Source organism: Hordeum vulgare, chromosome 5H (genome assembly GCF_904849725.1).
Source record: "Hordeum vulgare subsp. vulgare chromosome 5H, MorexV3_pseudomolecules_assembly, whole genome shotgun sequence".
NCBI classification, from domain to species: Eukaryota; Viridiplantae; Streptophyta; class Magnoliopsida; order Poales; family Poaceae; genus Hordeum; species Hordeum vulgare.
Window position 1 is genome coordinate 62,664,532 of NC_058522.1, and position 72,089 is coordinate 62,736,620.

A 72,089-nucleotide genomic window follows, 5' to 3' on the forward strand; every position below is an offset into this window, starting at 1 on the left:
TTTGCCGTAAGCCTCTCTACTTTCTTGCACATGCTATGTGGGTGAAATGATGATACCATGCTAACTTGGAACCTTTTCAGAGGTCATTTCAAATGCTTTCCAATTTCATGGTCTTATAGCTCAAAATAATCAGTAAATGCATGAAAAATAACAAATGAAGTCAGAAAGGGTTGTAAGTTGATGATGTGGCTTTGAATGGTGCATTTTGAACACAGAAAAACAAGGGGGTTCAAATAAGTTCAACAAAAATGAAATCCCTTTGTAAGAGACGAGTTTCCGTATGAAACCCTCATACTTCGAAGGAGATTGTCTGTTTTGTACACGAAGTGCATCCAGTTTTTGCCGTAAGCCTCTCTACTTTCTTGCACATGCTATGTGGGTGAAATGATGATACCATGCCAACTTGGAACCTTTTCACAGTTCATTTCAAATGCTTTTCAATTTCATGGTCTAATAGCTCAAAATAATCAGTAAATGCATGAAAAATAACAAATGAAGTCAGAAAGGGTTGTAAATTGATGATGTGGCTTTGAATGGTGCATTTTGAACACAAAAAAACTAGGGGGTTCAAATAAGTTCAAAAAAATTGAAATCCCTTTGTAACAGACAAGTTTCCGTATGAAGCCGTGATACTTCGAAGGAGGTTGTCTATTTTCTTCACGAAGTGCATCCAGTTTTTGCCGTAAGCTTCTCTACTTTCTTGCACATGCTATGTGGGTGAAATGATGATACCATGCCAACTTGGAACCATTTCAGAGTTCATTTCAAATACTTTTCAATTTCATGGTCTTATAGCTCAAAATAATCAGTAAATGCATGAAAAATAACAAATGAAGTCAGAAAGGGTTGTAAATTGATGCTGTGGCTTTGAATGGTCCATTTTGAGCACAGAAAAACAAGGGGGTTCAAATAAGTTCAACAAAAATGAAATCCCTTTGTAACAGACGAGTTTCCGTATGAAACCCTCATACTTCGAAGGAGATTGTTTGTTTTGTACACGAAGTGCTTCCAGTTTTTGCCGTAAGCCTCTCTACTTTCTTGCACATGCTATGTGGGTGAAATAATGATACCATGCCAACTTGGAACCTTTTCAGAGTTCATTTCAAATGCTTTTCAATTTCATGGTCTTATAGCTCAAAATAATCAGTAAATGCATGAAAAATAACAAATGAAGTCACAAAGGGTTGTAAATTGATGATGTGGCGAATGGTGCATTTTGAACACAGAAAAACAAGGGGGTTCAAATAAGTTCAAAAAAAATGAAATCCCTTTGTAACAGACGAGTTTCCGTATGAAGCCGTGGTACTTCGAAGGCGATTGTTTGTTTTGTACACGAAGTGCATCCAGTTTTTGCCGTAAGCCTCTCTACTTTCTTGCACATGCTATGTGGGTGAAATGATGATACCATGCTAACTTGGAACCTTTTCAGAGGTCATTTCAAATGCTTTCCAATTTCATGGTCTTATAGCTCAAAATAATCAGTAAATGCATGAAAAATAACAAATGAAGTCAGAAAGGGTTGTAAGTTGATGATGTGGCTTTGAATGGTGCATTTTGAACACAGAAAAACAAGGGGGTTCAAATGAGTTCAAAAAAATTGAAATCACTTTGTAACAGACGAGTTTCCGTATGAAACCCTGATACTTCGAAGGAGATTGTCTGTTTTGTTCACGAAGTGCATCCAGTTTTTGCTGTAAGCCTCTCTACTTTCTTGCACATGCTATGTGGGTGAAATGATGATACCATGCCAACTTGGAACCTTTTCACAGTTCATTTCAAATGCTTTGCAATTTCATGGTCTTATAGCTCAAAATAATCAGTAAATGCATGAAAAATAACAAATGAAGTCAGAAAGGGTTGTAAATTGATGATGTGGCTTTGAATGGTGCATTTTGAACACAGAAAACAAGGGGGTTCAAATAAGTTCAAAAAAATTGAAATCACTTTGTAACAGACGAGTTTCCGTATGAAACCCTGATACTTCGAAGGAGATTGTGTGTTTTATACACGAAGTGCATCCAGTTTTTGCCGTAAGCCTCTCTACTTTGTTGCACATGCTATGTGGGTGAAATGATGATACCATGCCAACTTGGAACCTTTTGAGAGTTCATTTCAAATGCTTTTCAATTTCATGGTCTTCTAGCTCAAAATAATCAGTAAATGCATGAAAAATAACAAATGAAACCAGAAAGGGTTGTAAATTGATGATGTGGCTTTGAATGGTGCATTTTGAACACAGAAAAACAAGGGGGTTCAAATAAGTTCAACAAAAATGAAATCCCTTTGTAACAGACGAGTTTCCGTATGAAACCCTCATACTTCGAAGGAGATTGTTTGTTTTGTACACGAAGTGCATCCAGTTTTTGCCGTAAGCCTCTCTACTTTCTTGCACATGCTATGTGGGTGAAATGATGATACCATGCCAACTTGGAACCTTTTCACAGTTCATTTCAAATGCTTTTTAATTTCATGGTCATATAGCTCAAAATAATCAGTAAATGCATGAAAAATAACAAATGAAGTCAGAAAGGGTTGTAAATTGATGATGTGGCTTTGAATGGTGCATTTTGAACACAGAAAAACTAGGGGGTTCAAATAAGTTCAAAAAAATTGAAATCCCTTTGTAACAGACGAGTTTCCGTATGAAACCCTGATACTTCGAAGGAGATTGTCTGTTTTGTACACGAAGTGCATCCAGTTTTTCCCGTAAGCCTCTCTACTTTCTTGCACATGCTATGTGGGTGAAATGATGATACCATGCCTACTTGGAACCTTTTCAGATTTCATTTCAAATGCTTTTCAATTTCATGGTCTTATAGCTCAAAATAATCAGTAAATGCATGAAAAATAACAAATGAAGTCAGAAAGGGTTGTAAATTGATGATGTTCCTTTGAATGGTGCATTTTAAACACACAAAAACAAGGGGGTTCAAATAAGTTCAAAAAAATTGAAATCCCTTTGTACCAGACGAGTTTCCATATGAAACCATGATACTTCGAAGGAGATTGTATATTTTGTACACGAAGTGCATCCAGTTTTTGCCGTAAGCCTCTCTATTTTCTTGCACACGCTATGTGGGTGAAATAATGATACCATGCCAACTTGGAACATTTTCAGAGTTCATTTCAAATGATTTTCAATTTCACGGTCTTATAGCTCAAAATAATTAGTAAATGCATGAAAAATAACAAATGAAGTCAGAAAGGGTTGTAAATGGATGATGTGGCTTTGAATGGTACATTTTGAACACAGAAAAACAAGGGGGTTCAAATAAGTTCAAAAAAATTGAAATCCCTTTGTAACAGACGAGTTTCCGTATGAAACCCTCATACTTCGAAGGAGATTGTCTGTTTTGTACACGAAGTGCATCTAGTTTTTGCCGTAAGCCTCTCTACTTTCTTGCACATGCTATGTGGGTGAAATGATGATACCATGCCAACTTGGAACCTTTTCAGAGTTCATTTCAAATGCTTTTCAATTTCATGGTCTTATAGCTCAAAATAATCAGTAAATGCATGAAAAATAACAAATGAAGTCAGAAAGGGTTGTACATTGATGATGTGGCTTTGAATGGTGCATTTTGAACACTGAAAAACAAGGGGGTTCAAATAAGTTCAAAAAAATTGAAATCCCTTTGTAGCAGACGAGTTTCCGTTTGAAACCGTGATACTTCAAACGAGATTATCTGTTTTGTACACGAAGTGCATCTAGTCTTTGCCGTAAGCCTCTTTACTTTCTTGCACATGCTATGTGGGTGAAATGATGATACCATGCCAACTTGGAACCTTTTTAGAGTTCATTTCAAATGCTTTACAATTTCATGGTCTTATAGCTCAAAATAATCAGTAAATGCATGAAAAATAACAAATGAAGTCAGAAAGGGTTGTAAATTGATGATGTGGCGAATGGTGCATTTTGAACACAGAAAAACAAGGGGGTTCAAATAAGTTCAAAAAAAATGAAATCCCTTTGTAACAGACGAGTTTCCGTATGAAGCCCTGGTACTTCGAAGGCGATTATTTGTTTTGTACACGAAGTGCATCCAGTTTTTGCCGTAAGCCTGTCTAATTTCTTGCACATGCTATGTGGGTGAAATGATGATACCATGCTAACTTGGAACCTTTTCAGAGTTCGTTTCAAATGCTTTCCAATTTCATGGTCTTATAGCTCAAAATAATCAGTAAATGCATGAAAAATAACAAATGAAGTCAGAAATGGTTGTTAGTTGATGATGTGGCTTTGAATGGTGCATTTTGAACACAGAAAAACAAGGGGGTTCAAATAAGTTCAACAAAAATGAAATCCCTTTGTAACGGACGAGTTTCCGTATGAAACCCTGATACTTCGAAGGAGATTGTTTGTTTTGTACACGAAGTGCAGCCAGTTTTTGCCGTAAGCCTCTCTACGTTCTTGTACATGCTATGTGGGTGAAATGATGATACCATGCCAACTTGGAACCTTTTGAGAGTTAATTTCAAATGCTTTTCAATTTCATGGTCTTATAGCTCAAAATAATCAGTAAATGCATGAAAAATAACAAATGAAGTCAGAAAGGGTTGTAAATTGATGATGTGGCTTTGAATGGTGCATTTTGAACACAGAAAACAAGGGGGTTCAAATGAGTTCAAAAAAATTGAAATCACTTTGTAACAGACGAGTTTCCGTATGAAACCCTGATACTTCGAAGGAGATTGTCTGTTTTGTTCACGAAGTGCATCCAGTTTTTGCTGTAAGCCTCTCTACTTTCTTGCACATGCTATGTGGGTGAAATGATGATACCATGCCAACTTGGAACCTTTTCAGAGTTCATTTCAAATGCTTTGCAATTTCATGGTCTTATAGCTCAAAATAATCAGTAAATGCATGAAAAATAACAAATGAAGTCAGAAAGGGTTGTAAATTGATGATGTGGCTTTGAATGGTGCATTTTGAACACAGAAAACAAGGGGGTTCAAATAAGTTCAAAAAAATTGAAATCACTTTGTAACAGACGAGTTTCCGTATGAAACCCTGATACTTCGAAGGAGATTGTGTGTTTTATACACGAAGTGCATCCAGTTTTTGCCGTAAGCCTCTCTACTTTGTTGCACATGCTATGTGGGTGAAATGATGATACCATGCCAACTTGGAACCTTTTGAGAGTTCATTTCAAATGCTTTTCAATTTCATGGTCTTCTAGCTCAAAATAATCAGTAAATGCATGAAAAATAACAAATGAAACCAGAAAGGGTTGTAAATTGATGATGTGGCTTTGAATGGTGCATTTTGAACACAGAAAAACAAGGGGGTTCAAATAAGTTCAACAAAAATGAAATCCCTTTGTAACAGACGAGTTTCCGTATGAAACCCTCATACTTCGAAGGAGATTGTTTGTTTTGTACACGAAGTGCATCCAGTTTTTGCCGTAAGCCTCTCTACTTTCTTGCACATGCTATGTGGGTGAAATGATGATACCATGCCAACTTGGAACCTTTTCACAGTTCATTTCAAATGCTTTTTAATTTCATGGTCTTATAGCTCAAAATAATCAGTAAATGCATGAAAAATAACAAATGAAGTCAGAAAGGGTTGTAAATTGATGATGTGGCTTTGAATGGTGCATTTTGAACACAGAAAAACTAGGGGGTTCAAATAAGTTCAAAAAAATTGAAATCCCTTTGTAACAGACGAGTTTCCGTATGAAACCCTGATACTTCGAAGGAGATTGTCTGTTTTGTACACGAAGTGCATCCAGTTTTTCCCGTAAGCCTCTCTACTTTCTTGCACATGCTATGTGGGTGAAATGATGATACCATGCCTACTTGGAACCTTTTCAGATTTCATTTCAAATGCTTTTCAATTTCATGGTCTTATAGCTCAAAATAATCAGTAAATGCATGAAAAATAACAAATGAAGTCAGAAAGGGTTGTAAATTGATGATGTTCCTTTGAATGGTGCATTTTAAACACACAAAAACAAGGGGGTTCAAATAAGTTCAAAAAAATTGAAATCCCTTTGTACCAGACGAGTTTCCATATGAAACCATGATACTTCGAAGGAGATTGTATATTTTGTACACGAAGTGCATCCAGTTTTTGCCGTAAGCCTCTCTATTTTCTTGCACACGCTATGTGGGTGAAATAATGATACCATGCCAACTTGGAACATTTTCAGAGTTCATTTCAAATGATTTTCAATTTCACGGTCTTATAGCTCAAAATAATTAGTAAATGCATGAAAAATAACAAATGAAGTCAGAAAGGGTTGTAAATGAATGATGTGGCTTTGAATGGTACATTTTGAACACAGAAAAACAAGGGGGTTCAAATAAGTTCAAAAAAATTGAAATCCCTTTGTAACAGACGAGTTTCCGTATGAAACCCTCATACTTCGAAGGAGATTGTCTGTTTTGTACACGAAGTGCATCTAGTTTTTGCCGTAAGCCTCTCTACTTTCTTGCACATGCTATGTGGGTGAAATGATGATACCATGCCAACTTGGAACCTTTTCAGAGTTCATTTCAAATGCTTTTCAATTTCATGGTCTTATAGCTCAAAATAATCAGTAAATGCATGAAAAATAACAAATGAAGTCAGAAAGGGTTGTAAATTGATGATGTGGCTTTGAATGGTGCATTTTGAACACTGAAAAACAAGGGGGTTCAAATAAGTTCAAAAAAATTGAAATCCCTTTGTAGCAGACGAGTTTCCGTTTGAAACCGTGATACTTCAAACGAGATGATCTGTTTTGTACACGAAGTGCATCTAGTCTTTGCCGTAAGCCTCTTTACTTTCTTGCACATGCTATGTGGGTGAAATGATGATACCATGCCAACTTGGAACCTTTTTAGAGTTCATTTCAAATGCTTTTCAATTTCATGGTCTTATAGCTCAAAATAATCAGTAAATGCATGAAAAATAACAAATGAAGTCAGAAAGGGTTGTAAATTGATGATGTGGCGAATGGTGCATTTTGAACACAGAAAAACAAGGGGGTTCAAGTAAGTTCAAAAAAAATGAAATCCCTTTGTAACAGACGAGTTTCCGTATGAAGCCCTGGTACTTCGAAGGCGATTATTTGTTTTGTACACGAAGTGCATCCAGTTTTTGCCGTAAGCCTGTCTATTTTCTTGCACATGCTATGTGGGTGAAATGATGATACCATGCTAACTTGGAACCTTTTCAGAGTTCGTTTCAAATGCTTTTCAATTTCATGGTCTTATAGCTCAAAATAATTAGTAAATGCATGAAAAATAACAAATGAAGTCAGAAATGGTTGTTAGTTGATGATGTGGCTTTGAATGGTGCATTTTGAACACAGAAAAACAAGGGGGTTCAAATAAGTTCAACAAAAATGAAATCCCTTTGTAACGGACGAGTTTCCGTATGAAACCCTGATACTTCGAAGGAGATTGTTTGTTTTGTACACGAAGTGCAGCCAGTTTTTGCCGTAAGCCTCTCTACTTTCTTGTACATGCTATGTGGGTGAAATGATGATACCATGCCAACTTGGAACCTTTTGAGAGTTAATTTCAAATGCTTTTCAATTTCATGGTCTTATAGCTCAAAATAATCAGTAAATGCATGAAAAATAACAAATGAAGTCAGAAAGGGTTGTAAATTGATGATGTGGCTTTGAATGGTGCATTTTGAACACAGAAAACAAGGGGGTTCAAATAAGTTCAAAAAAATTGAAATCACTTTGTAACAGACGAGTTTCCGTATGAAACCCTGATACTTCGAAGGAGATTGTCTGTTTTATTCACGAAGTGCATCCAGTTTTTGCTGTAAGCCTCTCTACTTTCTTGCACATGCTATGTGGGTGAAATGATGATACCATGCCAACTTGGAACCTTTTCAGAGTTCATTTCAAATGCTTTGCAATTTCATGGTCTTATAGCTCAAAATAATCAGTAAATGCATGAAAAATAACAAATGAAGTCAGAAATGGTTGTAAATTGATGATGTGGCTTTGAATGGTGAATTTTGAACACAGAAAAGCAAGGGGGTTCAAATAAGTTCATCAAAAATGAAATCCATTTGTAATAGACGAGTTTCCGTATGAAATCCTGATACTTCGAAGGAGATTGTCTGTTTTGTACACGAAGTGCATCCAGTTTTTGCCGTAAGCCGCTCTACTTTCTTGCACATGCTATGTGGGTGAAATGATGATACCATGCCAACTTGGAACCTTTTCAGAGTTCATTTCAAATGCTTTTCAATTTCATGGTCTTATATCTCAAAATAATCAGTAAATGCATGAAAATAACAAATGAAGTCAGAAACAAAATAAAATAAAATAAATAAGTAATTTGAAACAAAATAATATAAACTTTAATAGAATAGATAAGTAGAAACAAAAAAAACTTTAATAACATAAATAAAAATTTTGAAACTAAAATTATCAAAGTATTTTCTGTTCAATACATTATAACCAACTTCTAGTATTATTGAAACTGAAATTATATAAAATTCATGCAACTAAAATTATCAAAGTGTTTTCTTTTCGAAATCATTAAAAGCAAAAAGAATTTTCATAAAGAACTTTTTTTGTTAGAAACTTTAATAGCAAAAAGAATTATCATAAAATAAAATTAATAAGTAATTATAAACAAAATAAAATAAAATAAATAAGTATTTTGTTGTTAGTAGAAACAAAACAAAATAAATAAAGCAAGAAAGGAAAGCAAAAAAACTGGGAAAAAATAAAAAATTTGCCACCAACTAGGCCACCACGGCGTGAATACGACTAGAAACCCAACCATGGGTCAGGATTCTGGCCCGCAGTAGGCCTAGAAGGCCCATCAGGCAAAGCAGTAGTAAGTAGGCCCGTAAGCCTGAAGTGGAGAGGAGCTCGAGAGGGGTGCGGCAGTGGGGCTTATAAACCACTGCGCGCCCCTCTCAACTGGCGAGGTGGGACTAAACTTTGGCCGCAACGCGGGCAGCACAGGGGCCTTTGGTCCCGGTTGGTGGCACCAACCGAGACTAAAGGGGGTGCATTGGTACCGGTTCGTGGCACCAACCGGGACCAAAGGCCGCCGCTCCCCGCCCTTTGGGCTGCTGAAAAGTGACCTTTAGTCCCGCTTGGTGCCACCAACCGGGACTAAAGGGGGCATTGGTACCGGTTGCTGGCACCAACCGGTACCAATGGCTTTGCTATATAAGCCAGCACTTGTGAAAATTTCGTCAGTTCTTCGATCCCTCCGACGACGCCGCCAGGCTGCCCGAGCTCGTCGTGCCTCTGTCGCGCCCCCGACCACGCCGCCGTTGCCCGGCCCGACCACGCCGTCGTCGCCCCTGCCCCCCGACCACGTCGTGCGCCCTCGCCGTGCCTCTACCGCACCCCTACCCGCCCCGTCGACGCCGTCGCCGCCCTTTGCCCGGTCGATCGCCATCGCCCCTGCCCCGACCACGCCGCCGTCGCCCTGCCCCGACCACGCCGCCGTCGCCGCCCTCTACACCAACGCCGGCGCCGTGCCTCTGCCCCTGCCCCGACCACGCCGCCGTCGCCGCCCTCTACACCGACGCCGGCGCCGTGCCTCTGCCCCTGCCCCGACCACGCCGCACCTCTCCTTGGTCAGGACGGCACTGCCCACCCTGTCCTCTCCTTTGTTTTTTAGATTATATGATGTTTTTTTCCAGATTATGTGTATATGTGTGAGCATATGTATGTGTGTATTTCTCATTATATGTCCTTTTTTTAGATTTTATGTTCATATAAATGATGATTTGTTTTTTGCATTTTTATAAATATGTATATATGTATGTATGTTCTCTGTGCATATAAAAGTTAGATTTTTAGTACATTTGGGTACATTTTAGGTTAGTTTTATCTATATATGTTCTCTGGTTTAGTACATTTTAGGTTAGTTTCATTTTTAGAAAAGTTTTATATATTTAGGAAAAGAAGGAAGAGAATGAAGAAGGAATAAGGAAGAAGAAGAAAAAGTTTTATATATGCAAAAGTTACATTTTTAGAAAAGTATTATATATAGCTAGGAAGATAACGAAGAAGAAGAAAGAGAATGAGAGGAGAAAAAGGAAAATAAGAAGAGGAAGAAAGGAGAAGAAGAGGTGAGGAAGAAGAGGAGAAATAAATAAGAAGAGGAAAAAAGAAGAAAAAGAAGAGGAGAAGAAGAAATGAATAGAGGAGAAAGATGAAAAAAGACTTTTTTTTCTTCTTTCTCCTCTATTCCTTTCTTCTTCTCCTTTTTTTTCTTCTTTTTTTTCTTCGATTGCTTCTCTTCTATTCCTTTCTTCTTCTCCTCTTTTTATTTCTTATTTTTTATCGGGTATGTCGTTGTCGCTGTACCCCCTCCCGATCAAACTTCAACACGAGGGGTTGTACCGATATACCCCCTCCCCGATAACATTATTTGCCCATGCATATGTATGTCGCGTCATTGTTGATATAACCCCCTCCCGGATAACTTCGACATGAGGGGCGGTCGATATATATACCCACTCTCGACCGTGATAACTTATACCACGGGAGCACCCCCCCTCGGCCCTCTCGATCGACCAAAACTCTCGAGGACACCCAAACCCTAGAGAAAAAACGATGTTGGTCTCCTACCCCCTCCCGCCGTGCCCCTACCCGACAAAATCTCTCGAGGCCAGCCAAATTTACCAAGTTAAAAGAGCATTGTCGTCGAGGCCACCCCAAACCCTTGAAGCATTGTGTCGAGGCCACCCCAAACCCTTGAAGCGTTGTCTAGGCCACCCCAAACCCTAGAGAAGCAGTGTCGAGGCCACTAACATGATTCCTTATTGTGATTAGCTAGCTAGTTCTACGTTTGCCACTAATATATATTCATTTGTACCATGTTTGAATAATAATTGACATGTTGTAAATATTTGTAGAAACTATGGATCACTCCTGAGACGAAGCAACAAAAGCGATGTTGGGGGAGATAATCGCACAAGGAAGTGATGTCGTTGCGTTGTTTCTCTACGACACCGATGGTCAGGAAGGACCGGGTGAAGAAGAGGGCTATGTTCATGATGGCTCCAGTGACCCATTAATGCCGGTACAAGAAGAAGGCTATGTTCATGATGGCTCCAGCGACCCAATGGAGGTACAAGAAGGAGACAGTGATGACGGCTCTAGTGACCAAACCGAGTCCGGCCAGGTATATATATATTAGTTAAGCCCGTGCTGACTAGTTAATTGATGCATTCATTGTTTTCATATGTACACATATTAATTAACTCTCGTCTTTCTTCTTTTTCCTCTAGCCCTCCGAATCGAGCTCAGCTTCGGTAAAGAAACGAGGCCCGAAGAAAAAGTTGCGCTCGGATGAAAGGTTTGAGATCACAGCAATCGCGCGCGATGGCAAGCCGATTGAACGCATCCGGACAAGGGATGCATTTCGTCCTCAGTGCGGGTTCTTGTTAGGGACAAGATCCCGATCAGTATCCAGTAATGGTTAAAGCCAAAGAAGGAAGACCCTGAGGTGCCGACGTCTTATGTCTCTGATATGCAGAAAGAAGATCTTTGGACAACGCTTAAGGCAAGTTTCACCCTACCGCCAGAGCAGGATCCAGAGAAGCCAGTTAAAGAGGAATTGATCAAGTCTCATGCTCTTAAGAAGATGGCAGAACTATTCAGGAGGTGGAATAATGAGCTGAAAACGTTTGTCGACAAAGAAGAGACACTAGAATTCACCGGCCGGTTTGAGAAGATCAGAGATCAATGGACCGCATTTGTGGCCCACAAGACATCGGAAAAGAGTAAGAATATGTCAGCGACAAACAAGAAAAATGCTGTGAAGAAGAAGCATCACCATCGCACAGGGTCAGGTGGTTACCTCAAAGCCCGACCTTTGTGGGACAAAGCTGAGAATGACCTGATTGCTAAAGGGGTCGAACCAGAGATATTGAGATGGCCAGACCGTTGCCGGACTTGGTTCTTCGGGGTTGGCGGAACCTTGGACCTTGTATGAGGGAAGTGCGTTTGGACGGAAGAGCAACTGCGAATACCCGTCACGAAGCTCCGGCACTATATCGCCGCAGCACAGGAAGGGACGTTCATTCCAGACAGAGAGAAGGACGAGCTCACAATGGCCCTCGGGAATCCTGAGCACCCTAGACAGACACGAGGCATGTCAGGCTCCCTTCCGTGGAATGCTGGGTTTCCGGATGCAGGGGGTTACAAAACCCAAGAGAGGAGGAAGAAAGTGGAGCATAGCCAACTCCAGGCGCTGCACGAAAGGGTACAAGGGCTAGAGGAACGAGAAGCAGATCGTAGAAAACGACCTGCCGAAACTTCCCCTGAAGCTACCCCGCCATCTCAGCGGAGAAGTAGCGTGGCTTCCACCGAGCAGACTCAGCACCTGGAGCCTGTCTTCATGGGCAACCCCGTGGATGCTATCACAAAGTCTCAACATTGCGACCTTATGACGCGATGGATGACATTGAAAGTCAAGGCGGCTGTTGGCTTTGTTATACCTAATGAACCTGGATCAATCTACCATGGCCAGCCGATTCCAGAAGGATATGCTAGGGTGATGGTGGATCAAATAACGGACGGATTTGAGGACCTTGAGCTTGACCACCCTACGGGTGAAGTGGAGATTCGGCTGGGTTCTTCTCTGAAGACTCCATGCCTATGGCGGAAGGAGCTCATCAACCTTCCGAACTGGACGCCTCCTCCTCCTCCTCCAGGGAGTCTGGGCACTCCGCCTCCTCCTCCGCCTCCTCCGGCGAGTGATCGGGGCACTCAGCCTCCTTCTCCGACACGTGGCAGCAGTCCGCCTCCTTCTCCGCCTGCGCCGGCGCACCCGAGCAGCCAGCTTCCTCCTCCTTCTCCTCGTCAACAAGGGCGGAAGAGACCCGCCGCCGCTCCGGCTCCTCTGGTGCGTCGTCCATCTCCTCCGCCTCGTAAGAAAGGAAAGACAGCCGCAGCCGCTCCGTTTGCTCTGGCGTCTAGCAGTACAGCCAGAGGCAGGCAATACAGATACGGTCCCTCTCTGAAGACTCTAGAGAAGTTACCATACGAGAGGAGCCACGAGGAAAACACGAAGATCGTGCAAGACGAAGTGACCAACTTCTTTGAAGAGGTCAAAGCAAAGAAAAATCCACCTCTGGATGAGAAGATTGATCCGTTAAAAGCGAAGCGTACTCTGGCTGCCCTGACGAAACCACCAAAGTCTCCGGTGAAAGACAACTATGAGCGCATTCTTACAAAGTCATTTATCGAAGCGGAGCGGTCGGGAAATACTGTCAGTGCTCAAAGGTTAGCAGAACGACGAGCTGGGAAAAAAGTTGCCCAGCTCGGCGAACAAGCGAACCAACCGTTGCCCCCGCTCTAGGTGTCTAGCGTCGTCGCGAATCATCCGGGCGGGATGGTGCCCGGTTATAACGATCTTGGAGATTACCTGCCCTATGATGCACATTTTGATTTCTTGGAGGTGGATGAACACAGATACGTGTACAGGAAGCCTCTCGTCAAAGATGAAAAATCTCTAACAACGATGATGCGAAGATTCCATGATTGATATATGAAAACCTGCAGAGAGTCTGGGGCGAGGAATATTTTGACGCTCAGAGTTAAAGAGGAGCATGACCTCGTTGGAATTGATCTGTTGAATGTTCCATTTGAGGAGTTCTTCGAGTTTTTCAATCTAAAGGCCCTCGATAAGTCAATTATCACTTGCTACTGCCTGTAAGTAGTACTACTTCTGTCATTAAGTCTCTATATATAGGTCAGCTCTTTCATTGCATGTATCTTTAATTATTCTCACTATATTATGCAGATTGAAGATCGCCGAATTGAAGAAAAGACAAATCGGTGATATTGGATTCATTAACACAAATCTCATAGATGCATATATGGTTAAATTTCAGGCCAAAGATACCGAGGCCAAGCTGCTACAATCGTTTATATTAAATCAAAACAAAGCTATAATACTCTTCCCTTACAACTTCGAGTGAGTGTTACTGTCTTGTGCATATTCGGTATCCCTTATTAGTTGAGGTTATAGTAATGTAATTGATGAGTTATGCATGCGTGCGCAGGTTCCACTATATTCTCCTAGAGATTACACTTGAGCAGGGACTAGTAACCGTCTTAGGCTCGAGACGAAAAGATCCCAAAAAGTACGCGGACATGACTGAAATTCTAGAGAAGTAAGTTAAATCTATCATTATTGCACCATATGGGCAACTTCAATTTGTTCATTTTCTGATATCAAGTAATTGTTTTCTTTGTCTGGCAGGATTTGGAGTAAATTCACCTCAGAAACTCCGGGCCTGCCAAAGAAGCTGCAGTTTAGACACCCGAAAGTAAGTACTATAGTAGCATATATGTTCCACGCATCTCCTAGTGATTCAAGCGCTAGTTTCATCAATACCATTTAGCATGCTTGCTAATTATCAGTTTGATTGAACTCTATTTCTTGTAAAGTGGTTGTGGCAGGAAGAAGGGACTAATTCATGTGGATGCTACATTTGCGAGTCCATCCTCCACACGACCTGTGAGCGGGGCTACTCCGAGAAAAAATATGAAGTGCGTAAATAATTATATTCACAATTTTATTTTATTACCATCATTTGTGTTCAGTTTCATTTATTCATATATATGTATTGACCCCCTTCTTCAAATTAGATATTTCGGATGCGAGATGAACTCCTAGCACCAGATCGTATGCGAGGAATTCAAGAGGAATTGGCGGCATTCTTTCTTGACCACGTGATCGCTAAAGACGGAGAATACTATGTGCACCCTGCAGGGTTCAATTTTAATTAGGAGATTATATTGTAAAAGATACTTATATTGTATATATGTAGCCAGTAGCGTCGGATAGATATACGAGAACTTGTTGTTCGACCAATCTCTCAGAGAAGGAGAGGTGGTCGATATCACTTCTCTTTGTATGCATCTGTTCATGACGATCTTCTGTTTCCTTCATTTGCTTAACTAGCTAGCGTGTCTAGTCTTTTCTCTATACGTATAGTATGTAGCGTCGACCAAGCACGGAGATAAAAAGGACACTTCTCTCTATTAATTAGCATGCTAACACAATATATGAAACACCTAAATTAACCCACCAAAACCCCCAAACCCTTCCCCCCCTTTAAAAAAACAAAAACCTCAACACCTGAGATGCTGACGTGTGGATGCCTATTGGTCCCGGTTGGTGCCACCAACCGGGACCAAAGGGCCTCCTGCCTGGGCTCGACGCACCGGCCACGTGGAGGCCCATCTGTCCCGGTTTATGCAAGAACCGGGACTAAAGGTTTAGGGCATTAGTACCGACACTTTAGTCCCGGTTCAAAAACCGGGACAAATGGCCCTCACGAACAGAGACAATAGGTCGTTTTTCTACTAGTGATTGGCGGGTAATTTCTTAAACCCTTGTGTCGTGGTTTACTGATATGCTCAATAGGGGGTTAGGGTTCCTTTTGTTGAGATTTTCTAGTATTTCTTTGAATGTTTAATGGATAGTTGATGTATGTTATTAGTTATTAGTAGTAAACTAGAATTAAAGAAGTGGCGTCAATTCATAATTTGAGGACGTTGTTCTGTGATTTCCTCTATGTAATAAGAGGACACATGGCATAGTTCTGTTAGACGATTGTGGTTACACGAAACCAAGGTGGTCTGCAGTGAAAGAAATACTTTATTTTTCATTGCAGTAATATAAATCTATATTCTTACGGCCATTTTTTGAAAGAAGCTAGTCAGGAAGCGTATGCTCTTCTATTGGGACGCCGTTCGTGTTAAGTACCAGAAACATAGAATACAATCGGCGCATGTTGTTACTACGCTTTGCTCGTGTGGGATAAGGCCGATCCTTGGCTAACGACCTCCCGCAGTTTGTTACATGCACTCACACATACAATCATAACAACATGTCAGGTTACACAGAACTACAAGTCTATTCTTTAACATCCTTCCTTAATCTGAACGTGTTAAGTTTTAGATTGTCTTTAAAGGCTTGAAGTTGTTTCGCGTGCAAAGGCTGGGATAGTTTTAGATTGTCTTTAAAGGCTTGAAGTTGTTTCGCGTGCAAAGGCTTGGTAATACCGTCAACAACTTGATCTCCTATTGGAATGAACGAAACTCCAAGAATTTCTAAATTATCATACTTTTTTAAATTGATGCATGATGATTCCATTTTTTATCTTGCTAATAAATTTTAAAATATCACAATTTTTTAGATTGATACATGTAACATGTTTATCAATGGAGACATTAGTAAAAATAACATGTAGCATAAAACTATTGATATTTATTTGCAATAAACTAGAGAGAGAAGGAGAGAGGGAGAGATTGAGAGAGAGAGGGAGAGAGAGGGAGGGCTGTAGGGAGGGAGAGGGAGAGGGAGAGGGAGAGGGAGAGAGAGAGAGGGAGAGAGAGATTGAGAGAGAGAGAGAGAGGCATTCATGTATGGTTTAGCGGACTCGAGAGACATCAGCTAGCCGGAGCTCCTCGGCCTAACCTCCTCGAGAACCTCCCTGCGCCGCTGGTCACTCGAGCCGCGATGGCCACCCACCAGGGGTTGTAGGCCCCTCGCTGCTCTTGTCCAGCCCCATGGCCATAGCGTCTCCCCTTTCGATCCGAGAAGTCGCGCACGTGGAGACTCCCATTCAATGCACAGGGGCAGGGGAGCCAGATCTACCCCTCCCCCCCCTCCCGATCCGCCAGATGCACCCCCCCCAAGTGGGCGACTACGGGCGCGGGTCACCGCCGCGAATCTTGCACCGGGGGGGGGGGGGGAGATGACCGGCAGATCCAGAGTCGCCCCACCACTAAGGAAGCACAAGCTTCAATTCATCGTGGTAAGCCCCTCACCTCACCACTTTAGGTAATTGACGGAGCCGGCGACATTGAAAATGGATCGAAGCGCCATCAATCCCGCAAGAACATGCATTGCAACGCGGATCCAAGGGCGACGCATCGCGATGGCTGGCCCCTGGCAACGATTTTGTCGTGGCGAGACGCCAGGCTCCACGGCCTTCTTTAGCCGCTTCAAAGGAGTGAGTATTTCCGGTGTCTCAGCTGGCGCCACTATAGACTAGATTGCAACAAAGAAATCTAAAGGAGTGAGTATTTATGATTTGCTTTCTTGACTACTCTGCAATGCTGCCAATGATTACTTGTTTATCACTGCAATTGTCGGCTTCATGATGTGAAAAACGGTGTTCAAACAAATCATCAATAGGTGCTTTTAATATTACAAATGATGCATTATAATTGCACGTTTGTTTCCATCATATGGATGTCATGCTTCCAACAATAGAAACATTGCTTTGTTATTCGTAGTTGGACTTCCCTTCAAGAAGCAGAAACATTTCAATTTTCTTCCTATGTGAACAAATTTTTTGTTCTCTTCAAGCGTCCAACTTCCGGATCATGCACATTTTGATAGTGCAAACTGATTAGTTAAGTTTGTATTATAGTATATTGGCTAACCATAGTTAATTAACTTTTTTATCAATCAAAATATACAAATACACGAAGCACAATTATCACTTTAATATGGCATAACGACATAATAAAGTTTTCAATTCTCTCTATGAAACATGTTAGTAACAAAATTCTTCTGCAGAATATCTCAACCTACAGGAGATGTAAAAAACGCAAGTCGCGTGCCAACCACCGAGTGTCGTTTCACTATCCTTCCACAATCCCATGTCCCACCCCCAGCACTACCATCGCACCCCGCCATTGTCGCCCCGCACCACATCCGCCTACTTCACCAGCACCGCCGCCAGTTCCATCGTGTTTCGAACGTCAGCATGCCACGAATCAGCCATTTTTTGCCGCGCAGTCGACGTGTCCGCCAATTGATTCGTTCCCATCACCGCTTCGCCTGTGATGTTCGCAGCACCCCGCTGTGTCGCCCCGCACCACCGCACCATTACCTCGCCAGCAACCCCTCCTACAGCACCGTTGGCACACCGCCACACACCACTTCTTCGCCGCATTGCCCACAGCAGTGCCGCCCCGCACCACCGCACCTCCACCTTGCCCACCGCTCGGTTCCACCTCCATCGCCCTCCCTGATTTGTCCGCCGCTGCCATGCCGCTGAAGAAGGTCACAAAGTTCAACTAGTTTTACATCTACATTTGATTCATCTGTTGGAGATGCCCTTTTACATCACCAATTTACATCTTCTGTCCATGCCTATTATCCTTTAAGTTTGTAATGTTTTAAAGCTATTTTCAGGAATTAACTTATTAATCAAGTTTTCAATGCCCCTCTTTCGCTTTTTTGGAATTTCAGGGAATCACCACTGAAGAAGTCCCTAAAAAATCAGGAGAAATAGGAGATGGTTTTTCTGCAAGAAGAATTTAGAGGACCAAGGCCCAGCCCTGGGTGCCCCTGGTGCTTAGGCGTCTAATGGAGGCGCCCAGCTTTGAAGGGCGCCTAGTGATTCAAGATCCATAAATTAACTCAACGCCATTAATGTGTGCATCACTGTTGACTGGGAACTTCAATGGGTAGGCCAACTTTATCTTTTGATGGGTTTGTTCCTATCTCATGACTGTCCTTCCTGAACGTCAATATAACCAAATGCTCATGAAGTGAGTTTGACGTTCACCTGCCTTAGACCTCACTAATCATTCGTACTTATGTGTATATGTCGTACCCCGAAGAGACACGTGTTCTAGACAGAGGTACAGATGGGAAAAACTAACTCCATGATATATAATTGTAAGAGACCACACTAATAAAAACGTCTAGTGGGCAATCAAAATGATACACAAAAAGGGGTAAAACGTCCCAAGCAATTCAAAATAGAATGATATGGTATGGACCTTACGCCAAAGAACTCTTCATCGTATTCATGAAATTTCATCCAAAAATGTCGTCGTGGCAGCAGAAAAAACGCTCATGTGGTAGCCGTTTTAACAAAAAAATAGATTTATATGAAAACTGCTTGCCTTGGCGGCGGCGGGCGGTAGCTTTAGCTTAGTTCAAGCTTAGTTTAATGTTTAGTTATGTTTTAATTTCAGTTTTTGCATAAATTTTAACGAAACTATGAATTTCGATTGAATTTGATTGGGATTTTGCCGAATTTGGGACGATTTAATAAAAAAAAATTAACCCTTTCGGACGATCTTTGGAACGAGGAACGCGAACCCGAACGGGTGGAGATGCTCTTACTGTCGCGACCTTTGACACAATCTTCTCTTCCGCAACAAACTAAATTAAAGGTGCAGGTGTCGACGTACGCCCTCCGTCCTAAAATAATTGTCTTAACTTTATACTAGCTCTAGTATAAATTTGTATTAAGTTTAAGACATTTATTTTGAGATTGAGGGAGTACTATTTTTTTCTGAAAAACATGCTAGCTGTTGAGCAGCGGGGTTCTGGCAGCGTCAAGGGCACATGTCACATTAGGCAGTTTCTAATTGCTCATGTCACCTTTCCATTTACTCACGTCCGCCAGTTTTCTATTTATGGGGTTGGTCTGTCATCCATCGTACTAAGCCAGCAGTCAAAGTGTCAAACACACACTCTCCTCAGAAGCGATCGAGGTTGCTTCGTCCGCTCCGCATCTGGCCCTAGCCTCCCCTCCCAGTCCTTCTCCAATCCCGAGCTCCACCATAGACCCTAATTCTCCTCAGGGCCGATCTCTGCCAAACAGATGGAGGCCGGCCGTAGTAGTAGGAGTACGGCTACCCGGAAGAGGAAGTCAGCCGCACTCGAGGTCGAGCGCTATCCGGCTCCGGCACCACCGGCGGCACCGCCCGATCCCGGAGCGGCTGAACACGATGGATGCGGAGACGGACGAGATCTCCACCACATCAGAAACCTCAGCGACCTCCCCGATGACATGCTCCGTAAGATTATCTCGCTCCTCCCCATCAAGGAACGCGGCCGCACGCAGATCCTCGCGAGACGCTGGCGTCCCCTTTGGCGCTCTCTTCCTCTCAACATCGACTGCGCTGAACTCGGTGATGGTAAACTCGGTGATGTTTTACAACGCATAATTTCCTCCCACCAAGGCGTCTGCCACCGCTTCTCCATTCGCCCAGAATTGTCCACGGACATGGACAACGATGCTGCCGTCGACGCCTGTCTCCTGTCCTCCACTCTGGATAAACTCAAGGAGCTTGAGTTCTACCGTCGGCGGTGGCACAACTGGCAGCCGATGCCGGTGCCGGCATTAATCTTCCGCTTCTCGCCCACCCTCTGTGTTGCCGAATTCGGACATTTCACACTCACGGACGACGCACTTCAGGGGATTCACTTCCCCCAGCTTAAGAAGCTCGTTCTTCATTATGTCTACCTCTCGGACTTCTCACTCAACAGCATGATTGCCGGCAGCCCTTCTCTTGAGTTCTTGCTAATTATTCGGTGCACCGGAGCCCGTCGCCTCCGGATGAATTCGTTTACCCTTACAACCATTGCAGTCGATAATCATTCGCCAGATCCATCCATAGAGGAACTCGTTATCGAGAGTGCCCCTCATCTTCAAACATTGATCCATCTTGATCACAACCATGATTTGCATGTAGCCGCGCTCTCCGTGCCTAAGTTGGACACCCTAGGTTGTACCAACTCCACCAGGCTCGTGTTGGGTTCCACAGATATTCGTCATCATCAGGTAGCTGATCTTCTTCTTCAATTATTTTTACCGTCGTCAACCTTCTAATAAATTGCATTTCACTGCATATATACAGAAATTACCTATATTACTGTCTAATGTTTTGGATTTCATGCTTTGACGAAGGGACCGCGCATTCGTGGCCTTGCAACAGCCGTGTGCAAAATCAAGTGTTTGGTTCTTGGTATGGCTACTCTTAATTTGGACATGGTTATTGAATTGATGACAACCTTTCCGTGCTTGGAGAAGTTGTACATTCAGGTGATGATAGTTTTACCGATACTACATTTTCTTTGGATTGTTTATTCATCTACTTGTTGTTGTGAAGTTCTTATATACATGGTTTGCCGATTTTTTTTCAGTGCCAAAAATCATGGAAAAACAATTTGTGGCGTCGTAAATACCGGGATCTCATTACCAGCACATGTTTTGACATCCATCTGAAAACAATAGTATTGGATTATTATCGGGGCACAAAATCTGACATTGATTTTGTTACTTTTTTCGTGCTCAATGCTAGAGTGCTAGAAAGGATGAAACTTATAGTAAAGAGGAACGATGATAAGTTCGTGGCAATACACCATCATAGGCTTCAACTAATGAACAGGGCTTCACACGGTGCTCATATTAACTTTCGACTCAAGGATTCGGATGTGTGTATCAGTAACATGTACAATTTTTGTATACAGGAAAATATTTTAAATTTGTAGCTGTTTACATGCAATTGTAAAACACTTGTTCTACTAGAAATACAGCCAGTGACATTAAAGTTACTAAGTATGTATGGCTCTATCGGATTGTTATTTATTCTGTCAATGTTGCCATTCTCATCCTTACTCTAAATATGTGCAATTCAGATTAATACTGATGTGTGTTGTATTGGTAACTCATGAGCTTTTCATATTAGCGCATAAAATAACTTATGATGGGTGTGTGATTGGGCAAAGCATATGCGGGCGAGTAGTATTTACAATGCTTTCTCAACCGAAGTATCACTTTCAACGATAGTTAGCTTTCACCCTCAAAAGGGGAAATCAAGCAGAATATACGTAAATCCACCATATAACAGTGTGTTTCTTGTGGTAAGAAAATCAGAGCCAAAAAAAAGACACGAGTACCTCATATGATGCTCTAGTTCTGTCTTTCAATGTACACTACAACATAATTGCAATACAAATTCCATGTTTATCAAACAAATTGACATAAATTAAATCTGAAATTTATTATGAGTTGTGTAGGCAAATACAACTGTTTGATGAAAATTTCAGTTTAACGGAAAAACAAAAATAAAATTATGTATGAACTGAAAAGGGGCAAAGACCATCATATACCCATTGTTTGTAAGCACATTCAAATACCGATCAATCGACATAAGAAATTTTGCTTTATCAGAGTAACAAACATAGCTTTGGATGGGATCACTGACTTTTTATCAGGCCCGAACAATGAATAGGCACAAGGCAGAACTATTTTGCTATAACTGAAATTCTATATTGCACGTACACGGCAAAAATAGTCTGACACAATCATTTAAGGTATGGGTGGGTATTTTCTTAAACCCTTGGGTCTTGGTTTTCTGATGTGCTAAATAGGGGGTTAGAGTTCCTTTTGTTGAGATTTTCTAGTATTTCTCTGAATATTTAATGGATAGTAGAAATAGATATATGTTATTATTTATTAGTAGTAAAGGCTAGAATTAGAGAGATGGTGCCAATTCAGAATTTGAGGAGTGATTTCCTCTATGTAATAAGAAGACATAAGGCATGGTTCTGTTAGACGATTGTGCTTGCACGAAACCAAGGTGGTCTACAGTGAAAGAAATACTCTATTTTTCATTACGGAAATATAAATATATACTTATGGCAAATGTTTGAAAGAAGTTTGGCATGAAGTGTATGCTCTTCTGCAGGGACACATTTGTGTTAAATACCAAGAACAAAGAATACAATCGGCACATGTTGTTGCTAGGCTTTGCTCCTACTCCAATCTATAAAGGATTGGATAAGGCCGATCCTTGGCTAACAACCTGCCACAGTTTGTTACACACATGCACACATACAATCGTAACATCGTGACACGTTACACAAAACTACAAGCCTATTCTTTAGCATCCTCCCTCAATCTCAACGTGTCAAGGTTTAGGTTGTGTTTGAAGGCTTGAAGTTGTTTCCCTTGCATAAACTTAGTGAACTCACCAACAAACTTGATTTCCTGTTGGAATGAACTGAATGTCCAGCATTTTCTAAAATATCATACCTTTTTAGATTGATAGCTGATGGTCCATGTTTATCTTGCTAATTAATGTTTAAAATATCATACTTTTTTAGAATGATACATGTAACATGTTTATCAATGGGGACATTAGTACAAATGATATGATGTACTAAACTAATGATGTTTATTTGCAATAAACTGAAGAGAGAGAGAGAGAGAGAGATCGCAGTGCACAAGTAGTGTGTCCTTAAAGCATCCATGTGTGTTGTTTAGCTAACCACTAATTAGTTATTAATTTAGAGATTTGTTTGTGTTCCAAAATTTGATTAGTAGCATACATGTTTAGTCGAGCTTGCTTTTATGAATAAAGCTTAGTGTAGTACAGCTGCGTGTAGGCACACAGACAAGCTGTAGAGCATGGCACCTCATTCATCGCCACAATGATCTGCTCTACGGCTTCTTCGTGGTACGGCTTGCCGTGTGCGGAGGGCCGGCCGGCGTCGTGGGCGAGCAGCTGGCGGCGCGGGGGTGGGGGAGGGGAGGGCTGGCCGGCATCAGGGGCGGAGGGGCTGTGGCGTGCGTTGGGCTGGCCGGCGTCGTGGTCGAGCGGCTGGCAGCACGGGGGTGAGGGGTAGGGGAGGGTCGACCGACGTCCTGGCAGATGAGCTGCGGTGGGAGCCGCCGACGTTGGGGGCTAGCGGCCGCACCGTCGCCGTGGGCGAGCGGCTGGCGACGCTGGGGGTGGAGGGCTAGGGGAGGGCCGGTCGACGTCGTGGCGGATGGGCTGTGGCGGGAGCGCCCGGCGTCGGGGGCTAGCGGCCGTGCCGTCGCCCTCTCAGATCCAGTAGCCGCCACCTCCCAGCTTCAGGACCGTTTTTGAAACAACACTGTTGTTTCAGGAAAAAAAACGCTAGGTCGCTGCTCCGTTGGCGCGCGGGCACCATCTGGTGCGTCACATAGAGCAAGATCAACGGACGAGGCGGTGGCGGATAGGTGGCCCGGATCAGTCAGTCGAAGGTAAGAGTTTTCTTTATATATAGAGTGAATTTCACTTTTTATCCTATTTATACATTTATGACACATATTGTCCCATTTAGTCAATCTTCTACCAAAATATCAGATTTGAAGATTTTTAACATGGTTTTATCGCGATTTTGCACATTGCTTCAGTATAGGAAAAGCACGCGTTGCCTAGTATCATTCTGTAAGCCCAATGCTATACCGAGCATGCCCATCAGAATACACGATGAACATATAGTTCTCGACTTAGCTACGTGTATGCCGTAAATACGGCGTTCCACACTCGGCTTATACAATGGACACGGTGTAAACTCAGGTAAGTTGAAGTTGCCTCGGAGAAGCACTCTGCTTATCTTCATCATTCAGTAGGATGCTTGGGTCAGTTTTCACTTTGAAGGGCGGAATTTCATGAAACTTATTATAATCTTCTGACATGTCTGTCTTGTCATCTACTCCCACGATGTTTTTTTCCCTGAAAGAACTATGTAGCGTTTTGGCTCATCGGACGATATCTTCTTTTGCTGATTTCTTTTTCTCGTTAATGTAGACATGTCCTTCACATAGAAAACCTGAGCGACATCATTGGCTAGGACAAATGGTTCGTCCATGTACGCAAGATTGTTGAGATCCACTGTTGTCATGCCGTACTTTTGGTCTACAACTACCCCACCTCCTGTCCGCTTCACCCATTTGCACCGAAATAAAGGGATCTTAAAAGTAGGTCCATAGTCAAGTTCCCATATCTCCTTATGTACCCGTAATATGTTTCCAAACAGTGCCCATTCTCGTCTATTGCATCAAAGCGGACACCACTATTTTGGTTGGTGCTCTTTTTATCTTGGGCAACCATGTAAAATGTATTCCAATTTATCTCATACCCTTGGAAAGTACATATAGTCGAAGATGGTGGCCTGGCCAAACAGTACAACTCATCTTCAACGGTGTCGTCATTCATGAGATGTGTCTGCAACCAACTGCCAAAAGTCTTCTCGTGTTCCCCTTTAATCCAAGAGTCAGCCTTCCCCGGGTTTTCGGAGCGTAGAATATTCTTGTGTCTCACGATATACGGAGCCACGACGGTGGAATTGTGTAGAACTGTGTAGTGTGCTTGAGAGAAATAATGCCCGTCCATACATACTTTTGCTTTCCTTCCTAGTGTGCCTTTTCTTGTCAGCCTACCCTCATACCGAGATTCAGAAACACCAATCGGCTTAAGGTCAGGAAGAAAGTCCACACAAAACTCAATGACCTCCTCTGTTCCATAGCCCTTGGAGATACTTCCTTCTGGCCTAGCACGGTTACGAACATATTTCTTTAAGACTCCCATGAACCTCTCGAACGGGAACATATTGTGTAGAAACCCAGGACCGAGAATTCTAATCTCTTCGACTAGGTGAACTAGGAGGTGTGTCATTATATTGAAGAAGGATGGCGGGAACAACAGCTCAAAGCTGACCATACATTGGACCACATCAATCTGTAACCCTGATAGACTTTCTCGATCGATTACCTTCTGAGAAATTGCATTGAGGAATGCACATACCATCACAATTGCCAGGCGAACATTTCCCGGTAGAATTCCCCTCAATGCAACCGGAAGCAATTGCGTCATAAGCACGTGGCAGTCATGAGACTTTAGGTTTTGGAATTTTTTGTCTTTCATATTTACGATTCCCTTTATATTCGACGAGAAGCCAGTCGGGACCTTGATACTGAACAGGACTTCAAAGAAGATTTCCTTCTCTTCCTTAGTAAGAGCGTAGGTGGCACGCCCTTGAAACTGCCGTGGATGCATGCCATCTCTTCCTTTATGACGTTCCTGGTCCTCCCGTGCTTCCGGTGTATCTTTTGACTTCCCATACAAGTCCAGGAAGCCTAGAATATTCACGCAGAGATTCTTCGTCAGGTGCATCACGTCGATTGCCGAGCGGACCTCATGGACTTCCCAGTAGGGTAGCTCCCAAAATATAGATTTCTTCTTCCACATGGGTACGCGCTTATCAGGGCCGTTAGGAACAGGTTGGCTGCCAGGACCCTTTCCAAAGATTACTTTTAAATCTTTGACCATATCAAATACTTCAACACCAGTACGTATGACAGGCTTCCCCCGGGGTTCTGCCTTTCCATTGAAATGCTTGCCTTTTTTCTTTAAGGGATGCTTGGGCGGAAGAAAACGACGATTGTACGGATACACATTCTTCCTACAGTTGTCGAGATATATACTTTCTGTCTGAGCCAAACAGTGCGTGCATGCATTGTATCCCTTGTTTGACTGTCCTGAAATGTTACTAAGAGCAGGCCAATCATTGATGGTTACGAAAAGCAACGCTCGAAGGTCAAATTCCTCTTGTTTGTGCTCGTACCACACACATACATCTGGTTCGGCCCCCAGCTGTAAAAGTTCATCAACTAATGGCCTTAGGTACACATCAATATCGTTGTCCGGTTGCTTTGGACCTTGTATAAGCACTGGCATCATAATGAACTTCCGCTTCATGCACAACCAAGGAGGAAGGTTGTAGATACATAGAGTAACGGGCCAGGTGCTGTGACTGCAACTCTGCTCCCCAAAAGGATTCATGCCATCTGTACTCAGACCTAACCATAAGTTCCTTGCGTCAGCTGCAAATCTCGGGAACTCTCTCTCGATTTTTCTCCACTGCCGACCATCAGCGGTGTGCCTCAACTTATCGTCTTTCATACGATCTTCCATGTGCCATCGCAACAACTTCACATGATCTTTATTTCTGAACAGACGTTTCAACCGTGGTATTATAGGAGCATACCACATCACCTTGGCAGGAACCCTCTTCCTGGGTGGCTCGCCCTCAATATCACCAGGGTCATCTTTTCTGATCTTATACCGCAATGCAGTGCATACCAGGCATTTATCCATATTCTCGTACTTCTCACCATGGTAGAGGATGCAGTCATTAGGGCATGGATGTATCTTCTGCACGTCTAATCCTAGAGGGCAGACAAGCTTCTTTGCTTCGTACGTGCTGGCGGGCAATTCGTTCTTTCTTGGAAGCATCTTCTTCATCAGTACCAGCAACTTTTCGAATGATGAGTCAGTCACACCGGTCTCTGCCTTCCACTTAAACAATTCCAGTGTGCTACCCAGCTTCTTCTGGCCATCTTCACAAGTTGGGTACAACAATTTGTTGTGGTCCTGTAACATCTGCTCGAACTGCAACCTCTCCTTTTCTGTGTCGCAACCTCGCCGTGCATCAGAAATGACCCGGCCAAGATCATCAGCAGGCTCATCTGGTTCCCGTTCTTCATCCTGATCTTCTTCTTCATTGTCTTCCATTGCGGTATCAGCATACTCAGGGAACATAGATCGGTAGTTGTCATCATCATTCTCTTCTTCTTCATCGTCGTCTTCCATCATAACCCCTCTTTCTCCGTGCTTGGTCCAAACATTATAGCCTGACATAAAACCGGACCGAAGCAGGTGGCTCTGAATGACTCTTGAGGAAGTGTAATCCTTCTCATTCCGACATTCAACACATGGACAAAACATATAGCCACCACCATGCTTGTTCGCATCGGCTGCATCTCGAAAAGAATGCACGCCTTCTCTGTAAGCGGCTATGCGTCGATCACCGTACATCCATGGATGGCTCATCTGCGTTATACGACAGTATATCAAATACAATCACGATCCTAAAAATTAGTACCGCACGGTCTAAACGAGGAAATATAGTTGCTAACCTTTTAGAATAAGTAGAAATAAAGAGGAAGAGGTTTAAGCGTGGCTCGGGCATCTCATATCGTAGTTGTGTTCGGTGAATTGAAGCGGCATCGCTCTAACACACATTTCAATAAACACCTCTAGTGCATCAAAAAAAAGTGGAGAGCAAGCACCCACCCACAATCCTCCATCCAAGAAAAATGCAGCGAAGAGGGGAGAGGGGGGCTGTGCTATATATAGGCAGAGGACTTTAGTCCCGGTTTGAGACACAAACTGGGACTAAAGGTGGCGCACATGCGGGCTGCCCACCGCGTAGCCCTTTAGTCCCGGTTTGGGACACGAACCGGGACTAAAGACTCCTTACGGGCCGGGACTAAAGCCTCGAGGGAGGATATGAGAATTGGGGCGACGTGGCCGGGCCTTTAGTCCCGGCCCAGAGGCAGGACGGGACTAAAGGGTCCCGGCCAAAGGCCCGTTTTCTACTAGTGTATGAAAATACAAGACCTCGCGATGCAAATATACATCTCCACCTATAGCAGATGTAAAAACGCCAGCCCCTTGCAAACCGCCCTTTCACTTTCTTTCCTCAACCCCATTCTTTTCCTCCGTCAGCAGCACCACGCCACCATCGCCCCACGACAGATTCGCCCCCTCCACGACCCCCGCCGTCGATTCCGCTGCGTTTCGATCACCGGCCACTATCACACGCCGCGAATCGGCCCTTTTCCTCCACACGGTCGAGGTGTCCGCCGATTGATTATCCCTGTCGCCGCTCCGCCCACTCTGCCCCAGGTCCCCACCACGCCGCCTCGCACCACCGCACCGCCATCACGCCAGCAACCCCGCTCGCCTGCCCCACTCATAGCACCGTCGCCGCGCATCCCAGCATAGGCGCCTAGCCAGCAGCCCCGCTGCCCCGCACCACCACACTGCCGCCTCACCCACCATACGGTTCCAGTGCCGCCGCCCGCCTCGATTCGCCCGCTGCCACCCCGCCGCCACCATGCCGCAAGAAGGTCCCCAAGTTCAACTACTTTTATATCTGCATTTGCATCATTTGTTGGAGTTGCCCTTCCACATCACAAATTTACATCATCCGTTGGAATTGCCTCTTTTTTGAAGATGTAACTTTTTTACCTCTCCTGGTTTACATCTCCAAATCTTCTATTCAAGATGCTCTTAATCTCTACACCCCCTGGCCTAAACGGAAATTGATGGTTTCGTCCCTTGTTGTTCAAATCTGCGAGGCAATATCTTCAGCGTTATCGTTGTTATATATATGATGAATATCTACCCCTGGCCGGATTCTTGGCTATATGGAACTCCGGTTTGGTTGATGGTCTTCATCTTCAATTTTTGATTTGATGGAGAACTGGATGATGCATTGTTGGGGAGCGATGAAAAATAGAGAGGAAGATGGAGGAAGCAACAATTGACATGAAATATGGAACAGAAAAGAAGCACCCGTGGAGGAAGCCATGCATGCCCTTCTCAATTCTCATACCATCGCCACTGTCAAAACTGTCAGAACTGGATGAACGCGGGGTCTCCCGGGGGCGCCGACGGAAACATTTTTGACGTGAAAAAATACTGCCGACCGAAACATTTTTGGCGTGAAAAAACACTGGGCTCGTCGATTCAGCGAGTGGCAGCGCCATCGTCGTCCTCATCGCCTCGTTTTCCGCGGGAATCAATGCGAAGGCTGCGTCGTCGGTCAACCTTCCATTGATTGACGGGCGGCACAGTGAAGCGCGGCGAAGCGCGTCCCGTCGGCTCCTGCCACGCATTCACACGCCGCCGCTCCGTGTGCCCGCCCACCCGTCACTATATAAGGCGACCCACCGCCGCCGGTGGCCACACACCTCTCCCCGCCGACGATCTCTCCTGTTCTTCTTCGCCACCGGCGCCTTCTCTCCCTCTCCTCCCCAAGAACGATGGTCGAACACTACCCCGGCGATGGAGCGGACACCAACGGTTTCGGCCGTCGGCACCTCCGCGAGGACGAGGCCCGCCTCCTCTACGTGGCTGAGTACCCGGCGCCGCCAGACATGTGGGTGCCGGGGTCTTGGAGGCTGAGCGCCGGCGGCGTCCCGGTGCCACCACCGCCCACTGGAGCTGAGCGACGGGCGGAGATTGTGCGCATCCGGTCCGGCCTGCCGGAGAACTCGCACAACCTCCCGCGGTACGCCTCCGACAGCAACGCGCTGTGGACGGCGTTATTCGAATGCCGTCCCGCCAACTAGGTCGCCGCCACCAACGGGGTCGAGCCTCGCGGCCGGCACAACTCCGATGGGTGGCGCCTCTGGTGGGGCATCCCGGGCCGCACCTTGGAGGCCGTCCTTGAGCACAGCGAGGGCGGCAACACACCCATGTACTACTACCCTCCGCCGCCAACTTTCTCCCGCCGCCGCGGCAGCTTCTAGACGCCGAGGAGGATGGAGACGGCGATGTCCTCGTCGTCCGGCTCCCGCTCCCGCTCCTCCAGATCGCCGGCGTTGCTCCCCGTCAAGCAGAGCCGCAGGAGACGCCGCTGGGGCGTCATACACGCAACACCCGCATCAACAACGAGCCCGACGCTTCCTTCCGCCTCGTCAAGCCGAAGACGGAGGCGGGGCTGCGGCCCGTTAGGCAGGAGCACCTCGCCATGGCCGCCGCCGATGAGGCCGCCCTAAAATGGGCGTGGGACGACTACGTACGGGAATAAACGGAGCGCCAGTGCCGCGCCCTGGAGGAGATCGCCACCCGTTTACGCGGCCGCGAGGAGGGCGTCATCGTCATCCTTGACAAGAGTGGAGAGGAGGCGCCGGCGCTTTCGAACCCCATTTGTCTCGGTGACCCAGGGCAGGGGTGCAATAAGAACGGCTCCGGAGCGGGTGGCAACGGCGACGATGGAGACGACGACTACACCAACTTCTATAAGCTCCTCGGCATGGAGAAAGCGGCAGTGACGGGCAGCAGCGGTAGTTTAAGCTTAGTTCAAGCTTAGTTTACACGCGGTTCAAGCTCCGGCGGTCCCAGGCCGAACCAAGCGCGGGATCGCCCGGGGGCGCTGGCGGAAACGTTTTTGGCGCGAAAAAACGTTGGTCCCGCCGAGTCAGCAAGTGGCCGCGCGGTCGTCGTCCTCATCGCCTCATTTCCCGCGGGAATCAATGCGATGGTTGCGCCGCCGGTCAGCCTTACATTGATTCACGGACGACGCAGTGAAGGTGCGGCGACGCGCGTCCCCGTGAGCACGACCCGTCGGCTCTTGCCAAGAGTTCACACGACGTCGCTCCGCAGGCCGGCCCGCCCAAGGCTATATAAGGCGACCCACCCCCAGCCGGTGCTCACACACCTCTCCCCGTCGACGCTCTCTCCTCTTCTTCTTCACCCCCGGCGCCTTCTCTCCCTCTCCCACCCAAGAATGATGGTCAAACACTACACTGGCAATGGAGCGGTCGCCAATGGTTTCGGCCGCCTGCACCTCCGCGAGGACGAGGCCCGCCACCTCTACGAGTCGGAGTACCGGGCACCGCCTGACATGCGGGCATCGGGGTCTTGGAGGCTAAGCGTCGGTGGCGTGCCAGTGCCACCACAAGCCATCGGAGCTGAGCGACGGGCCGGGATTGCGTGCATCCGGTCCGGCCTACCGGAGGACTCATGCAACCTCCCGCGGTACACCCTCGACAACAATGCGCTGTGGACAACATTATTCGAACGTCGTCCGGCCAACTAGCACGCCGCCACCAACGGGGTCGAGCCCACTGGCCGGCACAACTTTGAGGGGTGGCGCCACTAGTGGGGCGTCCCCGGCCGCACCATGAAGTCCGTCCTCGAGCATATCGAGGGCGCCAACACGCCCAGGTACGACTACCCTCCGCCGCCAGCTTTCTCCCACCACCGCGGCAGCTCCTGGACGCCTGTGAGGATGGAGACGGCGACGTCCTCATCGTCCGGTCCCGCTCCTGCTCCTCCGGATCGCTGTCGTTGCTCCTCGTAAAGCCGGAGCTGTAGGAGACGCTGCTGGGGCGGCGCACACGCAGCGCCGGCATCGTCATCAACGAGCCCGACGCTTCCTCCCGCCTCGTCAAGCCGAAGACGGAGCCGGGGCTCCTGCCCGTCGAGCAGGAGCACCCCGCCATGGTCGCCACCGACGAGGCCGCCCTGAAATGGACGCGGGAAGACTACATCCGGGAAGAAATGGAACGCCAGTGTTGCGCCCTGGAGGAGATCGCCGCCCGTCGACGTGGCCGCGAGGAGGGTGTCATCGTCATCCTTGACTAGAGCGGCGAGGAGGCGCCGGCGCTTTCGAACCCCATTCGGCTCGGCGACCTAGGGCAAGGGTGCAGCAAGGATGGCGGCGGAGCGGGTGGCAACGACGACGATGGCGACGATGGCGACGACGACTACACCAACTTCTACAAGCTCCTCGGCATGTAGAAGGCGGCGGCGGCGGGCGGTAGCTTTAGCTTAGTTCAAGCTTAGTTTAATGTTTAGTTATGTTTTAATTTCAGTTTTTGCATAAATTTTAACGAAACTATGAATTTCGATTGAATTTGATTGGGATTTTGCCGAATTTGGGACGATTTAATAAAAAAAATTTAACCCTTTCGGACGATCTTTGGAACGAGGAACGCGAACCCGAACGGGTGGAGATGCTCTTACTGTCGCGACCTTTGACACAATCTTCTCTTCCGCAACAAACTAAATTAAAGGTGCAGGTGTCGACGTACGCCCTCCGTCCTAAAATAATTGTCTTAACTTTATACTAGCTCTAGTACAAATTTGTATTAAGTTTAAGACATTTATTTTGAGATTGAGGGAGTACTATTTTTTTCTGAAAAACATGCTAGCTGTTGAGCAGCGGGGTTCTGGCAGCGTCAAGGGCACATGTCACATTAGGCAGTTTCTAATTGCTCATGTCACCTTTCCATTTACTCACGTCCGCCAGTTTTCTATTTATGGGGTTGGTCTGTCATCCATCGTACTAAGCCAGCAGTCAAAGTGTCAAACACACACTCTCCTCAGAAGCGATCGAGGTTGCTTCGTCCGCTCCGCATCTGGCCCTTGCCTCCCCTCCCAGTCCTCCAATCCCGAGCTCCACCATAGAACCTAATTCTCCTCAGGGCCGATCTCTGCCAAACAGATGGAGGCCGGCCGTAGTAGTAGGAGTACGGCTACCCGGAAGAGGAAGTCAGCCGCACTCGAGGTCGAGCGCTATCCGGCTCCGGCACCACCGGCGGCACCGCCCGATCCCGGAGCGGCTGAACACGATGGATGCGGAGACGGACGAGATCTCCACCACATCAGAAACCTCAGCGACCTCCCCGATGACATGCTCCGTAAGATTATCTCGCTCCTCCCCATCAAGGAACGCGGCCGCACGCAGATCCTCGCGAGACGCTGGCGTCCCCTTTGGCGCTCTCTTCCTCTCAACATCGACTGCGCTGAACTCGGTGATGGTAAACTCGGTGATGTTTTACAACGCATAATTTCCTCCCACCAAGGCGTCTGCCACCGCTTCTCCATTCGCCCAGAATTGTCCACGGACATGGACAACGATGCTGCCGTCGACGCCTGTCTCCTGTCCTCCACTCTGGATAAACTCAAGGAGCTTGAGTTCTACCGTCGGCGGTGGCACAACTGGCAGCCGATGCCGGTGCCGGCATTAATCTTCCGCTTCTCGCCCACCCTCTGTGTTGCCGAATTCGGACATTTCACACTCACGGACGACGCACTTCAGGGGATTCACTTCCCCCAGCTTAAGAAGCTCGTTCTTCATTATGTCTACCTCTCGGACTTCTCACTCAACAGCATGATTGCCGGCAGCCCTTCTCTTGAGTTCTTGCTAATTATTCGGTGCACCGGAGCCCGTCGCCTCCGGATGAATTCGTTTACCCTTACAACCATTGCAGTCGATAATCATTCGCCAGATCCATCCATAGAGGAACTCGTTATCGAGAGTGCCCCTCATCTTCAAACATTGATCCATCTTGATCACAACCATGATTTGCATGTAGCCGCGCTCTCCGTGCCTAAGTTGGACACCCTAGGTTGTACCAACTCCACCAGGCTCGTGTTGGGTTCCACAGATATTCGTCATCATCAGGTAGCTGATCTTCTTCTTCAATTATTTTTACCGTCGTCAACCTTCTAATAAATTGCATTTCACTGCATATATACAGAAATTACCTATATTACTGTCTAATGTTTTGGATTTCATGGTTTGACGAAGGGACCGCGCATTCGTGGCCTTGCAACAGCCGTGTGCAAAATCAAGTGTTTGGTTCTTGGTATGGCTACTCTTAATTTGGACATGGTTATTGAATTGATGACAACCTTTCCGTGCTTGGAGAAGTTGTACATTCAGGTGATGATAGTTTTACCGATACTACATTTTCTTTGGATTGTTTATTCATCTACTTGTTGTTGTGAAGTTCTTATATACATGGTTTGCCGATTTTTTTTCAGTGCCAAAAATCATGGAAAAACAATTTGTGGCGTCGTAAATACCGGGATCTCATTACCAGCACATGTTTTGACATCCATCTGAAAACAATAGTATTGGATTATTATCGGGGCACAAAATCTGACATTGATTTTGTTACTTTTTTCGTGCTCAATGCTAGAGTGCTAGAAAGGATGAAACTTATAGTAAAGAGGAACGATGATAAGTTCGTGGCAATACACCATCATAGGCTTCAACTAATGAACAGGGCTTCACACGGTGCTCATATTAACTTTCGACTCAAGGATTCGGATGTGTGTATCAGTAACATGTACAATTTTTGTATACAGGAAAATATTTTAAATTTGTAGCTGTTTACATGCAATTGTAAAACACTTGTTCTACTAGAAATACAGCCAGTGACATTAAAGTTACTAAGTATGTATGGCTCTATCGGATTGTTATTTATTCTGTCAATGTTGCCATTCTCATCCTTACTCTAAATATGTGCAATTCAGATTAATACGGATGTGTGTTGTATTGGTAACTCATGAGCTTTTCATATTAGCGCATAAAATAACTTATGATGGGTGTGTGATTGGGCAAAGCATATGCGGGCGAGTAGTATTTACAATGCTTTCTCAACCGAAGTATCACTTTCAACGATAGTTAGCTTTCACCCTCAAAAGGGGAAATCAAGCAGAATATACGTAAATCCACCATATAACAGTGTGTTTCTTGTGGTAAGAAAATCAGAGCCAAAAAAAAGACACGAGTACCTCATATGATGCTCTAGTTCTGTCTTTCAATGTACACTACAACATAATTGCAATACAAATTCCATGTTTATCAAACAAATTGACATAAATTAAATCTGAAATTTATTATGAGTTGTGTAGGCAAATACAACTGTTTGATGAAAATTTCAGTTTAACGGAAAAACAAAAATAAAATTATGTATGAACTGAAAAGGGGCAAAGACCATCATATACCCATTGTTTGTAAGCACATTCAAATACCGATCAATCGACATAAGAAATTTTGCTTTATCAGAGTAACAAACATAGCTTTGGATGGGATCACTGACTTTTTATCAGGCCCGAACAATGAATAGGCACAAGGCAGAACTATTTTGCTATAACTGAAATTCTATATTGCACGTACACGGCAAAAATAGTCTGACACAATCATTTAAGGTATGGGTGGGTATTTTCTTAAACCCTTGGGTCTTGGTTTTCTGATGTGCTAAATAGGGGGTTAGAGTTCCTTTTGTTGAGATTTTCTAGTATTTCTCTGAATATTTAATGGATAGTAGAAATAGATATATGTTATTATTTATTAGTAGTAAAGGCTAGAATTAGAGAGATGGTGCCAATTCAGAATTCGAGGAGTGATTTCCTCTATGTAATAAGAAGACATAAGGCATGGTTCTGTTAGACGATTGTGCTTGCACGAAACCAAGGTGGTCTACAGTGAAAGAAATACTCTATTTTTCATTACGGAAATATAAATATATACTTATGGCAAATGTTTGAAAGAAGTTTGGCATGAAGTGTATGCTCTTCTGCAGGGACACATTTGTGTTAAATACCAAGAACAAAGAATACAATCGGCACATGTTGTTGCTAGGCTTTGCTCCTACTCCAATCTATAAAGGATTGGATAAGGCCGATCCTTGGCTAACAACCTGCCACAGTTTGTTACACACATGCACACATACAATCGTAACATCGTGACATGTACAACATGTCACGTTACACAAAACTACAAGCCTATTCTTTAGCATCCTCCCTCAATCTCAACGTGTCAAGGTTTAGGTTGTGTTTGAAGGCTTGAAGTTGTTTCCCTTGCATAAACTTAGTGAACTCACCAACAAACTTGATTTCCTGTTGGAATGAACTGAATGTCCAGCATTTTCTAAAATATCATACCTTTTTAGATTGATAGCTGATGGTCCATGTTTATCTTGCTAATTAATGTTTAAAATATCATACTTTTTTAGAATGATACATGTAACATGTTTATCAATGGGGACATTAGTACAAATGATATGATGTACTAAACTAATGATGTTTATTTGCAATAAACTGAAGAGAGAGAGAGAGAGAGATCGCAGTGCACAAGTAGTGTGTCCTTAAAGCATCCATGTGTGTTGTTTAGCTAACCACTAATTAGTTATTAATTTAGAGATTTGTTTGTGTTCCAAAATTTGATTAGTAGCATACATGTTTAGTCGAGCTTGCTTTTATGAATAAAGCTTAGTGTAGTACAGCTGCGTGTAGGCACACAGACAAGCTGTAGAGCATGGCACCTCATTCATTGCCACAATGATCTGCTCTACGGCTTCTTCGTGGTACGGCTTGCCGTGTGCGGAGGGCCGGCCGGCGTCGTGGGCGAGCAGCTGGCGGCGCGGGGGTGGGGGAGGGGAGGGCTGGCCGGCATCAGGGGCGGAGGGGCTGTGGCGTGCGTTGGGCTGGCCGGCGTCGTGGTCGAGCGGCTGGCAGCACGGGGGTGAGGGGTAGGGGAGGGTCGACCGACGTCCTGGCAGATGAGCTGCGGTGGGAGCCGCCGACGTTGGGGGCTAGCGGCCGCACCGTCGCCGTGGGCGAGCGGCTGGCGACGCTGGGGGTGGAGGGCTAGGGGAGGGCCGGTCGACGTCGTGGCGGATGGGCTGTGGCGGGAGCGCCCGGCGTCGGGGGCTAGCGGCCGTGCCGTCGCCCTCTCAGATCCAGTAGCCGCCACCTCCCAGCTTCAGGACCGTTTTTGAAACAACACTGTTGTTTCAGGAAACAGCGCGCTAGGTCGCTGCTCCGTTGGCGCGCGGGCACCATCTGGTGCGTCACATAGAGCAAGATCAACGGACGAGGCGGTGGCGGATAGGTGGCCCGGATCAGTCAGTCGAAGGTAAGAGTTTTCTTTATATATAGAGTGAATTTCACTTTTTATCCTATTTATACATTTATGACACATATTGTCCCATTTAGTCAATCTTCTACCAAAATATCAGATTTGAAGATTTTTAACATGGTTTTATCGCGATTTTGCACATTGCTTCAGTATAGGAAAAGCACGCATTGCCTAGTATCATTCTGTAAGCCCAATGCTATACCGAGCATGCCCATCAGAATACACGATGAACATATAGTTCTCGACTTAGCTACGTGTATGCCGTAAATACGGCGTTCCACACTCGGCTTATACAATGGACACGGTGTAAACTCAGGTAAGTTGAAGTTGCCTCGGAGAAGCACTCTGCTTATCTTCATCATTCAGTAGGATGCTTGGGTCAGTTTTCACTTTGAAGGGCGGAATTTCATGAAACTTATTATAATCTTCTGACATGTCTGTCTTGTCATCTACTCCCACGATGTTTTTTTCCCTGAAAGAACTATGTAGCGTTTTGGCTCATCGGACGATATCTTCTTTTGCTGATTTCTTTTTCTCGTTAATGTAGACATGTCCTTCACATAGAAAACCTGAGCGACATCATTGGCTAGGACAAATGGTTCGTCCATGTACGCAAGATTGTTGAGATCCACTGTTGTCATGCCGTACTTTTGGTCTACAACTACCCCACCTCCTGTCCGCTTCACCCATTTGCACCGAAATAAAGGGATCTTAAAAGTAGGTCCATAGTCAAGTTCCCATATCTCCTTATGTACCCGTAATATGTTTCCAAACAGTGCCCATTCTCGTCTATTGCATCAAAGCGGACACCACTATTTTGGTTGGTGCTCTTTTTATCTTGGGCAACCATGTAAAATGTATTCCAATTTATCTCATACCCTTGGAAAGTACATATAGTCGAAGATGGTGGCCTGGCCAAACAGTACAACTCATCTTCAACGGTGTCGTCATTCATGAGATGTGTCTGCAACCAACTGCCAAAAGTCTTCTCGTGTTCCCCTTTAATCCAAGAGTCAGCCTTCCCCGGGTTTTCGGAGCGTAGAATATTCTTGTGTCTCACGATATACGGAGCCACGACGGTGGAATTGTGTAGAACTGTGTAGTGTGCTTGAGAGAAATAATGCCCGTCCATACATACTTTTGCTTTCCTTCCTAGTGTGCCTTTTCTTGTCAGCCTACCCTCATACCGAGATTCAGAAACACCAATCGGCTTAAGGTCAGGAAGAAAGTCCACACAAAACTCAATGACCTCCTCTGTTCCATAGCCCTTGGAGATACTTCCTTCTGGCCTAGCACGGTTACGAACATATTTCTTTAAGACTCCCATGAACCTCTCGAACGGGAACATATTGTGTAGAAACCCAGGACCGAGAATTCTAATCTCTTCGACTAGGTGAACTAGGAGGTGTGTCATTATATTGAAGAAGGATGGCGGGAACAACAGCTCAAAGCTGACCATACATTGGACCACATCAATCTGTAACCCTGATAGACTTTCTCGATCGATTACCTTCTGAGAAATTGCATTGAGGAATGCACATACCATCACAATTGCCAGGCGAACATTTCCCGGTAGAATTCCCCTCAATGCAACCGGAAGCAATTGCGTCATAAGCACGTGGCAGTCATGAGACTTTAGGTTTTGGAATTTTTTGTCTTTCATATTTACGATTCCCTTTATATTCGACGAGAAGCCAGTCGGGACCTTGATACTGAACAGGACTTCAAAGAAGATTTCCTTCTCTTCCTTAGTAAGAGCGTAGGTGGCACGCCCTTGAAACTGCCGTGGATGCATGCCATCTCTTCCTTTATGACGTTCCTGGTCCTCCCGTGCTTCCGGTGTATCTTTTGACTTCCCATACAAGTCCAGGAAGCCTAGAATATTCACGCAGAGATTCTTCGTCAGGTGCATCACGTCGATTGCCGAGCGGACCTCATGGACTTCCCAGTAGGGTAGCTCCCAAAATATAGATTTCTTCTTCCACATGGGTACGCGCTTATCAGGGCCGTTAGGAACAGGTTGGCTGCCAGGACCCTTTCCAAAGATTACTTTTAAATCTTTGACCATATCAAATACTTCAACACCAGTACGTATGACAGGCTTCCCCCGGGGTTCTGCCTTTCCATTGAAATGCTTGCCTTTTTTCTTTAAGGGATGCTTGGGCGGAAGAAAACGACGATTGTACGGATACACATTCTTCCTACAGTTGTCGAGATATATACTTTCTGTCTGAGCCAAACAGTGCGTGCATGCATTGCATCCCTTGTTTGACTGTCCTGAAATGTTACTAAGAGCAGGCCAATCATTGATGGTTACGAAAAGCAACGCTCGAAGGTCAAATTCCTCTTGTTTGTGCTCGTACCACACACATACATCTGGTTCGGCCCCCAGCTGTAAAAGTTCATCAACTAATGGCCTTAGGTACACATCAATATCGTTGTCCGGTTGCTTTGGACCTTGTATAAGCACTGGCATCATAATGAACTTCCGCTTCATGCACAACCAAGGAGGAAGGTTGTAGATACATAGAGTAACGGGCCAGGTGCTGTGACTGCAACTCTGCTCCCCAAAAGGATTCATGCCATCTGTACTCAGACCTAACCATAAGTTCCTTGCGTCAGCTGCAAATCTCGGGAACTCTCTCTCGATTTTTCTCCACTGCCGACCATCAGCGGTGTGCCTCAACTTATCGTCTTTCATACGATCTTCCATGTGCCATCGCAACAACTTCACATGATCTTTATTTCTGAACAGACGTTTCAACCGTGGTATTATAGGAGCATACCACATCACCTTGGCAGGAACCCTCTTCCTGGGTGGCTCGCCCTCAATATCACCAGGGTCATCTTTTCTGATCTTATACCGCAATGCAGTGCATACCAGGCATTTATCCATATTCTCGTACTTCTCACCATGGTAGAGGATGCAGTCATTAGGGCATGCATGTATCTTCTGCACGTCTAATCCTAGAGGGCAGACAAGCTTCTTTGCTTCGTACGTGCTGGCGGGCAATTCGTTCTTTCTTGGAAGCATCTTCTTCATCAGTACCAGCAACTTTTCGAATGATGAGTCAGTCACACCGGTCTCTGCCTTCCACTTAAACAATTCCAGTGTGCTACCCAGCTTCTTCTGGCCATCTTCACAAGTTGGGTACAACAATTTGTTGTGGTCCTGTAACATCTGCTCGAACTGCAACCTCTCCTTTTCTGTGTCGCAACCTCGCCGTGCATCAGAAATGACCCGGCCAAGATCATCAGCAGGCTCATCTGGTTCCCGTTCTTCATCCTGATCTTCTTCTTCATTGTCTTCCATTGCGGTATCAGCATACTCAGGGAACATAGATCGGTAGTTGTCATCATCATTCTCTTCTTCTTCATCGTCGTCTTCCATCATAACCCCTCTTTCTCCGTGCTTGGTCCAAACATTATAGCCTGACATAAAACCGGACCGAAGCAGGTGGCTCTGAATGACTCTTGAGGAAGTGTAATCCTTCTCATTCCGACATTCAACACATGGACAAAACATATAGCCACCACCATGCTTGTTCGCATCGGCTGCATCTCGAAAAGAATGCACGCCTTCTCTGTAAGCGGCTATGCGTCGATCACCGTACATCCATGGATGGCTCATCTGCGTTATACGACAGTATATCAAATACAATCACGATCCTAAAAATTAGTACCGCACGGTCTAAACGAGGAAATATAGTTGCTAACCTTTTAGAATAAGTAGAAATAAAGAGGAAGAGGTTTAAGCGTGGCTCGGGCATCTCATATCGTAGTTGTGTTCGGTGAATTGAAGCGGCATCGCTCTAACACACATTTCAATAAACACCTCTAGTGCATCAAAAAAAAGTGGAGAGCAAGCACCCACCCACAATCCTCCATCCAAGAAAAATGCAGCGAAGAGGGGAGAGGGGGGCTGTGCTATATATAGGCAGAGGACTTTAGTCCCGGTTTGAGACACAAACTGGGACTAAAGGTGGCGCACATGCGGGCTGCCCACCGCGTAGCCCTTTAGTCCCGGTTTGGGACACGAACCGGGACTAAAGACTCCTTACGGGCCGGGACTAAAGCCTCGAGGGAGGATATGAGAATTGGGGCGACGTGGCCGGGCCTTTAGTCCCGGCCCAGAGGCAGGACGGGACTAAAGGGTCCCGGCCAAAGGCCCGTTTTCTACTAGTGTATGAAAATACAAGACCTCGCGATGCAAATATACATCTCCACCTATAGCAGATGTAAAAACGCCAGCCCCTTGCAAACCGCCCTTTCACTTTCTTTCCTCAACCCCATTCTTTTCCTCCGTCAGCAGCACCACGCCACCATCGCCCCACGACAGATTCGCCCCCTCCACGACCCCCGCCGTCGATTCCGCTGCGTTTCGATCACCGGCCACTATCACACGCCGCGAATCGGCCCTTTTCCTCCACACGGTCGAGGTGTCCGCCGATTGATTATCCCTGTCGCCGCTCCGCCCACTCTGCCCCAGGTCCCCACCACGCCGCCTCGCACCACCGCACCGCCATCACGCCAGCAACCCCGCTCGCCTGCCCCACTCATAGCACCGTCGCCGCGCATCCCAGCATAGGCGCCTAGCCAGCAGCCCCGCTGCCCCGCACCACCACACTGCCGCCTCACCCACCATACGGTTCCAGTGCCGCCGCCCGCCTCGATTCGCCCGCTGCCACCCCGCCGCCACCATGCCGCAAGAAGGTCCCCAAGTTCAACTACTTTTATATCTGCATTTGCATCATTTGTTGGAGTTGCCCTTCCACATCACAAATTTACATCATCCGTTGGAATTGCCTCTTTTTTGAAGATGTAACTTTTTTACCTCTCCTGGTTTACATCTCCAAATCTTCTATTCAAGATGCTCTTAATCTCTACACCCCCTGGCCTAAACGGAAATTGATGGTTTCGTCCCTTGTTGTTCAAATCTGCGAGGCAATATCTTCAGCGTTATCGTTGTTATATATATGATGAATATCTACCCCTGGCCGGATTCTTGGCTATATGGAACTCCGGTTTGGTTGATGGTCTTCATCTTCAATTTTTGATTTGATGGAGAACTGGATGATGCATTGTTGGGGAGCGATGAAAAATAGAGAGGAAGATGGAGGAAGCAACAATTGACATGAAATATGGAACAGAAAAGAAGCACCCGTGGAGGAAGCCATGCATGCCCTTCTCAATTCTCATACCATCGCCACTGTCAAAACTGTCAGAACTGGATGAACGCGGGGTCTCCCGGGGGCGCCGACGGAAACATTTTTGACGTGAAAAAATACTGCCGACCGAAACATTTTTGGCGTGAAAAAACACTGGGCTCGTCGATTCAGCGAGTGGCAGCGCCATCGTCGTCCTCATCGCCTCGTTTTCCGCGGGAATCAATGCGAAGGCTGCGTCGTCGGTCAACCTTCCATTGATTGACGGGCGGCACAGTGAAGCGCGGCGAAGCGCGTCCCGTCGGCTCCTGCCACGCATTCACACGCCGCCGCTCCGTGTGCCCGCCCACCCGTCACTATATAAGGCGACCCACCGCCGCCGGTGGCCACACACCTCTCCCCGCCGACGATCTCTCCTGTTCTTCTTCGCCACCGGCGCCTTCTCTCCCTCTCCTCCCCAAGAACGATGGTCGAACACTACCCCGGCGATGGAGCGGACACCAACGGTTTCGGCCGTCGGCACCTCCGCGAGGACGAGGCCCGCCTCCTCTACGTGGCTGAGTACCCGGCGCCGCCAGACATGTGGGTGCCGGGGTCTTGGAGGCTGAGCGCCGGCGGCGTCCCGGTGCCACCACCGCCCACTGGAGCTGAGCGACGGGCGGAGATTGTGCGCATCCGGTCCGGCCTGCCGGAGAACTCGCACAACCTCCCGCGGTACGCCTCCGACAGCAACGCGCTGTGGACGGCGTTATTCGAATGCCGTCCCGCCAACTAGGTCGCCGCCACCAACGGGGTCGAGCCTCGCGGCCGGCACAACTCCGATGGGTGGCGCCTCTGGTGGGGCATCCCGGGCCGCACCTTGGAGGCCGTCCTTGAGCACAGCGAGGGCGGCAACACACCCATGTACTACTACCCTCCGCCGCCAACTTTCTCCCGCCGCCGCGGCAGCTTCTAGACGCCGAGGAGGATGGAGACGGCGATGTCCTCGTCGTCCGGCTCCCGCTCCCGCTCCTCCAGATCGCCGGCGTTGCTCCCCGTCAAGCAGAGCCGCAGGAGACGCCGCTGGGGCGTCATACACGCAACACCCGCATCAACAACGAGCCCGACGCTTCCTTCCGCCTCGTCAAGCCGAAGACGGAGGCGGGGCTGCTGCCCGTTAGGCAGGAGCACCTCGCCATGGCCGCCGCCGATGAGGCCGCCCTAAAATGGGCGTGGGACGACTACGTACGGGAATAAACGGAGCGCCAGTGCCGCGCCCTGGAGGAGATCGCCACCCGTTTACGCGGCCGCGAGGAGGGCGTCATCGTCATCCTTGACAAGAGTGGAGAGGAGGCGCCGGCGCTTTCGAACCCCATTTGTCTCGGTGACCCAGGGCAGGGGTGCAATAAGAACGGCTCCGGAGCGGGTGGCAACGGCGACGATGGAGACGACGACTACACCAACTTCTATAAGCTCCTCGGCATGGAGAAAGCGGCAGTGACGGGCAGCAGCGGTAGTTTAAGCTTAGTTCAAGCTTAGTTTACAGGCGGTTCAAGCTCCGGCGGTCCCAGGCCGAACCAAGCGCGGGATCGCCCGGGGGCGCTGGCGGAAACGTTTTTGGCGCGAAAAAACGTTGGTCCCGCCGAGTCAGCAAGTGGCCGCGCGGTCGTCGTCCTCATCGCCTCATTTCCCGCGGGAATCAATGCGATGGTTGCGCCGCCGGTCAGCCTTACATTGATTCACGGACGACGCAGTGAAGGTGCGGCGACGCGCGTCCCCGTGAGCACGACCCGTCGGCTCTTGCCAAGAGTTCACACGACGTCGCTCCGCAGGCCGGCCCGCCCAAGGCTATATAAGGCGACCCACCCCCAGCCGGTGCTCACACACCTCTCCCCGTCGACGCTCTCTCCTCTTCTTCTTCACCCCCGGCGCCTTCTCTCCCTCTCCCACCCAAGAATGATGGTCAAACACTACACTGGCAATGGAGCGGTCGCCAATGGTTTCGGCCGCCTGCACCTCCGCGAGGACGAGGCCCGCCACCTCTACGAGTCGGAGTACCGGGCACCGCCTGACATGCGGGCATCGGGGTCTTGGAGGCTAAGCGTCGGTGGCGTGCCAGTGCCACCACAAGCCATCGGAGCTGAGCGACGGGCCGGGATTGCGTGCATCCGGTCCGGCCTACCGGAGGACTCATGCAACCTCCCGCGGTACACCCTCGACAACAATGCGCTGTGGACAACATTATTCGAACGTCGTCCGGCCAACTAGCACGCCGCCACCAACGGGGTCGAGCCCACTGGCCGGCACAACTTTGAGGGGTGGCGCCACTAGTGGGGCGTCCCCGGCCGCACCATGAAGTCCGTCCTCGAGCATATCGAGGGCGCCAACACGCCCAGGTACGACTACCCTCCGCCGCCAGCTTTCTCCCACCACCGCGGCAGCTCCTGGACGCCTGTGAGGATGGAGACGGCGACGTCCTCATCGTCCGGTCCCGCTCCTGCTCCTCCGGATCGCTGTCGTTGCTCCTCGTAAAGCCGGAGCTGTAGGAGACGCTGCTGGGGCGGCGCACACGCAGCGCCGGCATCGTCATCAACGAGCCCGACGCTTCCTCCCGCCTCGTCAAGCCGAAGACGGAGCCGGGGCTCCTGCCCGTCGAGCAGGAGCACCCCGCCATGGTCGCCACCGACGAGGCCGCCCTGAAATGGACGCGGGAAGACTACATCCGGGAAGAAATGGAACGCCAGTGTTGCGCCCTGGAGGAGATCGCCGCCCGTCGACGTGGCCGCGAGGAGGGTGTCATCGTCATCCTTGACTAGAGCGGCGAGGAGGCGCCGGCGCTTTCGAACCCCATTCGGCTCGGCGACCTAGGGCAAGGGTGCAGCAAGGATGGCGGCGGAGCGGGTGGCAACGACGACGATGGCGACGACGACTACACCAACTTCTACAAGCTCCTCGGCATGTAGAAGGCGGCGGCGGCGGGCGGTAGCTTTAGCTTAGTTCAAGCTTAGTTTAATGTTTAGTTATGTTTTAATTTCAGTTTTTGCATAAATTTTAACGAAACTATGAATTTCGATTGAATTTGATTGGGATTTTGCCGAATTTGGGACGATTTAATAAAAAAAAATTAACCCTTTCGGACGATCTTTGGAACGAGGAACGCGAACCCGAACGGGTGGAGATGCTCTTACTGTCGCGACCTTTGACACAATCTTCTCTTCCGCAACAAACTAAATTAAAGGTGCAGGTGTCGACGTACGCCCTCCGTCCTAAAATAATTGTCTTAACTTTATACTAGCTCTAGTACAAATTTGTATTAAGTTTAAGACATTTATTTTGAGATTGAGGGAGTACTATTTTTTTCTGAAAAACATGCTAGCTGTTGAGCAGCGGGGTTCTGGCAGCGTCAAGGGCACATGTCACATTAGGCAGTTTCTAATTGCTCATGTCACCTTTCCATTTACTCACGTCCGCCAGTTTTCTATTTATGGGGTTGGTCTGTCATCCATCGTACTAAGCCAGCAGTCAAAGTGTCAAACACACACTCTCCTCAGAAGCGATCGAGGTTGCTTCGTCCGCTCCGCATCTGGCCCTTGCCTCCCCTCCCAGTCCTCCAATCCCGAGCTCCACCATAGAACCTAATTCTCCTCAGGGCCGATCTCTGCCAAACAGATGGAGGCCGGCCGTAGTAGTAGGAGTACGGCTACCCGGAAGAGGAAGTCAGCCGCACTCGAGGTCGAGCGCTATCCGGCTCCGGCACCACCGGCGGCACCGCCCGATCCCGGAGCGGCTGAACACGATGGATGCGGAGACGGACGAGATCTCCACCACATCAGAAACCTCAGCGACCTCCCCGATGACATGCTCCGTAAGATTATCTCGCTCCTCCCCATCAAGGAACGCGGCCGCACGCAGATCCTCGCGAGACGCTGGCGTCCCCTTTGGCGCTCTCTTCCTCTCAACATCGACTGCGCTGAACTCGGTGATGGTAAACTCGGTGATGTTTTACAACGCATAATTTCCTCCCACCAAGGCGTCTGCCACCGCTTCTCCATTCGCCCAGAATTGTCCACGGACATGGACAACGATGCTGCCGTCGACGCCTGTCTCCTGTCCTCCACTCTGGATAAACTCAAGGAGCTTGAGTTCTACCGTCGGCGGTGGCACAACTGGCAGCCGATGCCGGTGCCGGCATTAATCTTCCGCTTCTCGCCCACCCTCTGTGTTGCCGAATTCGGACATTTCACACTCACGGACGACGCACTTCAGGGGATTCACTTCCCCCAGCTTAAGAAGCTCGTTCTTCATTATGTCTACCTCTCGGACTTCTCACTCAACAGCATGATTGCCGGCAGCCCTTCTCTTGAGTTCTTGCTAATTATTCGGTGCACCGGAGCCCGTCGCCTCCGGATGAATTCGTTTACCCTTACAACCATTGCAGTCGATAATCATTCGCCAGATCCATCCATAGAGGAACTCGTTATCGAGAGTGCCCCTCATCTTCAAACATTGATCCATCTTGATCACAACCATGATTTGCATGTAGCCGCGCTCTCCGTGCCTAAGTTGGACACCCTAGGTTGTACCAACTCCACCAGGCTCGTGTTGGGTTCCACAGATATTCGTCATCATCAGGTAGCTGATCTTCTTCTTCAATTATTTTTACCGTCGTCAACCTTCTAATAAATTGCATTTCACTGCATATATACAGAAATTACCTATATTACTGTCTAATGTTTTGGATTTCATGGTTTGACGAAGGGACCGCGCATTCGTGGCCTTGCAACAGCCGTGTGCAAAATCAAGTGTTTGGTTCTTGGTATGGCTACTCTTAATTTGGACATGGTTATTGAATTGATGACAACCTTTCCGTGCTTGGAGAAGTTGTACATTCAGGTGATGATAGTTTTACCGATACTACATTTTCTTTGGATTGTTTATTCATCTACTTGTTGTTGTGAAGTTCTTATATACATGGTTTGCCGATTTTTTTTCAGTGCCAAAAATCATGGAAAAACAATTTGTGGCGTCGTAAATACCGGGATCTCATTACCAGCACATGTTTTGACATCCATCTGAAAACAATAGTATTGGATTATTATCGGGGCACAAAATCTGACATTGATTTTGTTACTTTTTTCGTGCTCAATGCTAGAGTGCTAGAAAGGATGAAACTTATAGTAAAGAGGAACGATGATAAGTTCGTGGCAATACACCATCATAGGCTTCAACTAATGAACAGGGCTTCACACGGTGCTCATATTAACTTTCGACTCAAGGATTCGGATGTGTGTATCAGTAACATGTACAATTTTTGTATACAGGAAAATATTTTAAATTTGTAGCTGTTTACATGCAATTGTAAAACACTTGTTCTACTAGAAATACAGCCAGCGACATTAAAGTTACTAAGTATGTATGGCTCTATCGGATTGTTATTTATTCTGTCAATGTTGCCATTCTCATCCTTACTCTAAATATGTGCAATTCAGATTAATACGGATGTGTGTTGTATTGGTAACTCATGAGCTTTTCATATTAGCGCATAAAATAACTTATGATGGGTGTGTGATTGGGCAAAGCATATGCGGGCGAGTAGTATTTACAATGCTTTCTCAACCGAAGTATCACTTTCAACGATAGTTAGCTTTCACCCTCAAAAGGGGAAATCAAGCAGAATATACGTAAATCCACCATATAACAGTGTGTTTCTTGTGGTAAGAAAATCAGAGCCAAAAAAAAGACACGAGTACCTCATATGATGCTCTAGTTCTGTCTTTCAATGTACACTACAACATAATTGCAATACAAATTCCATGTTTATCAAACAAATTGACATAAATTAAATCTGAAATTTATTATGAGTTGTGTAGGCAAATACAACTGTTTGATGAAAATTTCAGTTTAACGGAAAAACAAAAATAAAATTATGTATGAACTGAAAAGGGGCAAAGACCATCATATACCCATTGTTTGTAAGCACATTCAAATACCGATCAATCGACATAAGAAATTTTGCTTTATCAGAGTAACAAACATAGCTTTGGATGGGATCACTGACTTTTTATCAGGCCCGAACAATGAATAGGCACAAGGCAGAACTATTTTGCTATAACTGAAATTCTATATTGCACGTACACGGCAAAAATAGTCTGACACAATCATTTAAGGTATGGGTGGGTATTTTCTTAAACCCTTGGGTCTTGGTTTTCTGATGTGCTAAATAGGGGGTTAGAGTTCCTTTTGTTGAGATTTTCTAGTATTTCTCTGAATATTTAATGGATAGTAGAAATAGATATATGTTATTATTTATTAGTAGTAAAGGCTAGAATTAGAGAGATGGTGCCAATTCAGAATTCGAGGAGTGATTTCCTCTATGTAATAAGAAGACATAAGGCATGGTTCTGTTAGACGATTGTGCTTGCACGAAACCAAGGTGGTCTACAGTGAAAGAAATACTCTATTTTTCATTACGGAAATATAAATATATACTTATGGCAAATGTTTGAAAGAAGTTTGGCATGAAGTGTATGCTCTTCTGCAGGGACACATTTGTGTTAAATACCAAGAACAAAGAATACAATCGGCACATGTTGTTGCTAGGCTTTGCTCCTACTCCAATCTATAAAGGATTGGATAAGGCCGATCCTTGGCTAACAACCTGCCACAGTTTGTTACACACATGCACACATACAATCGTAACATCGTGACATGTACAACATGTCACGTTACACAAAACTACAAGCCTATTCTTTAGCATCCTCCCTCAATCTCAACGTGTCAAGGTTTAGGTTGTGTTTGAAGGCTTGAAGTTGTTTCCCTTGCATAAACTTAGTGAACTCACCAACAAACTTGATTTCCTGTTGGAATGAACTGAATGTCCAGCATTTTCTAAAATATCATACCTTTTTAGATTGATAGCTGATGGTCCATGTTTATCTTGCTAATTAATGTTTAAAATATCATACTTTTTTAGAATGATACATGTAACATGTTTATCAATGGGGACATTAGTACAAATGATATGATGTACTAAACTAATGATGTTTATTTGCAATAAACTGAAGAGAGAGAGAGAGAGAGAGATCGCAGTGCACAAGTAGTGTGTCCTTAAAGCATCCATGTGTGTTGTTTAGCTAACCACTAATTAGTTATTAATTTAGAGATTTGTTTGTGTTCCAAAATTTGATTAGTAGCATACATGTTTAGTCGAGCTTGCTTTTATGAATAAAGCTTAGTGTAGTACAGCTGCGTGTAGGCACACAGACAAGCTGTAGAGCATGGCACCTCATTCATCGCCACAATGATCTGCTCTACGGCTTCTTCGTGGTACGGCTTGCCGTGTGCGGAGGGCCGGCCGGTGTCGTGGGCGAGCAGCTGGCGGCGCGGGGGTGGGGGAGGGGAGGGCTGGCCGGCATCAGGGGCGGAGGGGCTGTGGCGTGCGTTGGGCTGGCCGGCGTCGTGGTCGAGCGGCTGGCAGCACGGGGGTGAGGGGTAGGGGAGGGTCGACCGACGTCCTGGCAGATGAGCTGCGGTGGGAGCCGCCGACGTTGGGGGCTAGCGGCCGCACCGTCGCCGTGGGCGAGCGGCTGGCGACGCTGGGTGTGGAGGGCTAGGGGAGGGCCGGTCGACGTCGTGGCGGATGGGCTGTGGCGGGAGCGCCCGGCGTCGGGGGCTAGCGGCCGTGCCGTCGCCCTCTCAGATCCAGTAGCCGCCACCTCCCAGCTTCAGGACCGTTTTTGAAACAACACTGTTGTTTCAGGAAACAGCGCGCTAGGTCGCTGCTCCGTTGGCGCGCGGGCACCATCTGGTGCGTCACATAGAGCAAGATCAACGGACGAGGCGGTGGCGGATAGGTGGCCCGGATCAGTCAGTCGAAGGTAAGAGTTTTCTTTATATATAGAGTGAATTTCACTTTTTATCCTATTTATACATTTATGACACATATTGTCCCATTTAGTCAATCTTCTACCAAAATATCAGATTTGAAGATTTTTAACATGGTTTTATCGCGATTTTGCACATTGCTTCAGTATAGGAAAAGCACGCGTTGCCTAGTATCATTCTGTAAGCCCAATGCTATACCGAGCATGCCCATCAGAATACACGATGAACATATAGTTCTCGACTTAGCTACGTGTATGCCGTAAATACGGCGTTCCACACTCGGCTTATACAATGGACACGGTGTAAACTCAGGTAAGTTGAAGTTGCCTCGGAGAAGCACTCTGCTTATAGTGCAACTCATGGCAAAGCGTACCTGTCACGTGGCATGCACGCTGCCCGCGGCTCCGTAATGGTGTCACTAGTGGGGACAGGGCCTATAGCCCCGGCCCGTAAGGGGCTTTAGTCCCGGTTCACAAACCGGGACTAAAGGGGCGGGACTAAAGGCCTAACCTTTTCGTCCCGGCCCTCTTACACGCCGGGACTAAAGGTGCTCCACGTGGGCGCCTCGTAGCGCCTCAGGGGCAGGCCCTTTAGTCCCGGCTCGTTACATGGACCGGGACTAAAGATTTTCAGATTTTGCTGGTTTTTGGCTTTTTTTTGAATGACATTATTTTTGGGTTTTTGGGTTTTAGGGTTTAGGTGTTCGGGAGATTAACGTGATGCCTCGTTTGGTGTTCGGGAATTAGTTTTCATATAATTTAAAATAGAAATAATTATGCATATATATATAAGATTAACTTATCTTACAAGCGAGCATATATATACAATTATATGGAGATCTGAATTATCGGGACTAGAGCCCGTCTATTCGATTACATGGACGGACATCAGTAATGGCCCCTAGCTACACTAAATCGTCCTTTGTCATCTATAGCTTCCGTCCTCAGAAAGGTCGCAAGCTCCTCTGCAACAGCAATCGCGCGTTGCTCTGGTAGGACCTTCGTCGTCATGGCCGTGTGCTATATAAGAAGAGGAGATGAATATGAATATCAATCATGATAACAAAGAATGACGGGTAAAAATAGAGGTGTGAATGTTCATTGCTTACGTCGAATCTGTGATCCTTGTGCTCAGAGGTAAACGTGCGAATGGTCTCGCAAACATAGTATCCGCATAGATGCGTTCCCCGTGGCTGCTGGTCGCACTTTACGAGAATAGAATATATATAATCAAAATAATAATCTAGCATCATAAATGTATTGAAAATTAATAGAAGTATATCATACTACTACTTACCTGAGCCGCTTTAAAGGTCAGCTTCTCATGAAAGTTACCGGGAGTCACGCACTTGAACCGCTTGCAAACCCTGCCCGACAAGGATAATGATTTGCTCAGTTTTTCATTAATTGATATATCAGAAAATCATCGAAAGAGACCGATAGAGCGCAAGAATAATTAAAATTACCCTTGAAGCATGTCCTGCAGGCTTTGGAACTGTTTCAAGGGTCTCGATAATGGGTCGAAGGCATCAACTCTTCCCTTATCAATTTGAATGTCCAACAGAATCCAATGGAAGCTGCACATGTATATATATATAAGTGTCAGTAACTTATCAATTACACTTATAAGTGAATGGACACAAAAGAGTAAAGACCCTTACCTGAAGTTGTATGGAAACAGTATGTGGTCACAGAAATTTTGATCTATTAGAAACCTTAGAAGGTTTTCCTCCGTCTCCTTGGGATAATTAGTTAGCGTCGCTATATGTATTTTATCTGGGTCAATAAACCCAATATTTAGGATGCACTTGCTTTTACAATACATAATCTTGATTCTGCATAATAGAGTACAAGTTATATATAGACAATGAATTGAAATAACCAAACAAGTTATATGTAGACAACGAATTGAAAAACTTACAGACAATAGCAATTCATAAGCGATTTGTCGAGGGCGTCGCCATTGTACATCTGGAAGAGTTCATCAAAGTCGATATGGATTTGTTCAGGGCGGCCGTAGTACTCCTTGGGGACACTCAGCACGATCATCGTTCTCCCATTCTTTGATTCACTTAAGTACCATTGATGCAAGTAACGCATATTTGTTGGGAGATCATCTTTGCTGACCAAAGGCTAACCCATGACAAACTGTGGCTTAGGGGCTACCACAACCTTGGTTATCTTATCGTCTTGGGAAGACAACAATTCTTCAACCGAGACACCACATGCAGCCGCCAACTTCTTTGCACTTTCTAAAGCTAGCCCCTGCACCGAAGGGGGAACATTCTCGTACTTCTCACCGCGATAGAGGATGCAGTCATTAGGGCATGCATGTATCTTCTGCACGTCTAATCCTAGAGGGCAGACAACCTTTTTTGCTTCGTACGTGCTAGCGGGCAATTCGTTCTTTCTTGGAAGCATCTTCTTCATCAGTACCAGCAACTTCTCGAATGACGAGTCAGTCACACCGGTCTCTGCCTTCCACTTCAGCAATTCCAGTGTGCTACCCAGCTTCTTCTGGCCATCTTCACAAGTTGGGTACAACAATTTGTTGTGGTCCTGTAACATCTGCTCGAACTGCAACCTCTCCTTTTCTGTGTCGCAACCTCGCCGTGCATCAGAAATGACCCGGCAAAGATCATCAGCGGGCTCATCTGGTTCCCTTCTTCATCCTGATCTTCTTCTTCATTGTCTTCCATTGCGGTATCAGCATACTCAGGGAACATAGATCGGTAGTTTTCATCATTGTTCTCTTCTTCTTCATCATCGTCTTCCATCACAACCCCTCTTTCTCCGTGCTTGGTCCAAACATTATAGCCCGACATAAAACCGGACTGAAGCAAGTGGCTCTGAATGACTCTTGAGGAAGTGTAATCCTTCTCATTCCGACATTCAACACATGGACAAAACATATAGCCACCACCATGCTTGTTCGCATCGGCTGCATCTCGAAAAGAATGCACGCCTTCTGTGTAAGCGGCTTTGCGTCGCGATCACCGTACATCCATGGATGGCTCATCTGCGTTATACGACAGTATATCAAATACAATCACGATCCTAAAAATTAGTACCGCATGGTCTAAACGACGAAATATAGTTGCTAACCTTTTAGAATAAGTAGAAATAAAGAGGAAAAGGTTTAAGCGTGGCTCGGGCATCTCATATCATAGTTGTGTTCGGTGAACTGAAGCGGCATCGCTCTAACACACATTTCAACAAACACCTCTAGTGCATCAAAAAAAGTAGAGAGCAAGCACCCACCCACAATCCTCCATCCAAGAAAAATGCAATGAAGAGGGGAGAAGGGGGATGTGCTATATATAGGCAGAGGACTTTAGTCCCGGTTTGAGACACAAACCGGGACTAAAGGTGGCGCACATGCGGGCTGCCCACCGCGTAGCCCTTTAGTCCCGGTTTGGGACACGAACCGGGACTAAAGGCTCCTTACGGGCTAGGACTAAAGCCTCGAGGGAGGATATGAGAATTGGGGCGACGTGGCCAGGCCTTTAGTCCCGGCCCAGAGGCAGGCCGGGACTAAATGGTCCAGGCCAAAGGCCCGTATTCTACTAGTGTGTTGTAGGTAAACCGAGTATCACCCGATATAATACACTCGGCTTACGCTTATGAAGCACAAAATATAGATATTGCAAGAAATGATTAAGTTGTTGAGTTGGACTTGTCACTATTACTTGTTGCAGATTCATGTTTGGGTACATGGAACATAAAGAGTCATGTAATGCACAAAACCGGCCTTGGGAAAGAAAGGAATGCACACATCTGACACTATTGCTTTTAATTAACTGACTCGGATTTATTTTTATTTGAGAAAATAGAAAAAGTGGTTGTCTTCCAGATTTTACTAACACGTACAAACCAATATTCTAGAAATTATCTTTAAACTCTAACAAATATTTAAATTCCTAGCTATATGAGGTCTATTAGTAACTTTCAAGGTATTATGTTGAACGATTTAATTCAATAATTGCGTTGTAACTGGTAAAAGATAATTCAAATGAAGGATATGTGTTTATAAATCAGTTATCTTATAGCTTGAACGGCATCATATAGCTTGAATGGTACAGAAATATTGACTCCTCGATGGTAGTGGAATTTCACATGTTCTAGTATTGAAGGTAATATTAGCATGAGCTGCATAACATGAATTGGGATTATGCAATGGTCTATGTACTACTCGCTTCGTCCAAAATAAGTGTGTCGCAGGTTTAGTACTAAACTAGTGCAAATATTGTATTAGATCAACGACATTTATTTTGGAACAAAGGGAGTTTTATTTACTGTATGAAGCTTATGTGTTAACATCACTGTGTGAAGGTTATAACTATTGCATATGTATTATATGATGAATCACATGAAATAGGAGCAAATATGTGAAGTGGTCAAATAGGAAAACTTGCGGCTGTTTCACAATTAACAGAATTTTTTTCTTCACAAAAGCAGGGATTACATGTCAATAAGCATATATATATTTATGGGAGAAGAGAGTGCATACTGTTATAGGATTTAGATTAATATAAGCCATTATGTATAGATCACATGGCTGGATAGTTGTTGTGCTAACCAACTGAAAATGCTTTGACATCTGCATACATATTTGGATGTAGTTTAGCTAGCTAGTTACACATTTCTTGGTCATTTTAGAAACAAAATTATTGCTCTTGGACTACGGCGGAGGGCATGCAAGCCTGAGTATTGTATTGTAACAGTGTTTTTCTTGTGCTAACAAAATCAGAGCAAAACAAAAAAGACAGGAATATCAAGCTATAGTTATATATGTCACTATTGTCATATGATGATCTAGTTATGTCTTTCGATGTACACTACAACATAACTGCAATACAATTATCTTGTTTATCAAAAAAATTGACATAAATTAAATATGAAATTTATTATGAGGTGGGTAGGCAAATACAACTATTTGATGACAACTTCGGTTCAAGGGAAAAAAGGAAATTAAAATTATGTATGAACTACAAAGGAGCAAAGACCATCATATACCAAACAGTTTGTAAGCACATTCAAATACATGGTTAATTTACATAAGAAATTTTGCTTTATCAGAGTAACGAACATCGGTTTGGATGGGATCAATAACTTTTTATAATGCTCCAACAGTGAATAGGCCTGAGACAGAAATATATTGCTATAACTGAAATTCAATAGTGCACCTACACGGCAAAAACAATCTGACACAATAATTTAAGGCATTCACTAGTAGAAAACAGGGCTACCGTTCGGCCATGGCCAGCCCATTAGTCCCGGTTCTTCAAGAACCGGGACCAATGGGGGATATTAGACCCGGTTCGTGAGCCCAGGGGGCGGCCGAGGCCTCGTGGGCATTGGTCCCGGTTCGTGTGGAACCATTTGTCCCGGTTCGAGCCACGAACCGGGACCACTGGTCCTCGCTGCTGGCCCACAGCCATTGGTCCCGGTTCGTGACTTGAACTGGGATAGAAGGGTTGGCTTTAGTCCCGGTTCATGCCACGAACCGGGACAAATAACTTGCCTACGTATACCCACCGCCGCGGCAAAGCACTCCACAGTGCTCTGCTTTGGTCAAGCCGGCGAGGGGAGGGCATATCGGTGCTCTAGTTCACCTCCTATGCACATGAGGTGTTCGATGAAATGCCCGAGCCACACTAGTTAAGCCTTCTCCTCTCGAAACTCGACCTCCGAGCTCCATTTTCAACGAGATTTGTCTAGATTAAGCAGTCCGTCAAGCCCCGTCCCCGCCCTGTCTTCATCGTCGTCGATCGCCCGCGCCGATCTCGTCACCGGCACCACCGTGGTGAGCCTCTTGTTCTTATCTTCTTTCTGAAAGAAAAAAACTCTGACTTCAGATAGATACTTGTCTAATTTTCTTACTTTTATTATTCCTTGTTATTATATAGTGCGATGGTTTTGGTATCCGCCCCCGTTGGCCCTCGTCTTGTCTATGATTCAGATTGGTATATATTATCTTTTCATAACTATTTGGTTCATTTATTGTTTATGACAGTTATGCTGATCAATGTGACATAGATTTTATTTATCTAGGAGGTTGTTGAACCGGAAATTCCAACCGACCCTATTGTCGAGAGGTTAAATTTAGTTGAAGAAGAAAACAATTACTTGAAGGAAAAAATAAGAAAAATTGAGGAGGAGAAGATGATATTGGAGTTGCATGTTGCGGATGTCGTCGATGATCACAAGATCAAGATGGATGCAATGCGGTTGAAGATTAAAAAGATTAGAAAATATGCCATTCATACCGAGGCTTGGTATCATTATACAGTTGGATCAGTTGTTACCTTGGTTGCGGTTATGATCGCATTTGTTTTTTGCATTGTAATGTTTTACATAATTTCAATGTATGGTTTAATTAGATGCTCTGGAGAGCTATATGTTGTTCAATGAGAACTATGTATGTACTTTGGTTTTACTGCTCTGGAGAACTATGTATATACTTTGGTTTTACTTCTCTGGAGAACTATGTATGTACTTTGGTTTCAGAGTTCATTTCAAATGCTTTTCAACTTCATGGTCTTACAGCTTTGAATGGTGCATTTTGAACACAGAAAAACAAAGGAGTTCAAATAAGTTCCAAAAAATTGAAATCCCTTTGTAACAGACGAGTTTCCGAATGAAACCCTGATACTTCGAAAGAGATTGTCGGTTTTGTCCATCAAGTACATCCAGTTTTTGCCGTAAGCCTCTAAACTTTCTTGCACATGCTATGTGAGTGAAATGATGATACCATGCCAACTTGGAACCTTTTCAGAGTTCATTTCAAATGCTTTTCAATTTCATGGTCTTATAGCTCAAAATAATTAGTAAATGCATGAAACATAACAAATGAAGTCAGAAAGGATTGTAAATTGATGATGTGGCTTTGAATGGTGCATTTTGAACACAGAAAAACAAGGGGGTTCAAATAAGTTCAAAACAATTGAAATCCCTTTGTAACAGACGAGTTTCTGTATGAAACCCTCATACTTCGAAGTAGATTGTCTATTTTGTACACGAAGTGCATCCAGTTTTTGCCGTAAGCCTCTCTACATTCTTGTACATGCTATGTGGGTGAAATGATGATACCATGCCAACTTGGAACCTTTTCAGAGTTCATTTCAAATGCTTTTCAATTTCATGGTCTTATAGCTCAAAATAATCACTAAATGCATGAAAAATAACAAATGAAGTCAGAAAGGGTTGTAAATTGATAATGTCGCTTTGAATGGTGCATTTTGAACACAGAAAAACAAGGGGGTTCTAATAAGTTCAAAAAAATTGAAGTCCCTTTGTAACAGACAAGTTTCCGTATGAAGCCATGATACTTCGAAGGAGATTGTCTGTTTTGTTCACGAAGTGCATCCACTTTTTGCCGTAAGCCTCTCTACTTTCTTGCACATGCTATGTCGGTGAAATTATGATACCATGCCAACCTGGAATCTTTTCAGAGTTTATTTCAAATGCTTTTCAATTTCATGGTCTTATAGCTCACAATAATCACTAAATGCATGAAAAATAACAAATGAAGTCAGAAAGGGTTATAAATTTATGATGTGGCTTTGAATGGTGCATTTTGAACACAGAAAAACAAGGGGGTTCAAATAAGTTAAAAAAAAATGAAATCCCTTTGTAACAGACGGGTTTTCGTATGAAACCCTGATACTTCGAAGGAGATTGTCTGTTTTGTACACGAAGTGCATCCAGTTTTTGCCGTAAGCATCTCTTTTTTCTTGCACACGCTATGTGGGTGAAATGATGATACCATGTTAAATTGGAACCTTTTCAGAGTTCATTTCAAATGCTTTTCAATTTCATGGTCTTATAGCTCAAAATAATTAGTAAATGCATGAAAAATAACAAATGAAGTCAGAAAGGGTTGTAAATTGATGATATGGCTTTGAATGGTACATTTTGAACACAGAAAAACAAGGGGGTTCAAATAAGTTCAAAAAAATTGAAATCCCTTTGTAGTAGACGAGTTTCCGTTTTAAACCGTGATACTTCAAAGGAGATTGTCTGTTTTGTACACGAAGTGCATCTAGTCTTTGCCGTAAGCCTCTCTACTTTATTGCACATGCTATGTGGGTGAAATGATGATACCATGCCAACTTGGAACCTTTTCAGAGCTCATTTCAAATGCTTTTCAATTTCATGGTCTTATAGCTCAAAATAATCAGTAAATGCATGAAAAATAAGAAATGAAGTCAGAAAGGGTTGTAAATTGATGATGTGGCTTTGAATGGTACATTTTGAGAACAGAAAAACAAGGGGGTTCAAATAAGTTCAACAAAAATGAAATCCCTTTGTAAGAGACGAGTTTCCATATGAAACCGTGATACTTCGAAGGAGGTTGTCTGTTTTGTACACGAAGTGCATCCAGTTTTTGCCGTAAGCCTCTCTACTTTCTCGCACATGCTATGTGGGTGAAATGATGATACCATGCCAACTTGGAACCTTTTCATAGTTCATTTCAAATGCTTTTCACTTTCGTGGTCTTATAGCTCAAAATAATCAGTAAATGCATGACAAATAACAAATGAAGTCAGAAAGGGTTGTAAATTGATGATGTGGCTTTGAATGGTCCATTTTGAACACAGAAAAACAAGGGGGTTCAAATAAGTTCAACAAAAATGAAATCCCTTTGTAACAGACAAGTTTCCGTATGAAACCCTGATACTTCGAAGGAGATTGTCTGTTTTGTACACGAAGTGCATCCAGTTTTTGCCGTAAGCCTCTCTACTTTCTTGCACATGCTATGTGGGTGAAATAATGATACCATGCCAACTTGGAACCTTTTCAGAGTTCATTTGAAATGCTTTTCAATTTCATGGTCTTCTAGCTCAAAATTATCAGTAAATGCATGAAAAATAACAAATGAAACCAAAAAGGGTTGTAAATTGATGATGTGGCTTCGAATGGTGCATTTTGAACACAGAAAAACAAGGGGGTTCAAATAAGTTCAACAAAAATGAAATCCCTTTGTAACAGACGAGTTTCCGTATGAAACCCTCATACTTCGAAGGAGATTGTCTGTTTTGTACACGAAGTGCATCCAGTTTTTGCCGTAAGCCTCTCTACTTTCTTGCACATGCTATGTGGGTGAAATGATGATACCATGCCAACTTGGAACCTTTTCACAGTTCATTTCAAATGCTTTTCAATTTCATGGTCTTATAGCTCAAAATAATTAGTAAATGCATGAAAAATAACAAATGAAGTCAGAAAGGGTTGTAAATTGATGATGTGGCTTTGAATGGTACATTTTGAACACAGAAAAACAAGGGGGTTCAAATAAGTTCGAAAAAATTGAAATCCCTTTGTAGTAGACGAGTTTCCGTTTGAAACCGTGATACTTCAAAGGAGATTGTCTATTTTGTACACGAAGTGCATCTAGTCTTTGCCGTAAGCCTCTCTACTTTCTTGCACATGCTCTGTTGGTGAAATGATGATACCATGCCAACTTGGAACCTTTTCAGAGTTCATTTCAAATGCTTTTCAATTTCATGCTCTTATAGCTCAAAATAATCAGTAAATGCAATAAAAATAACAAATGAAGTCAGAAAGGGTTGTAAATTGATGATGTGGCTTTGAATGGTACATTTTGAGAACAGAAAAACAAGGGGGTTCAAATAAGTTCAACAAAAATGAAATCCCTTTGTAAGAGACGAGTTTCCGTATGAAACCGTGATACTTCGAAGGAGATTGTCTGTTTTGTACACGAAGTGCATCCAGTTTTTGCCGTAAGCCTCTCTACTTTCTCGCACATGCTACGTGGGTGAAATGATGATACCATGCCAACTTGGAACCTTTTCACAGTTCATTTCAAATGCTTTTCAATTTCGTGGTCTTATAGCTCAAAATAATCAGTAAATGCATGACAAATAACAAATGAAGTCAGAAAGGGTTGTAAATTGATGATGTGGCTTTGAATGGTCCATTTTGAACACAGAAAAACAAGGGGGTTCAAATAAGTTCAACAAAAATGAAATCCCTTTGTAACTGACGAGTTTCCGTATGAAACCGTGATACTTCGAAGGAGCTTGTCTGTTTTGTACACGAAGTGCATCCAGTTTTTGCCGTAAGCCTCTCTACTTTCTTGCACATGCTATGTGGGTGAAATAATGATACCATGCCAACTTGGAACCTTTTCGGAGTTCATTTCAAATGCTTTTCAATTTCATGGTCTTATAGCTCAAAATAATTAGTAAATGCATGAAAAATAACAAATGAAGTCAGAAAGGGTTGTAAATTGATGATGTGGCTTTGAATGGTGCATTTTGAGCACAGAAAAACAAGGGGGTTCAAATAAGTTCAACAAAAATGAAATACCTTTGTAACAGACGAGTTTCCGTATGAAAGTGTGATACTTCGAAGGAGATTGTCTGTTTTGTACACGAAGTGCATCCAGTTTTTGCCGTAAGCCTCTCTACTTTGTTGCACATGCTATCTGGGTGAAATGATGATACCATGCCAACTTGGAACCTTTTCAGAGTTCATTTGAAATACTTTTCAATTTCATGGTCTTCTAGCTCAAAATAATCAGTAAATGCATGAAAAATAACAAATGAAACCAGAAAGAGTTGTAAATTCATGATGTGGCTTCGAATGGTGCATTTTGAACACAGAAAAACAAGGGGGTTCAAATAAGTTCAACAAAAATGAAATCCCTTCGTAACAGACGAGTTTCCGTATGAAACCCTCATACTTCGAAGGAGATTGTCTGTTTTGTACACGAAGTGCATCCAGTTTTTGCCGTAAGCCTCTCTACTTTCTTGCACATGCTATGTGGGTGAAATGATGATACCATGCCAACTTGGAACCTTTTCACAGTTCATTTCAAATGCTTTTCAATTTCATGGTCTTATAGCTCAAAATAATTAGTAAATGCTTGAAAAATAACAAATGAAGTCAGAAAAGGTTGTAAATTGATGATGTGGCTTTGAATGGTACATTTTGAACACAGAAAAACAAGGGGGTTCAAATAAGTTCAAAAAAATTGAAATCCCTTTGTAGTAGACGAGTTTCCGTTTGAAACCGTGATACTTCAAAGGAGATTGTCTGTTTTGTACACGAAGTGCATCAAGTCTTTGCCGTAAGCCTCTCTACTTTCTTGCACATGCTATGTGGGTGAAATGATGATACCATGCCAACTTGGAACCTTTTCAGAGTTTATTTCAAATGCTTTTCAATTTCATGGTCTTATAGCTCAAAATAATCAGTAAATGCATGAAAAACAACAAATGAAGTCACAAAGGGTTGTAAATTGATGATGTGGCTTTGAATGGTACATTTTGAGAACAGAAAAACAAGGGGGTTGAAATAAGTTCAACAAAAATGAAATCCCTTTGTAAGAGACGAGTTTCCGTATGAAACTGTGATACTTCGAAGGAGATTGTCTGTTTTGTACACGAAGTGCATCCAGTTTTTGACGTAAGCCTCTCTACTTTCTCGCACATGCTATGTGGGTGAAATGATGATACCATGCCAACTTGAAACCTTTTCAGAGTTCATTTCAAATGTTTTTCAATTTCGTGGTCTTATAGCTCAAAATAATGAGTAAATGCATGACAAATAACAAATGAAGTCAGAAAGGGTTGTAAATTGATGATGTGGCTTTGAATGGTCCATTTTAAACACAGAAAAACAAGGGGTTCAAATAAGTTCAACAAAAATGAAATCCCTTTGTAACAGACGAGTTTCCGTATGAAACCCTCATACTTCGAAGGAGATTGTCTGTTTTGTACACGAGGTCCATCCAGTTTTTGCCGTAAGTCTGTCTACTTTGTTGCACATGCTATGTGGGTGAAATGATGATACCATGCCAACTTGGAACCTTTTCAGAGTTCATTTCAAATGCTTTTCAATTTCAGGGTCTTCTACCTCAAAATAATCAGTAAATGCATGAAAAATAACAAATGAAACCAGAAAGCGTTGTAAATTGATGATGTGGCTTAGAATGGTGCATTTTGAACACAGAAAAACAAGGGGGTTCAAATAAGTTTAACAAAAATGAAATCCCTTTGTAACACACGAGTTTCCGTATCAAACCCTCATACTTCGAAGGAGATTGTCTGTTTTGCACACGAAGTGCATCCAGTTTTTGCCGTAAGCCTCTCTACTTTCTTGCACATGCTATGTGGGTGAAATGATGATACCATGCCAACTTGGAACCTTTTCATAGTTCATTTCAAATGCTTTTCAATTTCATGGTCTTATAGCTCAAAATAATCAGTAAATGCATGAAAAATAACAAATGAAGTGAGAAAGGGTTGTAAATTGATGATGTGGCTTTGAATGGTGCATTTTGAACATAGAAAAACTAGGGGGTTCAAATAAGTTCAAAAAAATTGAAATCCCTTTGTAACAGACAAGTTTCCATATGAAGCCGTGATACTTCGAAAGAGATTGTCTGTTTTCTTCACGAAGTGCATTCAGTTTTTGCCGTAAGCTTCTCTACTTTCTTGCACATGCTATGTGGGTGAAATGATGATACCATGCCAACTTGGAACCTTTTCAGAGTTCATTTCAAATGCTTTTCAATTTCGTGGTCTTATAGCTCAAAATAATCACTAAATGCATGAAAAATAACAAATGAAGTCAGAAAGGGTTATAAATTTATGATGTGGCTTTGAATGGTGCATTTTGAACACAGAAAAACAAGGGGGTTCAATTAAGTTCAACAAAAATGAAATCCCTTTGTAACAGACGGGTTTTCGTATGAAACCCTGATACTTCGAAGGAGATTGTCTGTTTTGTACACGAAGTGCATCCAGTTTTTGCCGTAAGCCTCTCTTTTTTCTTGCACACGCTATGTGGGTGAAATGATGATACCATGCCAACTTGGAACCTTTTCAGAGTTCATTTCAAATGCTTTCCAATTTCATGCTCTGATAGCTCAAAATAATTAGTAAATGCATGAAAAATAACAAATGAAGTCAGAAAGGGTTGTAAATTGATGATGTGGCTTTGAATGGTACATTTTGAATACAGAAAAACCAGGGGGTTCAAATAAGTTCAAAAAAATTGAAATCCCTTTGTAGTAGACGAGTTTCCGTTTGAAACCGTGATACTTCAAAGGAGATTGTCTGTTTTGTACACGAAGTGCATCTAGTCTTTTCCGTAAGCCTCTCTACTTTCTCGCACATGCTATGTGGGTGAAATGATGATACCATGCCAACTTGGAACCTTTTCAGAGTTCATTTCAAATGCTTTTCAATTTCATGGTCTTATAGCTCAAAATAATCAGTAAATGCATGAAAAATAACAAATGAAGTCAGAAAGGGTTGTAAATTGATGATGTGGCTTTGAATGGTACATTTTGAGAACATAAAAACAAGGGGGTTCAAATAAGTTCAACAAAAATGAAATCCCTTTGTAAGAGACGAGTTTCCGTATGAAACCGTGATACTTCGAAGGAGATTGTCTGTTTTGTACACGAAGTGCAAACAGTTTTTGCCGTAAGCCTCTCTACTTTCTCGCACATGCTATGTTGGTGAAATGATGATACCATGCCAACTTGGAACCTTTTCAGAGTTCATTTCAAATGCTTTTCAATTTCGTGGTCTTATAGCTCAAAATAATCAGTAAATGCATGACAAATAACAAATGAAGTCAGAAAGGGTTGTAAATTTATGATGTGGCTTTGAATGGTCCATTTTGAACACATAAAAACAAGGGGGCTCAAATAAGTTCAACAAAAATGAAATCCCTTTGTAACAGACGAGTTTCCGTATGAAACCCTGATACTTCGAAGGAGATTGTCTGTTTTGTACACGAAGTGCATCCAGTTTTTGCCGTAAGCCTCTCTACTTTCTTGCACATGCTATGTGGGTGAAATAATGATACCATGCCAACTTGGAACCTTTTCAGAGTTCATTTCAAATGCTTTTCAATTTCATGGTCTTATAGCTCAAAATAATCAGTAAATGCATAAAAATGACAAATGAAGTCAGAAAGGGTTGTAAATTGATGATGTGGCTTTGAATGGTGCATTTTGAGCACAGAAAAACAAGGGGGTTCAAATAAGTTCAACAAAAATGAAATCCGTTTGTAACAGACGAGTTTCCGTATGAAACTGTGATACTTCGAAGGAGATTGTCTGTTTTGTACACGAAGTGCATCCAGTTTTTGCCGTAAGCCTCTCTACATTGTTGCACATGCTATGTGGGTGAAATGATGATACCATGCCAAGTTGGAACCTTTTCAGAGTTCATTTCAAATGCTTTTCAATTTCATGGTCTCCTACCTCAAAATAATGAGTAAATGCATAAAAAATAACAAATGAAACCAGAAAGGGTTGTAAATTGATGATGTGGCTTCGAATGGTGCATTTTGCACACAGAAAAACAAGGGGGTTCAAATAAGTTCAACAAAAATGAAATCCCTTTGTAACAGACGAGTTTCCGTATGAAACCCTCATACTTCGAAGGAGATTGTATGTTTTGTACACGAAGTGCATCCAGTTTTTGCCGTAAGCCTCTCTACTTTCTTGCACATGCTATGTGGGTGAAATGATGATACCATGCCAACTTGGAACCTTTTCACAGTTCATTTCAAATGCTTTTCAATTTCATGGTCTTATAGCTCAAAATAACCAGTAAATGCATGAAAAATAACAAATGAAGTCAGAAAGGGTTGTAAATTGATGATGTGGCTTTGAATGGTGCATTTTGAACACAGAAAAACTAGGGGGTTCAAATAAGTTCAAAAAAATTGAAATCCCTTTGTAACAGACAAGTTTCCGTATGAAGCCGTGATACTTCGAAGGAGATTGTCTGTTTTGTTCACGAAGTGCATCCAGTTTTTGCCGTAAGCCTCTCTACTTTCTTGCACATGCTATGTGGGTGAAATGATGATACCATGCCAACTTGGAACCTTTTCAGAGTTCATTTCAAATACTTTTCAATTTCATGGTCTTATAGCTCAAAATAATCAGTAAATGCATGAAAAATAACAAATGAAGTCAGAAAGGGTTGTAAATTGATGATGTGGCTTTGAATGGTACATTTTGAGAACAGAAAAACAAGGGGGTTCAAATAAGTTCAACAAAAATGAAATCCCTTTGTAAGAGACGAGTTTCCGTATGAAACCGTGATACTTCGAAGGAGATTGTCTGTTTTGTACATGAAGTGCATCCAGTTTTTGCCGTAAGCCTCTCTACTTTCTCGCACATGCTATGTGGGTGAAATGATGATACCATGCCAACTTGGAACCTTTTCAGAGTTCATTTCAAATGCATTTCAATTTCGTGGTCTTATAGCTCAAAATAATCAGTAAATGCATGACAAATAACAAATGAAGGCAGAAAGGGTTGTAAATTGATGATGTGGCTTTGAATGGTCCATTTTGATCACAGAAAAACAAGGGGGTTCAAATAAGTTCAACAAAAATGAAATCCCTTTGTAACAGACGAGTTTCCGTATGAAACCGTGATACTTCGAAGGAGATTGTCTGTTTTGTACACGAAGTGCATCCAGTTTTTGCCGTAAGCCTCTCTACTTTCTTTCCCATGCTATGTGGGTGAAATAATGATACCATGCCAACTTGGAACCTTTTCAGAGTTCATTTCAAATGTTTTTCAATTTCATGGTCTTATAGCTCAAAATAATCAGTAAATGCATGAAGAAATAACAAAAGAAGTCAGAAAGGGTTGTAAATTGATGATGTGGCTTTGAATGGTGCATTTTGAGCACAGAAAAACAAGAGGGTTCAAATAAGTTCAACAAAAATGAAATCCCTGTGTAACAGACGAGTTTTCGTATGAAACTGTGATACTTCGAAGGAGATTGTCTGTTTTGTACACGAAGTGCATCCAGTTTTTGCCGTAAGCCTCTCTACTATGTTGCACATGCTATGTGGGTGAAATGATGATACCATGCCAACTTGGAACCTTTTCAGAGTTCATTTCAAATGCTTTTCAATTTCATGGTCTTCTAGCTCAAAATAATCAGTAAATGCATGAAAAATAACAAATGAAACCAGAAAGGTTGTAAATTGATGATGTGGCTTCGAATGGTGCATTTTGAACACAGAAAACAAGGGGGTTCAAATAAGTTCAACAAAAATGAAATCCCTTTGTAACAGACGAGTTTCCGTATGAAACCCTCATACTTCGAAGGAGATTGTCTGTTTTGTACACGCAGTTCATCTAGTTTTTGCCGTAAGCCTCTCTACTTTATTGCACATACTATGTGGGTGAAATGATGATACCATGCCAACTTGGAACCTTTTCACAGTTCATTTCAAATGCTTTTCAATTTCATGGTCTTATAGCTCAAAATAATCAGTAAATGCATGAAAAATAACAAATGAAGTCAGAAAGGGTTGTAAATTGATGATGTGGCTTTGAATGCTGCATTTTGAACACAGAAAAACTAGGGGGTTCAAATAAGTTCAAAAAAATTGAAATCCCTTTGTAACAGACAAGTTTCCGTATGAAGCCGTGATACTTCGAAGGAGATTGTCTGTTTTGTACACGAAGTGCAAACAGTTTTTGCCGTAAGCCTCTCTACTTTCTCGCACATGCTATGTTGGTGAAATGATGATACCATGCCAACTTGGAACCTTTTCAGAGTTCATTTCAAATGCTTTTCAATTTCGTGGTCTTATAGCTCAAAATAATCAGTAAATGCATGACAAATAACAAATGAAGTCAGAAAGGGTTGTAAATTTATGATGTGGCTTTGAATGGTCCATTTTGAACACATAAAAACAAGGGGGCTCAAATAAGTTCAACAAAAATGAAATCCCTTTGTAACAGACGAGTTTCCGTATGAAACCCTGATACTTCGAAGGAGATTGTCTGTTTTGTACACGAAGTGCATCCAGTTTTTGCCGTAAGCCTCTCTACTTTCTTGCACATGCTATGTGGGTGAAATAATGATACCATGCCAACTTGGAACCTTTTCAGAGTTCATTTCAAATGCTTTTCAATTTCATGGTCTTATAGCTCAAAATAATCAGTAAATGCATAAAAATGACAAATGAAGTCAGAAAGGGTTGTAAATTGATGATGTGGCTTTGAATGGTGCATTTTGAGCACAGAAAAACAAGGGGGTTCAAATAAGTTCAACAAAAATGAAATCCGTTTGTAACAGACGAGTTTCCGTATGAAACTGTGATACTTCGAAGGAGATTGTCTGTTTTGTACACGAAGTGCATCCAGTTTTTGCCGTAAGCCTCTCTACATTGTTGCACATGCTATGTGGGTGAAATGATGATACCATGCCAACTTGGAACCTTTTCAGAGTTCATTTCAAATGCTTTTCAATTTCATGGTCTCCTACCTCAAAATAATGAGTAAATGCATAAAAATAACAAATGAAACCAGAAAGGGTTGTAAATTGATGATGTGGCTTCGAATGGTGCATTTTGCACACAGAAAAACAAGGGGGTTCAAATAAGTTCAACAAAAATGAAATCCCTTTGTAACAGACGAGTTTCCGTATGAAACCCTCATACTTCGAAGGAGATTGTATGTTTTGTACACGAAGTGCATCCAGTTTTTGCCGTAAGCCTCTCTACTTTCTTGCACATGCTATGTGGGTGAAATGATGATACCATGCCAACTTGGAACCTTTTCACAGTTCATTTCAAATGCTTTTCAATTTCATGGTCTTATAGCTCAAAATAACCAGTAAATGCATGAAAAATAACAAATGAAGTCAGAAAGGGTTGTAAATTGATGATGTGGCTTTGAATGGTGCATTTTGAACACAGAAAAACTAGGGGGTTCAAATAAGTTCAAAAAAATTGAAATCCCTTTGTAACAGACAAGTTTCCGTATGAAGCCGTGATACTTCGAAGGAGATTGTCTGTTTTGTTCACGAAGTGCATCCAGTTTTTGCCGTAAGCCTCTCTACTTTCTTGCACATGCTATGTGGGTGAAATGATGATACCATGCCAACTTGGAACCTTTTCAGAGTTCATTTCAAATACTTTTCAATTTCATGGTCTTATAGCTCAAAATAATCAGTAAATGCATGAAAAATAACAAATGAAGTCAGAAAGGGTTGTAAATTGATGATGTGGCTTTGAATGGTACATTTTGAGAACAGAAAAACAAGGGGGTTCAAATAAGTTCAACAAAAATGAAATCCCTTTGTAAGAGACGAGTTTCCGTATGAAACCGTGATACTTCGAAGGAGATTGTCTGTTTTGTACATGAAGTGCATCCAGTTTTTGCCGTAAGCCTCTCTACTTTCTCGCACATGCTATGTGGGTGAAATGATGATACCATGCCAACTTGGAACCTTTTCAGAGTTCATTTCAAATGCATTTCAATTTCGTGGTCTTATAGCTCAAAATAATCAGTAAATGCATGACAAATAACAAATGAAGGCAGAAAGGGTTGTAAATTGATGATGTGGCTTTGAATGGTCCATTTTGATCACAGAAAAACAAGGGGGTTCAAATAAGTTCAACAAAAATGAAATCCCTTTGTAACAGACGAGTTTCCGTATGAAACCGTGATACTTCGAAGGAGATTGTCTGTTTTGTACACGAAGTGCATCCAGTTTTTGCCGTAAGCCTCTCTACTTTCTTTCCCATGCTATGTGGGTGAAATAATGATACCATGCCAACTTGGAACCTTTTCAGAGTTCATTTCAAATGTTTTTCAATTTCATGGTCTTATAGCTCAAAATAATCAGTAAATGCATGAAGAAATAACAAAAGAAGTCAGAAAGGGTTGTAAATTGATGATGTGGCTTTGAATGGTGCATTTTGAGCACAGAAAAACAAGAGGGTTCAAATAAGTTCAACAAAAATGAAATCCCTGTGTAACAGACGAGTTTTCGTATGAAACTGTGATACTTCGAAGGAGATTGTCTGTTTTGTACACGAAGTGCATCCAGTTTTTGCCGTAAGCCTCTCTACTATGTTGCACATGCTATGTGGGTGAAATGATGATACCATGCCAACTTGGAACCTTTTCAGAGTTCATTTCAAATGCTTTTCAATTTCATGGTCTTCTAGCTCAAAATAATCAGTAAATGCATGAAAAATAACAAATGAAACCAGAAAGGTTGTAAATTGATGATGTGGCTTCGAATGGTGCATTTTGAACACAGAAAACAAGGGGGTTCAAATAAGTTCAACAAAAATGAAATCCCTTTGTAACAGACGAGTTTCCGTATGAAACCCTCATACTTCGAAGGAGATTGTCTGTTTTGTACACGCAGTTCATCTAGTTTTTGCCGTAAGCCTCTCTACTTTATTGCACATACTATGTGGGTGAAATGATGATACCATCCCAACTTGGAACCTTTTCACAGTTCATTTCAAATGCTTTTCAATTTCATGGTCTTATAGCTCAAAATAATCAGTAAATGCATGAAAAATAACAAATGAAGTCAGAAAGGGTTGTAAATTGATGATGTGGCTTTGAATGCTGCATTTTGAACACAGAAAAACTAGGGGGTTCAAATAAGTTCAAAAAAATTGAAATCCCTTTGTAACAGACAAGTTTCCGTATGAAGCCGTGATACTTCGAAGGAGATTGTCTGTTTTGTTCACGAAGTGCATCCAGTTTTTGCCGTAAGCTTCTCTACTTTATTGCACATGCTATGTGGGTGAAATGATGATACCATGCCAACTTGGAACCTTTTCAGAGTTCATTTCAAATGCTTTTCAATTTCATGGTCTTCTAGCTCAAAATAATGAGTAAATGCATGAAAAATAACAAATGAAGTCAGAAAGGGTTGTAAATTGATGATGTGGCTTTGAATGGTACATTTTGAGAACATAAAAACAAGGGGGTTCAAATAAGTTCAACAAAAATGAAATCCCTTTGTAAGAGACGAGTTTCCGTATGAAGCCCTGATACTTCGAAGGAGATTGTCTGTTTTGTACACGAAGTGCATCCAGTTTTTGCCGTAAGCCTCTCTACTTTCTCGCACATGCTATGTGGGTGAAATTATGATACCATGCCAACTTGGAACCTTTTGAGAGTTCATTTCAAATGCTTTGCAATTTCGTGGTCTTATAGCTCAAAATAATCAGTAAATGCATGACAAATAACAAATGAAGTTAGAAAGGGTTGTAAATTGATGATGTGGCTTTGAATGGTCCATTTTGAACACAGAAAAACAAGGGGGTTCAAATAAGTTCAACAAAAATGAAATCCCTTTGTAACAGACGAGTTTCCGTATGAAACCCTGATACTTCGAAGGAGATTGTCTGTTTTGTACACGAAGTGCATCCAGTTTTTGCCGTAAGCCTCTCTACTTTCTTGCACATGCTATGTGGGTGAAATAATGATACCATGCCAACTTGGAACCTTTTCAGAGTTCATTTCAAATGCTTTTCAATTTCATGGTCTTATAGCTCAAAATAATCGGTAAATGCATGAAAAATAACAAATGAAGTCAGAAAGGGTTGTAAATTGATGATGTGTCTTTGAATGGTACATTTTGAGCACAGAAAAACAAGGGGGTTCAAATAAGTTCAACAAAAATGAAATCCCTTTGTAATAGACGAGTTTCCGTATGAAACTGTGATACTTGAAAGGAGATTGTCTGTTTTGTACACGAAGTGCATCCAGTTTTTGCCGTAAGCCTCTCTACTTTGTTGCACATGCTATGTGGGTGAAATGATGATACCGTGCCAACTTGGAACCTTTTGAGAGTTCATTTCAAATGCTTTTCAATTTCATGGTCTTCTAGCTCAAAATAATCAGTAAATGCATGAAAAGTAACAAACGAAGGCAGAAAGGTTTATAAATTTATGATGTGGCTTCGAATGGTGCATTTTGAACACAGAAAAACAAGGGGGTTCAAATAAGTTCAACAAAAATGAAATCCCTTTGTTAAAGACGAGTTTCCGTATGAAACCGTGATACTTCGAAGGAGATTGTCTGTTTTGTACACGAAGTGCATCCAGTTTTTGCCGTAAGCCTCTCTACTTTGTTGCACATGCTATGTGGGTGAAATGATGATACCGTGCCAACTTGGAACCTTTTGAGAGTTCATTTCAAATGCTTTTCAATTTCATGGTCTTCTAGCTCAAAATAATCAGTAAATGCATGAAAAATAACAAACGAAGGCAGAAAGGGTTATAAATTTATGATGTGGCTTCGAATGGTGCATTTTGAACACAGAAAAACAAGGGGGTTCAATTAAGTTCAACAAAAATGAAATCCCTTTGTAACGGACGGGTTTTCGTATGAAACCCTGATACTTCGAAGGAGATTGTCTGTTTTGTACACGAAGTGCATCCAGTTTTTGCCGTAAGCCTCTATTTTTTCATACACACGCTATGTGGGTGAAATGATGATACCATGCCAACTTGGAACCTTTTCAGAGTTCATTTCAAATGCTTTTCAATTTCATGGTCTGATAGCTCAAAATAATTAGTAAATGCATGAAAAATAACAAATGAAGTCAGAAAGGGTTGTAAATTGATGATGTGGCTTTGAATGGTACATTTTGAACACAGAAAAACAAGGGGGTTCAAATAAGTTCAAAAAAATTGAAATCCCTTTGTAGTAGACGAGTTTCCGTTTGAAACCGTGATACTTCAAAGGAGATTGTCTGTTTTGTACACGAAGTGCATCTAGTCTTTTCCGTAAGCCTCTCTACTTTCTTGCACAAGCTATGTGGGTGAAATGATGATACCATGCCAACTTGGAACCTTTTCAGAGTTCATTTCAAATGCTTTTCAATTTCATGGTCTTCTAGCTCAAAATAATCAGTAAATGCATGAAAAATAACAAATGAAGTCAGAAAGGGTTGTAAATTGATGATGTGGCTTTGAATGGTACATTTTGAGAACATAAAAACAAGGGGGTTCAAATAAGTTCAACAAAAATGAAATCCCTTTGTAAGAGACGAGTTTCCGTATGAAACCCTGATACTTCGAAGGAGATTGTCTGTTTTGTACACGAAGTGCATCCAGTTTTTGCCGTAAGCCTCTCTACTTTCTCGCACATGCTATGTGGGTGAAATTATGATACCATGCCAACTTGGAACCTTTTGAGAGTTCATTTCAAATGCTTTGCAATTTCGTGGTCTTATAGCTCAAAATAATCAGTAAATGCATGACAAATAACAAATGAAGTTAGAAAGGGTTGTAAATTGATGATGTGGCTTTGAATGGTCCATTTTGAACACACAAAAACAAGGGGGTTCAAATAAGTTCAACAAAAATGAAATCCCTTTGTAACAGACGAGTTTCCGTATGAAACCGTGATACTTCGAAGGAGATTGTCTGTTTTGTACACGAAGTGCATCCAGTTTTTGCCGTAAGC

At 43.7% G+C, this 72,089-nt stretch overlaps 3 protein-coding genes across 3 annotated transcripts; all 3 read left to right on the forward strand.

Moving 5' to 3' along the window:
• The first annotated feature begins 19,534 nt into the window (after positions 1 to 19,534).
• On the forward strand, positions 19,535 to 21,298 carry LOC123397924 (FBD-associated F-box protein At5g60610-like). Its single transcript, XM_045092437.1, has 3 exons — positions 19,535 to 20,545; positions 20,672 to 20,806; positions 20,908 to 21,298. Exons 1-3 carry the CDS (start codon positions 19,583 to 19,585, stop codon positions 21,253 to 21,255), a joined length of 1,446 nt encoding a protein of 481 aa, XP_044948372.1. The 5' UTR covers positions 19,535 to 19,582; the 3' UTR covers positions 21,256 to 21,298.
• An 11,161-nt stretch (positions 21,299 to 32,459) lies between these two features.
• On the forward strand, positions 32,460 to 34,317 carry LOC123397844 (FBD-associated F-box protein At5g60610-like). Its single transcript, XM_045092372.1, has 3 exons — positions 32,460 to 33,564; positions 33,691 to 33,825; positions 33,927 to 34,317. Exons 1-3 carry the CDS (start codon positions 32,602 to 32,604, stop codon positions 34,272 to 34,274), a joined length of 1,446 nt encoding a protein of 481 aa, XP_044948307.1. The 5' UTR covers positions 32,460 to 32,601; the 3' UTR covers positions 34,275 to 34,317.
• An 11,164-nt stretch (positions 34,318 to 45,481) lies between these two features.
• LOC123397806 (FBD-associated F-box protein At5g60610-like) lies at positions 45,482 to 47,363 on the forward strand. The gene is made up of 3 exons (XM_045092341.1): positions 45,482 to 46,586; positions 46,713 to 46,847; positions 46,949 to 47,363. The coding sequence occupies exons 1-3, from the start codon at positions 45,624 to 45,626 to the stop codon at positions 47,294 to 47,296; spliced, it is 1,446 nt and encodes a 481-aa protein (XP_044948276.1). The 5' UTR covers positions 45,482 to 45,623; the 3' UTR covers positions 47,297 to 47,363.
• Positions 47,364 to 72,089: the final 24,726 nt, after the last annotated feature.

Coding starts and splice junctions, on each gene's coding strand:
- LOC123397806 (XM_045092341.1), top strand. CDS start 45,624: ATGGAGGCCGGCCGTAGTAGTAGGAGTACGGCTACCCGGAAGAGGAAG. Junction 46,587..46,712: donor CAGATATTCGTCATCATCAG/GTAGCTGATCTT, acceptor GGTTTGACGAAG/GGACCGCGCATTCGTGGCCT. Junction 46,848..46,948: donor TGGAGAAGTTGTACATTCAG/GTGATGATAGTT, acceptor ATTTTTTTTCAG/TGCCAAAAATCATGGAAAAA.
- LOC123397924 (XM_045092437.1), top strand. CDS start 19,583: ATGGAGGCCGGCCGTAGTAGTAGGAGTACGGCTACCCGGAAGAGGAAG. Junction 20,546..20,671: donor CAGATATTCGTCATCATCAG/GTAGCTGATCTT, acceptor GCTTTGACGAAG/GGACCGCGCATTCGTGGCCT. Junction 20,807..20,907: donor TGGAGAAGTTGTACATTCAG/GTGATGATAGTT, acceptor ATTTTTTTTCAG/TGCCAAAAATCATGGAAAAA.
- LOC123397844 (XM_045092372.1), top strand. CDS start 32,602: ATGGAGGCCGGCCGTAGTAGTAGGAGTACGGCTACCCGGAAGAGGAAG. Junction 33,565..33,690: donor CAGATATTCGTCATCATCAG/GTAGCTGATCTT, acceptor GGTTTGACGAAG/GGACCGCGCATTCGTGGCCT. Junction 33,826..33,926: donor TGGAGAAGTTGTACATTCAG/GTGATGATAGTT, acceptor ATTTTTTTTCAG/TGCCAAAAATCATGGAAAAA.